The 60,948-nt window shown below is 34.9% G+C and overlaps 1 protein-coding gene across 1 annotated transcript; it reads right to left on the bottom strand.

Annotated features, from left to right (window-relative positions):
• Positions 1–1,968: 1,968 nt before the first annotated feature.
• LOC149786580 (uncharacterized) lies at positions 1,969–28,037 on the bottom strand. Its single transcript, XM_089977086.1, has 4 exons — positions 27,850–28,037; positions 20,529–20,615; positions 16,799–16,862; positions 1,969–4,276 (listed from the first exon to the last, which is right to left on the bottom strand). Exons 1-4 carry the CDS (start codon positions 27,970–27,972, stop codon positions 3,987–3,989), a joined length of 564 nt encoding a protein of 187 aa, XP_089833212.1. The 5' UTR covers positions 27,973–28,037; the 3' UTR covers positions 1,969–3,986.
• Between the last annotated feature and the right edge of the window lie 32,911 nt (positions 28,038–60,948).

The raw sequence follows: 60,948 nt of genomic DNA, 5'->3' as shown, positions 1-60,948 counted from the left end.
GGGTTGTTAGAATTCTCCTCAATAAGCATTCTGCTTTATACAATCTGATTTAGAGTTTTGCTTCTTTTGGAATGTTTAAAAGAGCAAGTATTCCCCTGATTTTCTCACTGGGAAACCCACTTATGAAAAGAAGAAGAAATTTTTCTAGTAAATTATTTTTCTCCAAGAATACTTACCCGACCACAGTAACATTAGAAAAATATGCCTGCTGCCACCCAAATCCAGCCCCATCTAAAAGGCAAAGGGTGATAACTCTTGCCCATCTGCTACCCTGATAATTCAATTAGGGAATACTGAGCATTTTACCCATACTTCTAATGAAGAAAGATTGTATTCCTTTTGCGAATGATATAACAGGTTAAAATGATTAAATTTATTGGCAAATCCTGTGAAACTAAGAAATTGTTGGCTTTAATGTTGGTCCTCTAGGATATGGAACCTGAAGAACATGCGGGATTCCAGGATGGATACAATATTTTAATGTTGCAATTTGTCATACTAAAATATCTTTATAAAAAAAACAGATTCTGTTGCAAGTACAAGTATGTTGATTTAAAAAGACAGCTGATTAAGAGGATAGAGAGAGACTGGTATGCATTATTACAAAATGGTATATATCATGATCAACAAAGTGAATATTATGAATGTGACAAAGTTTATAAGTCCTCTCCTTTTCTTGTTTTTATACGATTTATGGCAAATAATGAACGAAAATGGTGGAAATGTAATCATTATTGACAAGGAATTATTAAAATATGATTCTGCTACTTTATGCTAATAATTTGTGTATTTCTTGCTGATACCACTTTAGAATTACAAAGAAAGACACACTGGAACTCTTTTGTGCAAAACTGGATCTTACTTTAAACATGGATAAGACAAATATCATCCTTTTTATAAATTGCAGTAGAATTAAGAAGTTTGAAAACTAGATAAGAATATACAAATTTTAACTTAATACAAGTATTTGGGAGTAATGTTTTCAAGCAGAAAGAATTATTCTGAAAAACTGGAAGAAAGCTAATAATGATTTAATTCCTGTAAAGAAATTATTAATCCATTACTGAACACTGTGTTTTTAAAAAAATGCTCATATTAATCGACTATTAAGACGCTATAGACCTTTTTCTGGAAGTCGAATCTCAGGTTTTCCACTCCAATATTTAACGCATGAGCAATCAACGTAGGGTAACATTTAAGCAATTGTCATAGTGTATGTTCGTGAAAAAAGTTTCAAACAAATTTTTAAAGGTTTGATCTGCCTAAAATAGAAAAGTAGATATGAGCACAAAAAGCACTAGAAGACCAGGGCAGCAGGACAGGATTTGTGGGTACTAAGAAAAATTATCCAATAGGTCTCAATGAACCACAAATTGAAACAGCAGCAGACCCCCCTGACCAATGTGGTCCCGAGGACTTTGTCCTACTCTGTCCGCGGCCCTAGACAGGACTTACAAAGCTGGATGATCCATTTCTGAAAACACGATAACTTACAAATCTCTTTGTTGCATATAATTAATTTCTTAGTGGATAGATTCATACAGGTGAACACAGCATTATCATTGCTAGCATAATCAGATCCCAAGCCCAATACAAGAAGTCACATGAGTTACACATAGCTGATAGTACTGTAGCAACTAGCCATTGCAAATGTATCGCAAGATTAGTTAACTCATCATTATTATCCATATTTGTTCAAGGAGCTAGCAAACTAAGGAGAGAGTAAATTTCTGAGCCAATCCAATGAATCATAAGCAGTTTTGGGATTTACATTCATTCCCATTTAATTTATTAACATAATGACAAATTCTTGAGGAACCTGCTTAATAAGTGATGTGCTGCCTTTGGTGTTCATTGTTTACTGCTAATTAGACAAGTTAACTTGTTTATTCTTGGAATATTCATTACTATATGGTCATAAGTGGGGGGGGCAGGTGGAGTTTAGAAGAGAGTCACAATGCAGTAACATAAAGCAATAGATACACTTTAATTGTTAAAAAATGTAGAGTTCAGCTCTTATACTTGTGGGCTGGCATAATATTGTTTACTACTATCTGCGGCAATCTATAATGACAAATGTTCTATTCATGTAAGAAATATAGGTCACTCAAGTTGCCCCATGTCAAATGCGCATGGCCGTACAGATGCGGCTATGGGATAGGTTTGGCCAGCTAAAAATAGTATCTGAAAATCTATAATATGTATATTTACTACTATACTAGATCTATAAAATATTGGTGTAAACTGTTGTGACTACCTAGCTATAGCTATCTCAGGAAATGTTGCATGCTAATTTTATGGATTTAACTTCATTTCCCAAAGCAAGGTAGCTACACATGGTGGCCATTATAACTGGTGCAGGAAGAAAAACAATCAAATTATTATAACTTCTTATAAGAGGTCATCTGGGCTGCAGCCAATGGACCAACCTGATTTATGTTCTGTCTCTGCAAAACTAAATCCCACAAAACAAAAACTCAAGAAGGTTTACTCTGCATTCCATACAATAGAAGACGAGGATACATTATCTTCCCACAAAAGCTCAAATTTTTGGTAGATAAAAGTTATATTAATCAATCAATTATAGAAACAGATAAGATTAGTTAATGATATTTTGCAACAAAATTAAAAGCTATGAAAATAACATTTTTCAGTAAAAGGTATTCCTATAGTTCAGATAAATTAAAAAAAATTAAGAGTTAACTTTGAGAGCATAAATAGCAATAAGCCATCACATATTTTCCCTATAACCATATGCACATAAAACCTAAACTTCATGCCAAAGTCGACAAGATTCAAAGCTTTATTAAGAAATCTGAATATTGAATATCACTGATGCCAACACCATGCATAAAAGACAATAATTACACGCATAATAGTTTAATTAAATTAAGAACCTGATAGTTATGACCCAAATTTCAAATGAAGTTTATAATTCATCAAAATTTCTATTAATTTTATAATTTCTAGAACTGCTATTTATATTGGCCATAGATGCTCAAGATTTTTGGGACCTAGATATACTTCTATTTTTATCAGGTGCAATTAAAAATGTTTAACAATGAAAATTTCTACGAATATGCTCAACCTTACGGCCAACTGTGGCATTAACAAAATGTTACACTGACATGGTTAAAAAATCTCAGATGAAAGGAATTTAACAATTTGACTGACTTAAGCTTTTTTTGAAGAAAATACTTTTTCATTGTTTTAAGGCAATATCTAAACAAGTTTTGAATAAATCTGACTTAAAAATACAAACAACCATAAGATAGAAAGATGGAAGGGTTTATTTTTCACCTACACGAGAAAATCATCATTGAACCATTTGGCCATAATAATGAAAAAGATGGGACTTTAAACAAATGATACGGATGTGAAGAAGTAATTTTGTTGTTTAACATAATTTATTACATTATGTCTACTTGACCTCAGGATTCTTATTTCCAAAAGTACACATTTTTGCAAATTCTAATTTTAACAAAATGCAACCATTAAGTGGTATTATTATGACCACAACCGACCATGATGACCTTGTGACAATTGTGTCTGCCTCCCAGCCATATGTGGAAGAGATAAAACTATGACAGTGTCTCCAAAAAATGTACAAGTATCTGCAAAATAATTTTGACCCTAACTTTACATTAAGTTGTAGCTAATTAATGTATGTATATGTGTTTTATCAGTACCGCAAGCAAGTCCTAAATGGCTTGAAGCTATGTTCTCAGTAGCAACCTGTCTAAACATTTCAGTTTTTACTCCTTGTAACATGGTAGCCCTCTACTATTATAATATTGTAGCATTTGGATTTGGTTGTTTTACTGTTGCAATGACCCAGCTTTGAACTTTGCAACTGGTGCCAGCTACTACAAAAGATAAGGCTTTATGAAGGCACAAAATGCCTCAAAGTAATTTTAATAAAATATGCACGCATTATTCTCTACATATTCATTCCTCTTACAAATATCCATGTGTAACAAAATTTACTAACTATCTCCTTTAATAAATTTCATCTTCTTTACTTCTGATGGGCCTGATTTTTCTGAATGGTCAACGTCTTTGCTATGCGATCTCTTTTCAATCTTTTCAGATTTATCAGAATTGTTTCCCTTTGGTGACTCTTCTTCCTCTGCTTTTTCTTTGGATATCTCCTCTGCTTTCTTCTCCTCATGAAATCCCAATCCAGTGTGATCCTTTTTGCCACCAGACATCTTGTGTTCCAGACTAAGTTGGTACTGCTCCTCTAGCTTACTGTCAATAGTCTTGATATCATCCCCTGTAAGCAAAATGTAAAAATTCATGGTTACCCTACAAACACTTTTTGTGACTTACTGTATGAACATATTTCATCTCAACAATGCAGTTTTTGTGTATTATGTGCCAGAAACCAACAACCTTGAATGGGTAATTGTCAAGCCATGCACATGTTTAAAATTCCTGCCTAGGACTCATATTTGCATATTTCCTCTACAGTGAAACTTCCCTACACTATTTCACTTGTAATCCAGTTTCCCATTAAGACTATCCACCCAACAAGGCAATTATCATACTCATCAAAAAACTTTTATAGCGATCACCTTTAGACAACTACTGAGATTACAGTAATTTAAAATATTAAGTGAAATTATTAGATGCTCATTTTTGTCTTCATTAACTTTACATTGTCAGAATCATGCTTGTTGTTGTTGTTGTTGTTGTTGTTGTTGTTGTAGGGTTTAACGCCATTTTTCTGCACACGACAGGCTATACGTGGCGGCCAGTATTAATGGTGGAGGAAGAACCCAGGAAAACCCCCAGAAAGAACCACCAACCCACAAGAAGCTACTGGCAAGCTTTCTCACATACCAACGTTGGCTGAATCTGAGACTCGAACCAATGCAGACAGAGGTGAGATGGCAGTGATCCGTAATGGAGAGCGCTTTAGACCACTTGGGGCCCCCACAGAATCATGCGGTACTGTACGATAATGCACACCTTCATATTGCACTCATGTGCATGACACATGTGCCCAACAGCAGTAGTGTATTAGGAACTACTTTGTAAAAGAAATCATGCACTCATGTAGTAGATGCTTTATGTTATGCTTAACTAAATTTGTTTCTGAATGAACTAAAGCAGCTGTTTTGTGGACTGCCACATACCAGCTGCTTTGCAATATTCCGCATTAACTTTTTTGATGCAATGTCTTGGATTTACTATAGCAATAGACACCAGAGAGGTCACAGAATTGCTAAGGTCTCTACAAACAGTATGCAAGTGGCAAGGCATAAATGTGTCTTCTGTAGCTGGGAATCAGAATGGCAAAAAATATACTTAGTTTTACATCCTGAACTTCCTCAGAATGTACTTTCCAAATTACATGAGCTATGTCATGGGTTCCAAAGCTTGATTACACATTTTGAAATTGTACAGTAATTTTGAATACATTCCAAGTGCAATAACAGCCCCCTTACTGCACTAAAAAATAAATGAACATTATATTCCATAGCATCTTTTTGATAATCACAATTGAAAGAGTTTGTCATGTTTACCCCGACCCAGAGTAGCCCAGTTTGAAACATGTATAATCAAGGTAATTCTGACGGGTCATTGTTTGATGTCGAACATTGGCGAAGGCTAGCACTAATCCGTTACGTAAGATTGTTGTGGCTAGAATAGAAGAACCGGACATTGGAGTTGCGAAGTCACAGACAGCCAATTATCACCTAGGTGTCGAAATGTTTCCAAGATCAAAAGAAATTGCCTGAAGAAGTGGGAGTGTCCTAACTTCTTTCCCCTGCAAACAGACAGACAGGTTGAACTGGTCGCTAAGACGATTGGACAGGGGCACAGCGCCACCCAATCAGAATCGAGAAGGGGGGAGACCTTGATTTTGGGTAGAATGATATCCCTGCGTTTTCTGGCAAAAGTTAGTTCGCTGAGAGAAATTACCCAGAGAAGAGGTTAGCGTAACTCTGAATAGCCATTCGTTATTGGCGGGAAAATTGTAGGTCGTATGTATACTTTATTAGTACTAGAATCGTAGTACGAAGAATTACTTTGTTTTGTTAATATGTTTGCATATTTTGAAGAAATGAGTTGATATTTGTAAAGAATTATATAGCTTGCCAGCCGTCGTAAGAGTTAATATTGTAATTTACTATGTGGGTATTTTATAGTAGACTAACACATATGTTCATATGATTATAGATTTTGCCATTGTTGAATATTTGTAATGTACAGACATGCGTCTGATTTTGTCAGATTGTAGTACGATGAGATTAAATATATATGTGTATATACTGATGTGATGCAATGTATTGATGTCTGTATAACAATTCGCTGATACTGTGTTATTACGCCATTGTTTACCCTGCAAGAAGTGTGTGGGAATTTCGATGTGTATGCATGCGTGGCCGAAACAGTGACAGCTATCTGATGGTTAATTGTCGTTATAGTGAGGTTCGATAAAACATTTGTTAACGCCTTGTGGTTTTTCACAGGAAGCTTTGAGGAACAGACCAGTTAAAGTTTGGTCCCGTTGTCTCGGATAGAGAGACGGAGGAAAGGAGGGAAAAAGAGGGAGAAGTTGAAGTCTGGGAGCGGAATTGGAGGAGGAGATAATAGAGAGGGAAAGGAGAAGAAAGGAGAAGTTGAAGTCTGGAGCGAAGCTGGAGGAGGAGATAGTAGAGAAGGAAACAGAGACAAAGGAGGAGTTAGAGGAACGGAAGAAGGAAAAATCAGCGGGAATAGATGAGTAGATGCAAGGACAGGGGGAAAATCGAACTCACACTGTAAACCACGGGATGAATTAGGCTGTCACTTGGTCGAGGGAAAGACGAGTGATTGGAAGTTATCGTTTTAAATTATCACATTTATTAAATTGTTATTGATTGAATTTCATCTTCGTGTTCTCTATAATTTAACCGTCGGCATTGCTGACTGGGGGCTCAGAGCTGTAAATCTACATCATCACTAATTTAACTTTCTAACCTAACGAGCCAGGGTGGAACTTTCAATTTAATTTAATTAAATTATATTGGGAGAACCCCACCCCAATACGACAGAACGTCACAGTGGGCGCTCCGTCCGGGATTTGAATTAGACATAAATATTATTTTACGACCTAAAAGTTTAGTTGTTAGGAAGTATTAGTGAACAGTGTGAGATATTTTCCATCCTATGTATTTTGAATTTTTATGATTTTCTCATCTTGTGTTTGTTATATTTGATATCTGCATGTTTGGTAGATCTGTAATTACTTGCAGTAATTGTGAAGCAAATATCGAGCAAATATCTTACCTGAACGAAATTAGTTGTTGTCGACAGGTAAGTATTTGGCTGGGAACTTGTAATCTCTGTCCATTGTTAGTAAGGTCGAGACAAGGTATCACTTCCTATTAGTATAACAATATGGCTACAGAAAGGCAAATGATCAAGGATTACCGTGCCATGGGGTCGGAAGATCTCGGATACGAGGGAGATCGCCTGGCAGCATTTATTGAAGAAAGAATCAAGGAATGGAAGGCAGAAAAAGCAGCGGAGAAGGAGCTGGCCAAGATAGCAGCGGACCGAGAGCTGGAGCTGGCCAGACTGGCTCACACTCTCGAAATGGAGAAGGTCAGGTTAGCGGCTAGGGACACCGATCGGGACGACACCAGCACAAGTTCTGGAGGGACTGGACGACCTTTCATCGACCACCGAATGGTCCAGATAAGTATGCCGTGGTTCAGCGATAAGGAGGAATCTATCGACGATTTTCTTGTTCAGTTTGAGAAACTCGCTCACGCTCATAAAATTCCTGAACAACATTGGGCGATTAATGCCTCAGCTTTTTTGCAAGGTGCAGCTCATGAAGTCTACCACGGCTCAGCTGCAGACGATGCTGACGACTACAATGCGCTCAAAAAGGCCCTTCTCTGCCATTATCGGCTGACCGGCGAAACATATCGCAAACTTTTTCGGGACTCGGCGAAGAAGGCAACGAAGACCCACTCTCAATTCCACACCCGTGTTCGAGGGTTATTTGAGAAGTGGATGAAGATGGCCGAAGTCGAACGATCGTACAACGGGCTACATGAGGTTATACTCAAGGAACATGTCCTGAGTACTTACCGTCGCGAGTTGACAGTCTTTCTAGCAGAGAGAGAGCACCGGACGCTCGAAGAGATCGCTAGCATGGCGGAGCGATACGAGCAGGCACACTCGAAAAGTGGAAGTTCCGGGGGTGCGGACTGACCCCGACCCACTGAGTCGCGCCGTGTGGTTGAGGTAGAGCCGGCTGTCCTTAACCGTCAGGGCGACGGGAGGGTCGGAGGGGCATCTACAGGTAGGGATGCCAACCATAGACCTGGACAGGCCTCACCCACGAAAGCGGGACTTGCAGGTCGGCGAGGGCCGCCGACGGGTTACAACTGCAAGCGCCCGGGGCATATTGCCAGGGACTGTCCCAAGGGCAGGCAGACCCAGGTGAATGCCGTCGCTAGGAAGGAGCGCGAGCCAGAGGCAAGCTGTAACCCAGCCAACCTCGCGTCTGCTACTGTCAACGGAGAAGGTGCCACCATCTTGTATGACACTGGGTGTAGCGTCCCAGCCCTTGTCGACAAGAAGTACGTTAAGCCCGAGGATTACACAGGGGAGGTAATCGAAGTTCAGTACACGAACAGCGTGCGCGACTCATTGCCAGTGGCTGTCATTGACCTCAATTCACCGTACGTGAAGGGGAAAATTGAAGCTGCATGCTTGGATGGTTTGTCGCATGACGTCATACTGGGATGTCGTTATTTGTTGCCACAACCGAACCCCGAAACCTGCACACCGATGCCGGTGAGTGCTGTGGAAACCAGGTCCAAGAGTCGACAGATGAAAGTGAAGCCGATGGAAGTTACATCGACACCGGTGAGTAACGTTCTTCCGGCCGAGCTGAGGAAGCTGCAACAGGACGACGCAACTCTGGCGCAGTTGCACAAATACGCTGCAGCTGGAACGGAGAAAAAGACTCCGAATGGCGCGGTGAAGTTTGAGTACAAGAAGGGGATCTTGTATCGCCACGCCAGGAAAGGCCGCAAACACTTTAAGCAAGTCGTCGTACCAAAAGAGAAGCGAGGCGAAGTATTAAAACTCGCGCACGAAAGTCTCATGAGTCGACACATGGGAATTGCCAAGACGCTTGACCGTCTTGTCAGAGAATTCTACTGGCCAGGGGCCCAGGGAGACGTTAAGCGGTTCTGTCTCTCCTGTGACAAGTGCCAGAGAATGGCACCGGAAACGGCTCATCGACCCGTCCCCTTGGGGAGTAAATCCGTTATCGATGAACCATTTCGATGCGTCGCAATGGATTTAATCGGACCGATAAAACCCGCATCGTCGCACGGGAATCGTTATATGTCGCGTACGGCAGTCGGAAGTTGTCAGCTGCCGAGAAGAACTACTCCGTATCGGAGAGAGAATGCCTCGGAATCGTGTTCGGTATATCACGGTTCGAGCGGTACTTATACGGGCGGAAGTTCATCTTGGAGACCGACCACCAACCACTCGCGTATCTCGCGCAAGCGAAATTGTCGAATGGACGATTGATGCGATGGTCACTGTTCTTACAACAATACCAGATGCAGATCAGATACGTGAAAGGAACTGAGAACGTAGGCGCCGATTTCATGAGCAGGAGCGCTGGAATGGTATAGATCGCCGTATATATATATATATTCATGTTCGCACTCAGTGTGTAGTGTCGCGATAATTTTGTTCTTTATTTCGTGTATTAATGCCATTGCATTTGAAGTAATTTTGAGGGAATAAAATCCCGATTTTATTCTCAAGCGTGGGGGGTGTGTGTCATGTTTACCCCGACCCAGAGTAGCCCAGTTTGAAACATGTATAATCAAGGTAATTCTGACGGGTCATTGTTTGATGTCGAACATTGCCGAAGGCTAGCACTAATCCGTTACGTAAGATTGTTGTGGCTAGAATAGAAGAACCGGACATTGGAGTTGCGAAGTCACAGACAGCCAATTATCACCTAGGTGTCGAAATGTTTCCAAGATCAAAAGAAATTGCCTGAAGAAGTGGGAGTGTCCTAACTTCTTTCCCCTGCAAACAGACAGACAGGTTGAACTGGCCGCTAAGACAATTGGACAGGGGCACAGCGCCACCCAATCAGAATCGAGATGGGGGGAGACCTTGATTTGGGTAGAATGATATCCCTGCGTTTTCCGGCAAAAGTTAGTTCGCTGAGAGAAATTACCCAGAGAAGAGTTTAGTGTAACTCCGAATAGCCATTCGTTATTGGCGGGAAAATCTTAGAGCAGGAAGGTCTAAGTACAGAAAGCTTCAAAAGGTCAGTAGATATTTGTTCGGTCTTTGTGGAATGCGACTGCATTTTAATTGTAGGTCGTATGTATACTTTATTAGTACTAGAATCGTAGTACGAAGAATTACTTTGTTTTGTTAATATGTTTGCATATTTTGAAGAAATGAGTTGATATTTGTAAAGAATTATATAGCTTGCCAGCCGTCGTAAGAGTTAATATTGTAATTTACTATGTGGGTATTTTATAGTAGACTAACACATATGTTCATATGATTATAGATTTTGCCATTGTTGAATATTTGTAATGTACAGACATGCGTCTGATTTTGTCAGATTGTAGTACGATGAGATTAAATATATATGTGTATATACTGATGTGACGCAATGTATTGATGTCTGTATAACAATTCGCTGATACTGTGTTATTACGCCATTGTTTACCCTGCAAGAAGTGTGTGGGAATTTCGATGTGTATGCATGCGTGGCCGAAACAGTGACAGCTATCTGATGGTTAATTGTCGTTATAGTGTGAGGTGAGGTTCGATAAAACATTTGTTAACGCCTTGTGGTTTTTCACAGGAAGCTTTGAGGGACAGACCAGTTAAAGTTTGGTCCCGTTGTCTCGGATAGAGAGATGGAGGAAAGGAGGGAAGAAGAGGGAGAAGTTGAAGTCTGGGAGCGGAATTGGAGGAGGAGATAATAGAGAGGGAAAGGAGAAGAAAGGAGAAGTTGAAGTCTGGAGCGAAGCTGGAGGAGGAGATAGTAGAGAAGGAAACAGAGACAAAGGAGGAGTTAGAGGAACGGAAGAAGGAAGAATCAGCGGGAATAGATGAGTAGATGCAAGGACAGGGGGAAAATCGAACTCACACTGTAAATCACGGGATGAATTAGGCTGTCACTTGGTTGAGGGAAAGACGAGTAAATTGGAGTTATCGTTTTAAATTATCACATTTATTAAATTGTTATTGATTGAATTTCATCTTCGTGTTCTCTATAATTTAACCGTCGGCATTGCTGACTGGGGGCTCAGAGCTGTAAATCTACATCATCACTAATTTAACTTTCTAACCTAACGAGCCAGGGTGGAACTTTCAATTTAATTTAATTAAATTATATTGGGAGAACCCCACCCCAATACGACAGAACGTCACAGAGTTCATATTTTTCCCACATTATGATTCCAAACATTAAATGACAGAACAGAAATACACATCCAAATGATTCAAGATGCTGCTCCCTCACTGCAAAACTCAGATATTACTTCTTGTAGAACTGACTCAGATATATCCAGTCCATAATCATGAAATTTAGTAGAATCAACAAAAATACCAAATTCTATTCATTCCAAATTTAATAAAAAGTTGTTGCAATGCGCATTCATTCATAATATGACTCTAAATTTCAATTTAAAGTAGACCAAAACAACAATTTATATTGGCAGTGATGTCAACCGCATGACTAAGTTCAAATTTAGCTGGGCGGAGTTACATGTGCATTTTAATATTGTTGTTGTGTACTGACGAATCTGTGCTTGTGTATTTAGTTTAAAATACAGCATAAATTCAGTAACTTTTTTTCTTGTAGTTTAATTTTGGTTATATAATTAAGCCTTAGGTAGAATAAGAAAATGAGCATATAATAAATTATTATGAATTTTAAGTGAAGACTTCAAATTATAAAATTTATAACATTTATGGTTCTTGTTATTGTCAATAATACTGCTGGTATTCCAGTATCTGCTTTGGTTTGGTGTGATACTTTATTGCATAGCAGCACATGTAGGTTATTTAGTACCAAGGCAATTGGAGTAAAGTGCCTTGTCCATGAGCACACCATGACAACTGACCCAATATGGTCCAATGGTAGGATTTGAACCCATGCACTTTAGGTTGTGAGTCTGGCAGGCTAACCAATGAGCCACTGCAGCTCCAATTCAAGCTTATGGAATTCTATTAATGGATACAACATCTATTCTGTTAGGACCTTAATGTACATGCATCCCATCTTTCGGATTGCCTAATTGATCCACTGGATGTGGAAAGAGGGCCAGGGGATTAAAACCCTCTGTGAGCAGTGAAAATCCACTTGATCTAGTGGAAGTCTGGCACAGATTTTATTGCACCCATACCGGGTTGTATGGCACCCTTTGCTGAATTCTATTGTATTTGCTCTGCATGTCAACACACTAAAAAAACTAACCCCAACACTATAAACATGATTATGGCAGGTGTCAATTTCATACCCTTACCTTTACACTATATAGTGGTAACAATTCTTGTGGTATTCACCAGTAGGTAAGCTTAATATACATAAAGATGAAAGTGCATAACATAGAAATATTATGTGGTTTTGAATTTCTTGGAGATCTTCCCTCCCATCTTTAATGGCACATATACCAGAAAACATTGGTTAGCTACAACACACAGAAACGGAAATTTACACACTGTTCTGCATCAAATGGTAACTTCGATGTTCTTTCTCAATACAAGATATTTCAGAAGAAAAAACTGCCTACTGGTTCTTAAGATGTCACGGTTTCCCTTTATTTCCATAATATTTCCAACACCAACTTGGAAAGGTTAAGTCATAATTCTTTCCAAAGCCTATTCTTCAAGAATAACATGGCATCATATATTAAAATTAGAAAAAAGTTACAGGAGCTATTGTATACTACAAAAGGATTTGAATGTACTTTTATCCTTAAACTTTTAAAATAATATTGGTGATGTGAGATTACAACAATTATTTAAAATATACAGAACTGTGTACACTGTATTAACAGTCACTCTTATCATTGGCCACTCATGTCATGAAGAAACTGATTTCAATGAGAAAAAAAGCTACATTCTGTCCCGACGTTTGGAACAAAACTACCTGCATCACCAGGCACTGATTGAAGAGTGAAAATTGTATTTTGAAGTCTGCAGCTGTGCATGTTAAAGCAGCTTCCTGCTTCAAGTCAACAACAATCGGTCAGGATAGTTCCTGCATGTACCAACAACTGTAAATATTGTCATGATGTGATGTTTCAAAATGAACATTAGCTGTTGAATGAAAATATTGCAAAACCACATGCCTTAAAACTAAAACATGTAAGTTTGTGATAAACAAATTTGGAATGAAATACATGTTGAATGCTAAGTTCTCATTATTGTGTAAAACTGTTCCTAGCATTAAATAAAAGGCAATGCATACTATTTTTTCCCCATATAGAAACCTCATGTTCAAATTAAATTTAGAAAAAAAGTGTGATGCACTAAACTTTCAATCAACATTACCCATAGCTTCTATCACTAACATGGAAACAGAAATTGATAATTAGAGAGCATGCATTTTTTAAACGTGCTAATTTTATCATCAATTAGAAATTTGTCAACTGACAAAATGTAGAACAAAATTTTATCAATCTCTTTATTTGAAATAAGTAAATAGGTACATTACAGCTTTTAACATTTCATTTTGTATTTAACAAGAATTTAATTGGGATTAGCCTGCTGTTAGTATGCTTTTATTATTTTCTTATGAGGCCAAAAGAGAAAATACGTGTTTCTGGTCAGCCAAGTGTATGTTTTTCATTACTGTCCCAAGCACTTTCCCCCCATATACTGATTTGTACATTTAACTGAGCCGATTCTGCCAAGTACATGAAGTGCTTAGTACAGTATATATATATACTAATCATAATAATATATATAATGTTCAGAAGAAGAAAAAACCCAACCTACGTACCCTAATTTTAAAACCAGAGTAACAGGAAGCACAATGGAGGAGGGAGCTTCTCTATTCTCAAATCTGGTCACTTAATACTTTTTACAAACTTTAGTCAAATGAGAGAGCATCACTGCAACAATCAAAGTAAACACAATGACTATATCTGAGTTTACCATATAATTAATACAAAATGTTCAAGATAAATAGGAAATAATATTATTTATAACCTCTGAAACCAAAACCTCTTCCACATCCAGTTCAGAGTAGTAAAAAATTTCTATAGGGATACCTGTTTAAAGCCATGAAAAATAAGCCACACGTTAATATCAATCAGTGCACTTAGATATATAGCCTTGGCAAACATGTGGCTTAGACATTTCATTAAATCTACAAGGAATTGATAGCTTAATATAGTACAAGTTAGACCAGGGGAAAAAAGAATTACAAGCAAGATGAAATACGACTTATATAAATCTAAACCAACGAAAGAAACTGGAAGCTATTTTGACTGTACAGTAAGTACAAATGTATCTACTGCAGATGCCTATATGACAACTAAGCCTGCAAAATAGTTGGCATTTTAGCTGAGATGCAACAGATGATATGAGGGATGTACAGGAGATATTAACTGCTAATGCAACATGGGAAAGAAGCCCCACCCACCTTTTACCTATTCTATGGAAAAGTATATCTTCAGAAGTTAAACTTCAATTATTATTGCTCTTAACTGTACTAGTCCAAAACTTGTTCATGTGACTTTGATTTCAGATTTGGTTCTTTAAGATTCAGTGCCTTTTGGGTAATTATGCACATAATTTCAATAATTACATTGTTGGCCTAATTGATAAACCCTGTATACATATACATTTGTACCAATGTTCTTCCAGAGACAAAATATTTTCAGGTCAACTTTATAAAAGGGATAACTGGGTCACAATGCAACAAATTAGTTACTAAAATGATAAACAATATTTGCCTGACATTCAGGTACTGGGGAGGGGGCGTTATGCTTTACAACAGATCAACAAAAGTAGGCTATTTAATGTCAATTAACTGAAGTAAAGTGCCTTGCCCAAGGGCACATCATGGTAGTTGACGCAGGCTGGTCCAATGGTAGAATCTCAACCCACATCCATTCGGTCATGAGTGCAACAAGCTAACTGCTAGCCCTCTACACCTCCCACACTTGGGTACAGCTTACAGTATTTGCAATGTGGACTGAAAGAGTGCACTGTACCAAATAAGTCACATCTGTGTTAACTGAATATAATACATATAAGTTAATTTCATAACAAAAATACTTTAGGGATTACATTTGTTCTTTACTTTCACCCAGCCATTTGGTAATATTACATGTAAACTTGTCAATTACCAAACCAGCAATACTACATTTATTGGTTAAGCTGTTGGCTATGTACTGTGATGTCACATGCTTTGTTAAGTCTGTATAAAAATATAAGGTTTACAGTCAAGGTAAACACATGCATAGCTCCAGAGAAAATGTGTCATATGGACACATTTGGGCAGCATGTACTACACAGGCTGGACTAGCAAAAGTTGTGTATTGGATAACGCTGTGTAAATTTCATTGTGTAGGAGTATGTAAACAATTTAAAGAGATTGAAAAAAATAAAATAAAAGTAACCGCATTTCTTTCATTTTTTTAATTAAATTTTACGAATGAAAAGAAACTAATTCTTATGCCTGATTTCTTTTCCCCGTTGTTTCTTTAAAGCAACCCAGCTCTCTCATCTAACCGATCTGGTGGCCTGGTGGTTTGAGCGTCCACCCCCGATGTGGGAGGTCGTGAGTTCAAACCCCGGCCAAGTCATACCAAAGACTTATTAAAATGGTACTAACAGCTGCCTCGCTTGGCGCTCAGCGTTAAGAGGTTAGTGTTAGGACTGGTCGGTCTGGTGTCAGGATAATGTGACTGGGTGGGACATCATGCTACATGTCTGCATGATCATGCCCCCAGTGCTAGACATCACTTTAAACTGCCACACTGCAGACATCGTAGTAATATGACTGGAAAATTGTTAAAGCTACGTTAAAAATCTAAATCACACACACACTCTATAATTAAACTTTTAATATTTTGTGAAGCACATAAACAGTCTCAGCATTCTTTGCTCAGAAAGTTAACGTTCTCTTGCATTACAAATAAGTGATTGTATTTGAGCAGGACAATCTTTGAATATTAAATGTCACTGAGTACAACTTAAAAAGAGCATTCTGTACTGAGTACTGCAGCTGAGCCAACAGGTAAGTTCCAAGCAATGTAGTGCATGTCCACTATTATATAATTTAATTTCTGTTACTTTCTAATTTGTGCAATAAAACTTAATCTGTCCACTACAAGCCATGATGACCACTAAATACAGTCTTTGAAGGAAACAAAATGAAAGGATTTATTAAGTACATTGTAGGATCATGGAATTTCCATAAAAATGTGACATAGTTGTTACAGACTATGAATCTGTTTACTTCTGTAGATAAACATTTTCATTGTTTTGAAAAAATATTGAATTTTAATAAATTGTGGAAAGGGCTTTTAAGTTTCCCACGAAGAATGACTGTTTGTTACCAAATGAATTTCAAAGATTGCGGAATGGCCCTTATGTTTCTAAAGTAGGATGAATGTCTGTTACATAGTAAAATTCATAATTTACCACTACCATGCAATTACTGAAAATTGGAAACACACAAATAAAGCAAATATGTAAACATAAAATGGCATTAAAGATCAGTAACAGATTACACCATGCATACTAAACATTGATATTTTTTATATCTTACATTTGGAATCCCTTTTGTGGGATGGTTCTTGATCTCCTATCACAAATCGTCCATGGTGTTCCTTCTGAAAGATAAGTAAAACTGTATATTAAATATGTCATCAACAAGAAGGGATTTAATTTTACCAATTAATACAAACTACAACACATTGAGGCCATTGCTTTTTATCTTTGACCCCAAATTTAAAAAAATTACAGTATTTCTCAGTCTGACACTGACACCCAAGGTAAATGGGGCAAGGTTGTTTCTCGTTCAAAGAGAGAATACAAGTCTATTTTAGAAAAAAATGAAAAACCATTTTGAAATTTATATTTTCATCAACTTATTATGATAATTATCCAACAAAAAGTCTTGTACAAGTCCTGATTTAAATAATTCAAGGACTATGTTAACCATAAATTATACTGCACATACAACATGATATATTACTACCAGTACTGGTGAAGTATACAAAATAAAAATATAAATTCTTTTTTCATCAATTTATCATATTCAATACTTTGGACTTGGAAGATAAAATAATTTGATTATAAAAATGATTTTAAAAACATCAATGTGTTAGACTGGTAAATCTTGATTGTATTATACACCTCTCCCTCAATAACTTGTGCATATTAAGGTCCAAAAACATAGGCCGCACTATAAGCGAAGGCACGAGTTACCAAAGGACCTCCCAAAAATCAGCTAGACAAAAGACATCCAGAGAACCGCAGGGATGGGGGTGGATGACTATTTACTGATTGAATCCTCGTTTTATAATCATGTCGAGAATAATTGTAAATAAAGTACTTTTTGATGAAGATCATTATTCTGTATAAATCACATTTTTTGCAAGATTTCCAACAATGAAAAATTGATAACATGTTTCCAACTGGTTTCAACAACCAACACGGCATGTGAAAACATTCGCATATTACATCACATCTTTTGTTTTGATGATTAGTCTGGTTTCCAGAGCGGTGTATAATAAGTTTTTCGAAACAAGGAGTCTTTGAAGCCAGGAACCAGACTAACTATTGATTCACAATCAAACAAGATTCCTTTTTATATAAAAAAATGCAACATTTCGCGAGACATTCATCTACGTCAAAACTGAATTTTTTAAAATTGTTAAATTAGTAAAATACTAATGCTGTAATTTCCTTGCAAGTAACAGTGAAACTTCTTAACATCCTTGAGAATATCACTACGTGAGAGTTCAGGAATTCTCCGAAAATCGTTTTCCCCACAAAGGCTTGCATCTGTGAAACAAAAAGCACTTTATTTCACGAAGTATTCATTTTGCTTGGTTGCCTTGCTATCTTTAATCAGTTATGATTGAGTAGGTTAATTTAAGGTAGTTTAATTAGATTACATAAACAATAACATTTATAAGTGTTCGAATGATCAACTGAAATGAGTTACCTGCCATACGACTTGAGGCGCTGGTTCTTAAGCATGTACGATCTGTATGCCTTTTATATCTTTTGTTTATTCTACCTCATTCATTAGATTCAAAAGATGAAATTAACATGATAATAGAAAAGGAAGCCCACTTTTTATTTAGTGCAACATTACAATAAATGTTTCCGCTAGTCTGATATCAAAACAAGGCACTTAATTAGGTTCCCAGAAAAACTCCTGCGGACAGAGCTGTTACAATAGATTGACACATTTTACGGTTTATTACAACACTGCATTTATCATGATTACACTTAAAAGGAACTAAAAGATGGAACTAGAACACAAATTTCAACTGATACTAAAAATTATTTAATTTTGGTATTTATTTATCAAAATATTGCCTCACACTAGGTGTAAGTGACATTTTCATTTTAAAAAATTTGTTGAGTCTCGTTAATTACAGTGACTTCTTTTTAAAGTTGATATTTCATAATGTTGATTAAAATTTAAAGGTTTTCGACAATAAAACAATTGACATCAGTTCCTGTTACATTACATTTTGATCACAATTTTCTTCAAGTTCAACAAATAGGAAAATATTTTTGGTATTTTCTGGTTTAAAAAATGGGATCCATGCCTGACCCTGCGCTTTAAGTGGGTTCGCGTGTTATCGGAAGAGTGGTGTAATATCACATTTATTAAATTATAATGTAAACAAATTAAGATTTATACTATATTTGTTTTCATGCTTCAGCAATATTACTTCTCATTCTTTCTTAGCCGGCTAATATCTAGATCAATACCAGAATTATGCAACAGGTCATCAGATCTGGTCTCATGATTATTATTTCTTTTTCAGTAACGGGCATAATTTATAATTTAAGCTCTTACCCTCACTTAATTGGAGTCTTTAATTAGTTAACTTCAGTCTTCTTCCACTAGTTGCCACTGTTTTAATTATTATTTTCATCTTTATTTGAGCTAACATTCCCTTCCTACTAATAATATATTAATGTCATGTCATTATTTCCAAGTCTTTTCCTTAAAAATCTAGTTTTTCAAATTTTTATTAGTAAAAATGTCACTTATGAAAGGTGGTGGGAACATTTTTGAAAATAAACAGCAATGAAATAAGTTTGTCAAGTGAAATTTGGGCTTTAGTTATTTGAATTTTGTTTCCTTGTAATCATAATAAATGTGATATACCATTCTACCATTGCCACTTATTAATTCTGCATGAAACAAAAGTGAATGAAAAAAAAGAGATTAAAGTTTTCTTTCTATACAGGCATTTATTTGAATGTGTTCTTTTACCTGAAATTTAATCAACACAATGTGATATTTTACAGCTGAATAATCTGACACACTTAAATAAGAAACCTATAAACATCCTGGACTCACATTTCCATCCAATTCTGAACATAAATGATTTTGCAGCCCACTTACAGTGTATTTCTATGATATGTAAACCTTTTGGTTTCATTTTCTTTACCAGAATTACATCCAGTACATACTGTCTGTCTGCCAGAATTGCTACAATCAAGCTCATCTACAATATTCTGCTTTATACCCGAAAAAAATATTCAAGATTCCTGACTAAGGAAAAGTACACATTTGTTCAAATAAGTAATTATGATATCAATAAACTGCTGGGTTGATGCCTCTTCTATCGTCATGTTTAATTTGTCAAACAAAATAAATCAAATACATTGCAGGGACAGACAACTAGAAGTTTCAATATCTTGACAATATATGGAATATGATATTAAACATAACTGTTCAAACATCATGGAATAATTTTGAATGTACTGTTTAGAATGGTGCTTATTTAAGAAAAGTTTCAAAACACACATGCATGTGATTAGTCAACTGATCAAAGCTATCATCAGGCATTTACAACCATGTTTAGCTCCTTACCCACTAAGGTCCTGTGTATCTTCACCTAATCCCAATAAGACCCACCCACCCAAACAAAAGAAACTTTAAAATAACTTGAACTCTTTCTAGTAACATGGACAATATATTATTCATACTAGCTTTGATGAAACAGATCAAATGTAAGACAAGTTTGCCACAGCAAACTTCCTATCAGATAATCAATTATTTTTGGAATTTTCTTGCATCGGAAATTAACAATATATTTTTATATGTAGTTAAGGGTCCCAGAGAACCTTCTGTGGAGATCTACATGGACAGGTGCTCTTTGCAAACTATAAATCTTCATACAAACTGGTTGCTCCTGTATTGTCTGAGCTATTTACTGAAAGTACACAATAAACTGAAAGAAGACATATTGTATAACCAAGTAAGCCTTTGAGAATTGATGAAGTATATTCAACAAATGTACCTTTGCAGCTCCCATTAGTCTCAGAAATTTCTTTTTTCTTTCATCATCTCCAAGTTCTGCAGTTTCCCAACTGTTAGGTGAATGAACCTGGGACAACAAAAAAAGGCAATTATGGATCACCCAGAAATAAACTAAATAACGTTGTAAAATCATCAGAACTTCTAAAAAAACACTGTCTTTCAAAGCGAACATTAATGCATACTTTAATTTTTCATTGCAAGCAACCACCAAAATCCAAATACATGTATTTCTGGTACCAAAACGCTAACAACCGATATATACCAAAACTGATACATAATATTTTGTAAATAAATGCAGCTATAATTATAATGCGTCCAGTAATAAATTGGCTATGAATCTCAAAACAGAATGTAACTTCTCTGTAACAGGATACCTAGATATGAAACGAATGGGGTGATTCTAAAGGGGTAATATATACTCATGACAGGTTTGCTATGTAAATACTTCAACTGATATATCCACCTCATTGGCAGAATTACTGTAACTACCTAGGTTTCTTTATGGTTCTTATTCATTGTAATGTATTTTGGATTTGGCTTCAAGGGTACTTCATCCATTGTAGAGCAGGGCTATTGCCAATGGGGCATTCTTTAGCCAGATACCCTGTGGTGCATCAAGAAGGTGTGAAGAAACCTGGACCCAGGCGGGAAAAAATTAAAAAAGGGGATGAGAGAAGCTAAATATTCCAGTGGGATGGGCTTATCCTTTAGGCAGGAAAAATGTTTAATTATTAACTGTAAGCACACAAAGAGACATTAGTGCACAGTTAGCTCCTGCAGGGGAGAAACATATTTTCTGCAGTAGAGCAGAAAGCTGTTCAACAAGGAGTTTTAGCTAAATGCACTCTGAGACTTAACTCATAAAAGAATGGAAGTTTAACTAAGTAGAACAAGTTTGAAAAGATAAGACAATATCTTGGCTGAGTAACTGTCTTTGATTTTGTTACATATTTCATTTATTAGAATACTGAATTATAGCTTATTGAATTTATACGATTGAATTATGATGTGTACTTATATTTGTCAGAATGTAGATTGAGAACTATGCATAATTAAACTGAGTTGGATTTATGTGTATTTGTATCTGTATGTATAATTCAGTAATTATGTAGGCAGGAGACAAAGACTGTATGTCCCTTTGTTTCTTCAGGAAGCTCCCAGGGTGCTATGAGAGATGGCACTGAGATATTCCCAGCCTGCTCGCAAGGAATGAAACTGAGAGATTGCCATAGTGCTTGTGAGAAATGGCAATGAGAGCTCCCCAAGAAACTCATGCGAAACAGCACTGATAGATTCATGGGTGTACTCATTGACATTGGATGAATAAGGAGGAATGAGTTGGGAGAATAAGACAGAAGGAGGAAAGTAAATACATCAACAGCAGATGAGTACCAGTGCCAATGTACTAAACAGAGACTCTCTCACCATAGATCATTAACCTTCACATGATGAATTAAATGTAAAGTGGCATTTAGTTAACATGGCCAGTATTGTCTAAAAAAAATGAACATAAGCTTTACGTTCAAATTTAAACTGAAGATTTATTCCACGAGATTATTTGAACTGATAATTTATAATTCACAAAATTGTTAGCTATTCAACCTAGAATTGTTCTATGAATCTAGAGTGTCAGCAATACTAACTGGGGGCTTGGAATCATTAAATGTTAATGCACACCTTCTGATTTGATCTGTTTTAATGATTTCATATGGCTCTTAAGAGCTGAAAGCTCCATGTTGGAAATATCAAGTTCTTTCCTGCATAGCCGGCATGAAGCTTTGGTATTAATTTTGGATAACTAGCATTCCATAAAATGTAATGAAATAATCCTTAAATTGAAAATGCTGATTAGTTCTCAACATTTTGACACAAAGAACATGGACATCCCCCATGCATTTATCCGCTACAGTACAACCATTCATCTCAACATCCCCAGGACTACGGTGATATTTCCACCAACGCACACATCTTCATGATTATTTGGGGTGAGGGAGGGTAGTAAAAAATTCAAATTTCGCATACATGTGAAATATTTAAGAGTTGACTAGTTGTCAGTAAGTAGGATTTACACTAGGAGAAAATACTGGAAATTCTAGTTAATTAAAGACAAGACTAGTCTGAAATACACTTGTATATTGACCCATTGCATTTGTGTAGCATATTAATAAGGCATTAAGTACTCGACATGTATATGACAAATTAATGAATCTGAATATGCGCCACATTGTTAGAAAATGCATGTGTCACATCCTGTTAGTAAACATAAATTATAAAAAGTAGTCCTAATTTGAACTGCATCTCATTGACAATAAAAACGTGTTAATAACAATTCATTGTCATATTCATCGTCACCACTAGCCCATGGCTGTATAGTTTTTTGCCTTTTTTACATGCCTGATCTGCCAAGACAACTATCAACTACCATGGGGATGAGGCTATTCACAGGGAAATAAAAACATGTAAACAAATTAAAACGTTTAAAAAAAAAATTTGTGAGAAGCTTCACATTCAATTAACTTGACAGCCAGATATCTCATTTTAAAAGATTTAATTGGCAATTTATATCACAGCTGTCAATGTCTAAAATCAATCTTTTATTGTTTTGTTAGTAAAATATTGGTGTCATGATTTCATTGCCATAGTGAAAGTTTTTCTCAATCATGAGGATATCACAGTGCCAATCCAGGAATTACAAATACAAATTCTGAAACTAGATTCTCATTAATAAAATGTATCTGACAACCAGAATTTTATTTTATGAAGTATTTGTTTCACCTGATTGTCTTGCTATCTTTGATCGCATTCATTTTGTGCTAATTTAAGACAGTTTAATTATATCATGTGCACCAAAACAACTGTAACATTGTTTGATTAATCACCTGAAAAGAGTTGACCTGACACTTAGACAAGGGCACTAGCTCTTACGAAGGATGGATTTGCATGCCTTTTAACTTTTCATTCATTCCACCCCCTTTATTTGACGCACAACACGTAATTTACTTGGTAAAATGTCAGCTTATAATTCACTGCAACAATTCAATAAATACTGTGCAAATCAGGATCAAAATTCCATCAGCACTTAATTAGTTTCTCACAGAAACACTCATGGACATGTATGTTACCATAGACTGCTATATTTCATGTTTGAATACAAAAGAGCACATTGTATTTATGATCATCAGACATTACATTTAAACCAAAACTAAAAGACAGAACTAATACACGAATTTCACTTTGCAAAAAAACTTATTTAATTGGTATTTATTTAATTATTAAATTTCTGCCTCAAGTAGGCATTACTGACATTTTAATTGATCAAATTTTTTTGGCACTGTTATTCATGGTGTACCAAGAATGTTTTATTTTAAATTTTAACAAAATTAATAACTTCTTATTAAAAGTTAATAATTTCATAATGTTGATTCAAGTTCCAGGTCATAACAACAAGCAATATATCAAGGTTTCGGTTAGAAACTATATCATGATTTTCTTTAACTTCAACAAATATGTGTCAATTTTCGGGGGAACTTGCTAGTGTAAAAATGGGATACACAAATAACCCTGCATTATAAACAAGTTTGCAAGTTATCAAGGTATAAGCGTATTATCCAAAACTGCTTACTGTTTGTTTCTTTATATTCAAAAGATTATATTCAATTTCATGCAAATTTGTCTTTTTCTTTTTGCTGACACAGACCTGCTAAATTAAAGTAGAATGGGGGTTGGGGTTGGTTTAGGGTTATGCTCACTGCTGTATCAAAAACAGATTAGTCTTACAGAAGTTGACAAACATGGTGGAATATTAGCTATGATGTCGTAGCCTCAGCCATGTTGAGGCTGTTATCTGCTCTTATATCTTACAACAGAGCAAATATAACTATTGCCAAAGGCACAAAAAAAATTGTAGTTAAAGTTTACTACCTAAGCAGAGTTATGTTTTTCAGTAAGTTTGGCTAATGATAAAGTTATCAAACATATATCAGGTAAATTATATTTGAATGTTTCTGCTTGCCATACCTTGTCCACGATGACTGGTAAAACAAGATTCTTGTGGCAATTTGTTTTAAAAAAATAAGGCTTGTTATGTCACATTTAAGATATGTTATTCAATGTATACCATAATAATATGATCTGTTTACTTTTCCATATAAGACTGCAATGTCCTTATAAAGAACATGAAATGGGGCTGAGAATGGAGGTAGTTACCAGATGAACTAACATGCAGATGATTTCGAACAAAAAAATTCATAAAAAGAAAGCGAACAGTATTTTTGCAAACGCATGCAGTAATTCTGGTATTAAAACAAGAGCAATATTTATTTTCTTGTGGTATGTATGAGGAAAATGTAAAAATAATTATAGGTTACTGCATTTGTATGGGAAAATATGAACGAGTTTTTTTGGATGGAATACTGCACGAACTTGTGAATGCAGTATATCCTTCTGAAAAAATGAGTTCATATTTTCCCACACAAATGCAGTAACCTTTTTATTATATGCTCATTCTTTATTCCACCTAAGGTTTAATTATATAAACAAAATACACTACAAGAAATAATGTAAATGAATGAATGCCGTATTCCAAACTAAATACACAAGCGCAGATTTGTCAGTACTCAATGACATCATTATTAATGCGCACATAACTCCCCCCCAGATAAATCTGAACTTAGTCGCGAGCTCGACATAACTTTCGAAAGAAAAGGGCATGTCTAGTTAAAATTTAAATTTGCAGTCATATTGTGAATGAATGCTCATTGCAACAACTGTTCCATTTGATCTGGAATGAATATATTTTGGTATTTTGTTTCGATTTGATGAAAGTTTGTGATTCTGGACTGAATTCATCTGTGCAAATTATACATGAAATACATCTGATTGAAGTGGCGCGGGAGAAGCTTATTTATGTCTGCAAATGTGTCTGTTTCTGTCACTGAATGTTTTTGAAATCATAACGTGGGAGAAATATTAAGTCTTTCAATTGCAATTATCAAAAAGATGCTATGGAATTTAATGCTTATTTCATTTTGCGTGCAGTAAGGAGGATGCAACTTATTTTAAAGTTTGCTTTCCTGATATTTTTAATGAAATTCATAATAAAAATGCGGGCAAATAACTTGCTATTTTTAGTTATTGAATTTGTTGTAACTCCGGTATGTAAATCCAGATCACCTAGGCGCTTTATATTAAGCATTACAAATGGTGTGCAAACTGTTATTGTCACACTGACCAGGATCATAGTTAAACAAAGAAAGCAAAGAGAACAATGTGGTGATTTGTACAAGGTGTGGAAAATCCGGCCAAAAGGCTGAAGACTGACAATAATGAGGACAAAAGGGAACGCGACAAACAGTATGATAAAGAAAGTAGGAACCAAACTTTTCTAGAGAAGTGGAAATGTGGTGTGTATAATATTAATCTTTATTGTTGTGTTACGTACATGTATTTTGAGGACTAATGGATTTGCTGCGGACCAGCATGTCTTTTGTCCTGTTAGTCCATTTGACTAGTTAATAAAAAAGTTATTTTCGAACCCTGTGTTGTTTTTGTTTTAGTGCATGACCTAATATCCAAATAACGGCCTTGTATAGCGTGTTCCAATGTCAGTTGAGTAGTCCAAGTTTCAAGACAATCTCACATACTTGGCAGCCTATATCAATACTCTTCCACTAATTCATGTGTAATTAATATACTCACTGTACTGTCTGAAAATATGACACTAGCAAATGTATGCATTTTCATGTTCTGTTGACATACATTTGAATTTGTTGCATTACCAAATATGCCGAATTATGTTTAAGTTGGTTCATGTGGGGGATATGTTTCTTCAACAAAACGAAACATTGCTTACAGTCCTGATAGGTATAATATATTTTAATTTGTTTCATTAAAGAATAATATTTCAGCTTAACCTGATTTCAGCAATTTTGGCTTTCGTTGCTTTCCAGCCAAATGAATTGTATGCCAACGAAACTTGAAAACAGGACCATTTTTTTGTAAGAATATGAATTGATTAGAGAAAAGACATCAGGGTAAGTAAATTCTGATACAAACATTAGAACTTTACTTTGTAGAAAAGCGTCGTTTCTGATATTCATGAAAATTTGACTTTCGTTACACTGTTAGTCGATATCAAAACATGCTTCACAGCGCCGTAGGACCCATCACCCCCAGAATAAAAATATTGGGTGATGTGTCTTACATTGTAGGACTAGTTTGTTTCCCTACCACGAAGTAGGGGTACTAATATTAACACCAGGCGGATTACATGTACACAGACTAGTCCTACCTGTAAGACCCGATGCTGATATTTATGTTGTAAGCGTCAGGGTCTTACAGCCTAACTAATGGCGCTGTGTAGTGTGTTTTGATGTTGACTAACATCATTACGAAAGTAAAATTTTCAGGAATATTTCACACAACTGACAACTAAAATAATGATGCTTTTCTACAAAGTAAAGTTATAATGTTTTAGTCAGACTTTACTTACTATGATGCCTTTTCTCTAATAAATTCAAATTCTCACAAAAGAAATAGACCCGTTTACAAGTTTCTTTGGCCTACTTTTCAGTTGGCTGGGAAGGGATGAAAGCCGAGAATGCCGAAATCGGATAAAGTTGAAACATTATTTTTTAATGAAACGAATAAAAAAAAATATTATGCCTATTGGAACTGTAAGCAACGGTTCGTTTCGTTCAAGAAACATATCCCAAACATCAACCTACTTGAACTTACTTCAGCATATCTCGACTACCGTCACATTGCAACAAATTCAAATGTATGTCAACGGAATGTGAAAATGCATGCATTTGCTAGTGTCATATTTTCATTCCACCAGGATAAAGACAGCACAGTAAGTATATTAATTACACATAAATTAGTGGAAAAATGTCGATATAGGCTGCCAAATGTGAGATGTTCCTGAAACTTTGATTACTCATTCCGATGTCAACGACATCGGAACACACTATACAAGGCCGTTATTTGGAAAGTAAGACATAGCACCTCAACAAAATCAAAATGTGCTATGTCTTACATGTAGGACTAGTACACAGACCCCTTTTCAGCATGACTCGACTGAATGGTGCTGCGCATTTTGTCAATGTGAATTTTGTTTAAATAGTTTGTGCACAAAAAAAATCGGGATTTCTGCCTACATTTAGTAATGATGAGGCGACAACTCAATAAGAAATACGCGAGTATCATTTGCGAAGCTGTGTGGAGCAACCTATTGTCTTGAAATAAACCACTATGAAGTTTGGTGTATTATTCCTAAAGAATTTTAATTTCCAAATGATAACCTTGTTGGGATCTATCTCATCTTCCTTTGTCGGCAGATTTTCTGTCGTTTTGTCACCTGAGCCTTGATTGCAATCGTTCTTTGAAGCACTCATGTTTTCCCTCTTTCCAGCAGTGTTTACCATAGCAGATAAACTTTGTCACCCTAACTTCTGCCCCAGGAAAGTTGCGGTCACCGGAAGTCAAATAACCTCTTAACCACCGGAAATATAGCCATCCAAAATTCGCGTGTCAGCTATGCTGAATATATTGTGTAATACTTCTTTAGGAAAAGTTACTGACCATATGAGTTAGAAAGAAATTTGAATTGCTATATTACTACTAACTGTTTATTTAAAATATGAGTTTAACCTGTAACCATTTGTTAGTTATAACAGTAGTGCATAAAGTAGTACATGGTATTATTCCGCATAGAGAGTCCCAGAGTAATACATTTCCTCGTGGCTCAAGTTGATGGAAGCAATTTCGATCTGCTTTAGCATGTGCCGCGTGAAAGTAATAAACCGGATGTGATTAACTAGTTTTGGATGAAACTTAGCACGGTTAAGGCAACGCTGCTTTTCATGCTAAGGAAACGTAAGAGATTATATTATAACATAATATTTATTTATCGTGGCACATCATTAGTTAAGAATAAACATTCGACGTAAGAATATTTAGAGGTATTTTAAACTTGGCAATGATTTCAATAGTTTGGATTTTTACCTTTGTGGAATTCGTGCATAATAGTCTTTTTTTCTATAAAGTCATATGGACAGCGTTCTTTTGCACAACAGGATCCAGCAACGTGGAATGAATTGCCATTGAACTTAGACACAAAGACACAGGGATTCCATTCAAGAGTGCTCTCAAAACTCACTTATTTCGACTGCAAGAACAAACTTAAAGACCTAATAATGTTTCCTACCATAAATATTCTCAACATGTTTTTTTTTAATGTTTTCTAATTTCATGGTGTTTGTTTTTCTAATATCATTATATGTTTTTTTATCTTATAGGTGTTGTCTGATGTTGTAAACCTCTTAGAGCTTCTAAAGATTAGGCGCTATATAAATTCCTCATTATTATTATTATTATTACATAATGCAGCGATGTCATTAGCAGTGGTAATGTTATATTTCTGTCAGTAAACATGTTTTCTAATTCTGTTTTATTCTGTGTTTCGATTCCATTGTTTTACATTTGATTTTTGTGTTAAAATATTTAATCCACGATAATGCAGTGGAGATCGTCTTGACGTCTTGCATATGTAACCTTCAGCCATAGCCAGATGTCATTGTTTAATCAAACATCTTCTTATTTTAAAATAGCAAAGTGCAAATTATATTGCAACTACAGCTTCCATCATTTCCAAACTTACTTTTTGATAGCATTGATGATAGTCATCTGAATAATAGTTTGCAGGGAGGGTGAACAGACCACTTGCCTGAAAGTCCATTTCTGAAAAATAAAACTTCATACGAAATAAAAATGAAAAATACAATCGTAATAAAGTCAAACTAAAACTAAGAGTTTCTCTAATTGAGTTAGCTTGATTTGTTACTTCATCTTTGTCGTTCGTGTTTTTCTAAAGAAAATTACGTGTTTTGTTTACCTTTCGGACACTCATTTTTGGTAGCACCCTTCCTGCTCCTGTATTGCGTGAGTAATTAAATCATTATTATATAAATGTATCTGGCACAGCTAGATTAGCTCGAGAACGATTAGAGGCAATTAAGAAATATATCCCTGTTCGTGATGCTGTCAAGCAGCAACTACAAGCGCGTCAAGAGTCTAAAGGGGATTTGCAGAAGGTGCAGAACAAGTGTTTAAACCGGTCTCGAAAGCTACCGAAGGGGTTAAAGAGGTTACCAAAGGTCTTCTTCCTGCGTTGGAAGAAACCGCGAACAAAACTGGACAAATATCAGAAAGAACTAAAAAACCAGAAAAGATTGTACGAGAACTTTCGGGTGAAATAGCGGATGCTCAACCAATGCAAGACATACATGAGGGTATTGACCAAGTTCGTGCTGAAATAGGTGATATAAAGGATCGTGTACCAGAATCAGAAACAGAAACAGAACAAGCAAGAGAAATAACTTAAATGACTGATAAATTTACCGAAGAAGGTATTACCATCTTCAAAAAAAATTGAGGACGTGGAAACATTATCTGAGTATGCCGTACGCAGTTTTGATCAAAGACAAAGAATTTTGAACCCCGAGTACTGTAAGTCGTGATAACTGGTACAAATGGATCTTTCGTTTATACTACGGAGTTGATCAGGCCCCAAACAGTGCTAAAATATATATTGCATTTATTAATAGGATAGATAAATATTTTGCACTGTTGCAACTACGACAACAACAACAACAACCACAACAACAATGACAAAAACAACTACCACAGCAACCAGCCCAAATAACAAAATAGGAAGATGCAAGTTCCTTCCCCCGGTGCCACTGAAACTGGTATTGATACAGCTACCAGGGAGAGTGGTCTTATTGTTCGATGTCCCAAGAACGTCCTTGCCGATGTTGAACGACTAGAAATTCTGATTGGCGGAAAACGAGCCAGTAATAATTCCACAGAAATCACTAATGCAGCAACTGATATTTGTCAACGATTATTTACAGGCGGTATTGTGGACAATAATGTTCATCGGTCTCTGTTGAAATCGTTGATGATTATCGCAGTGATTGAGGGCAAACAATTAGATCAGTGACAAGAAAATAAGATGATTATGCATAATGTTCAACGTAGACCTGTAATGGTCAGCACGATAAATTCGCAATTACCAACATAGAAAGTTACATACGGAGAAAGACTCGGCGATGTTGTTCAGGGTCTACTTAGAAGGATAGCCCCAAATCAATACCGATTGCAAAGCAACTGGGAATGAAAGCTATTGACGTTGTTCGTGATAAAGGTATTGGTGATGTTGCTAGTAAATTAGTATCGGCAATCAAGGAAAAACTAGCACGACTAATACGAAGAAAACCTCAGCCAGTAAAATTACCTAGCACTGAATTTATACCTGCAAATGTTAGTAAAATAATAAATCAAGCTGCAAACAAAAAACTAGCATAGATGGCTGGTGTGCCCCTGCCAGAAAAAGAAAAAGAAAAAGAAAAAATATAACTGCTAGTCTGATAGCAGGAAGTGGTCTTCGTGTTAGACGAGAACAATTATGATAAAATGTTCATACGTTGACATGGATGCGCCAGTTCTCATAGACGAATTTGTGCGCGATTATCAGTATTATTCCTATGACGCAAGTGTACCTAATGCACGAGGAAGAATCGAATTACAGGTTCAGGATACAAGTAGATATTTCTTACCCGCTGAGGCATGTACTGAAGTAAAAGGTAGACTTTTGAGAGTAGACTATACAGCATACGGAATTGGTGATTGAGTTGGTTTTGTTAATAATGTTGTCATGGCGTTATTTAACAGTGCCATATACATCCTTAACGGAAAGATAACGAATCATGCCTGGAAAACGTCGACGTTGCCACGACGATACTTGGCCTTGCAAGATACAGCGATGATTACTCAAGATCAGTTGGTCCGTCAATGATCTTTGCAAAGGATACCACTGATCATCCAGAAAACAGAAATGTGACAATGAACGTAGCTGGAACTGAAGTTTCATTGATAAATGAAAATTTCAGCTTGGGATTCTCAACACATCGAACACTGTCTCGTATCTTTTGATCTTGCAGAAATGTTAGAAAGGATATATTTGGCGCTTAACACACAGTGGTACTTGTCAGAAAAGCCATCGACAATGATGCAATATGGCGTGATGCTACGTTGGTGCTGGTAAAGTAACACTAACAAAACTGTCGCTGTGGATGCCAGCAATGATTTCATCGATCGATGAACAACGGTTACCTTCTTTCATGAGTCAGGGCGTTAAATCAATATTATCATGGTTGACAATCACTACAGATAGTATTCAGATTAATGCTGCTGGGTTATTCACATGGCATATAGCATGACAGCAACGGGTGTCAGCACCAAGACATATATTCATCGCATTTCAGGAAAATGCCGGAGTATATTCGCAGGAATGAAATCCAATGGTATTTGACACGTTTGGGGTTTCTGAAGTTGCTTTGAGAATAAATGGACATCAAGAAACTTCTAAAGAAATTTTGCTAAATTTTGAACACAGTCATATTGCACGTGCATATCATCGTTTGATGACATTCATGGGACGTGTTCAAAATGTTGATTCTGGTTTGCAGATATCTCAGAGGGATTTCACAACTTTGTATCCGATCTATTCGTTTTCATTGGAATATTTAGATTTATTCAGGCAATGAGTCATTGATAAACACTGCCGAGCTTGAGTAACTCGACTGCCCGCTTGTGGGTATAGAGTAATTGCTGTTATTGTCTAAGATGAAACAATGTTGCTTGAGGATGGTGGACGAATGAGAGTCATTGATGCTTTAGTAGAAAACATGTAATTAAATGGCTCATGATATTTATAATATCATATCATCATGTTAGTGTCAGCCTGACTCCTGGTCAGATTAAAAAGATTCGATAAAAATCAACAAAGAACTGTGGAATACAAATATCACTAAAACAAGATCAGATCACATGTGGTCGAAATAAACTATCGTTATCAGAACGTCAACTTAGGCATTTCATTGACGCCAAACAATCAAAAACAGGCGTTCAACTTAATCTTTCTGAGAGTACCTTTAAAGATTCAATCAAGAAAGGCGGTATATTTCCTCTTCTTGCAGCTATACCAGCGTTAATAGCCGCTGCGGCTCCACCTGTTGCAGCTGCACATGGTGCTGTTGCAACTGCTGCTGGAATGGCATAAAAGAAAGCAACAGAAAAAGGAATAAAGACCTTTAAGAAAAGGGAAAGGGTCTAAGATTGCCAGGAACAACTAATTGGTACGAAAAACTAGATTAATTACCAAAACAGCCAAGCAATGATGAAACCGGTATCATAAATCTTCATAAAAGTTCTGGTCCAGGTACTCATTGGGTTGCATACGCGATTGATCCACGTGAAATTATTTATTTTGATTCGAATGGGTTGGCGCCACCAAAATATTTTTTAAAATATGTCGGCACAGTGCAAGGCACTCATTTTCAAAATATTACAGTATGGTATTCAACATTACCAACACAAATAATAACTAATCCGCCAATATGTGGCCGTGAAGTAATTGATGTACTCGACGCTGTGACATCATCAACAACACCACCTCATAAAGTCGTGCACGAGTATACAAGTCGACGGTCCGTTGTTTTAAATATATCTTAAAATATAATTGGTGATATTTACGGATCTTCTCCACAAAAACAAAAACAAAAATAACGGAACAACTCATTAAATTTGAATAAACAATTAGTGATGAAATATCTGAATTATAAAATATTGCAAATGTAGATCCAAATGAAGTGGTTGTATTCCAAGATGAGCAAGGATAATTAAAACAAGTAATCTTTCTTTGAAAGATGATATCGTTAAAATTAGTGGACTAACTGAAAATAGCATAGCTGTGTTTGATATTAATGAAAAAATTAAACAAGGTGTTGTTATGTCAACGATATCAGATAATAATCGTGGTCGAGAACAAAAATCGGGTGACATGATGTTAGGTTATCTCAAAATGTATAATAATAAAATTACTGATCTTAGAGAACCAGAACCAGACAATTACGCTATAACGAAGAAATTCATCATTCCAATGATGAATTCGTTCTTTTCATTTAATGATGCAATGACCACACTTTAATTTTATTATACTACTCATGTGAATACATTTTTGAATTTTCGCAAAAGAATAAATGGAATTGTTGATGATATCTTTTTTGTTGAAAGCTTTAGTTACTGGTATTAATCTCTCAGACGTAAAAAAACCCAACCAACTACCGACAGTTCAGTGTAGCATCTGGACAAGCATTATGGTCATCACTCAATAAATCCATCAAACATCGAGTTAAGGTTACCGGTACATACAGGCTCTAAGTACTTGGCCTAACAACACTTAAGATATTTACCACAATTTCACGACGTTATCTACTCCTGACTCCGTCAGGTGCAGCTCATGGTTATATGTTAGTGATGTTGGAGCAAAACGACGAGGAAACATTTGTAGTGTAACCCGAAGAAACAAAAACTCGGCTTGATTTACTCTTGGTGTCTTGAATTAGTCGTTAAATTCCCACCTAATTAAAATATAGTGAGTATTCCGATCAACGTTCAACGTTTTAGGTACAATCAGACTAGTGAATGGCAAACAAAACTAAAAATATCGTTGATGAATATACAGTAAAATAGAAAATTATATCTCAGACGTTTAGTTGCTGTTGACATAATTATGTATTCGGCGTCTGCTGTTATCGCTGAAACAGGCGTATCGTTATCAACAATAACAATGACATCACCAGTAATTATCACAATTTGTTTTTCAGCTGTAACAACAATTGCTGCTCATAATGTCATCGCAAAAAATATGTACATGTACAAATACAAAATTGCATGTGTATGTAATAAAATTATACGCATCGACGCTAGCATATTCCAAATTATCTTCGTTGATATCATCAAGCCTTAGTGATGGAATAATACTAGATTTTATGTTCACGGAGATGATTAAGATTTACAAAGAAGTAATGACTGATAAAATCTTGGTCTGATTTAAATACTGCTACTACTACTACTACTACTTCTATTACTACTACTACTACTACTAATGATAATAATCATGTCAACGCCGATCGAATTAATACAGTAGATAATTGTTGATATAACTCCGTCAAGAGCCACGTTGACATCAGCAAGTTCGACTAATCATGAATTTAGTGTCAATTTTTCTTCTGCAATTCGCGCGAATGAAATAGCGCTAGCACAATTACGAGTATATCACAGTTGGACAAATATTAGATCAAAATCGTTTGGTGGATTACCAGCAAATAATTCTTTGGTATTTGCAAATAAAATAAAAACCTAAAGGAACTCCCGATTGGCAAGTTGTGAGTATTCCCCCCGGGTACCTATCCATTTGAACAAATCAATGATGAATTTCAGCACAGAATGAAATCTATAATTGGAAAAATATTCAAAATCGCTATCATTGTTTACGTACCAATACTATCATCGACGATAGAAAATTAATTCTTTAGATTATGCTGAAGATATATATCAATCGTCAATACGAAGTGTGTTAGGATGTGTTTGGCGTTTAGCCAGAATATCAAGGACCACCAGAACCAAAATCAAGTGATTTCCTTACGTACAAGAAAATATTCTTAAAGGATCCAGAGTACCGAAAAGAATATCCAAGGAATAGATTGTATCATCATTTTCATTATGTTGAAAAAGTTTCTGGCCAGCCAAACGTTTTACCTACTAATAAAAATATTGTTGGAGTTACTTTCATCCTACCAGAAGATTTTTTTGCTGTTGAAATTCTTAATGAAGAATTTATTAATTCGTGTGCCAACAGAATTAAAATTGAAATCAAGGTATTTCTAATACTCTACGATTTTGTTTCTAGTATCACACAATACTACAATAACGACGTAAAACAGCAAATCATTGAAACGATGAAACATTTGAATCAAGATACATCAGACCTTGAGTATGTCAGTTTCGTTATTGTTGAGTCTGTAATTTTCGGAGGATATAAATTTCCTTGCAAACCCCGTAAACAATTATTTGCTAATCATTATAAAATAACTGGAGCAGAATTAACAGCATTTGTAATACCAGGATTTAACATTGATGAACTAAAACATATCAGTCAACGATGTCATCGAAGAAAACTTTCCACATCGTCTAGTCATGGAGAAAAGTTGCCACACCAGCAGCTATTGTCAACCATAACAATGATCCGTCATTTAACAATCTGTTACACCAGACAAAGTTACAACACTCCTTGCCACAATTTTGTCATTCACAATCACTAACACTGCTTTCAGTTTCGTTTTCTCTATTGTCTCACACGTGTGTAAATAATGTTTTTTGTTTCGTATTTTGATCTAACTCTGATTTAATTTTGCCAGTCTTTCGCTGTCGCCAAGGTCTAAAACATAGATTTCTGAATTTGCTTAATGAACCTGTATTTTGCCGGTTGTGTATCTTCAAATTTTCTCAGGATTTAATTCATCACATATTTTATGTTTTCATATTTTAATATAAAAAAATCGAAAACACATAAACAAAAAATAATGTATTTTGGGGCTGGTGGCCTCATCTTTTTTCACATTTTCGTAGTTCATTATAAAATATAATATATTTAAATGTATTTTTTGACACAAAAAAAAAAAATAAACCGTAGCATGCTGAGTGGTTATCATTCTTGGGTGCCCTTTATTTGCCTTTGTGCCTTTTAAAGGGTCTTTTTGTGATTGTCTTATCACATGGTTTTCTTGGCACCCCATGAGGCTAACATTCTTTCTGAATGTTTCTGTGTGGGGTACCCTTCAGTGCGATTGAGACCCCACATAACACTATGGTTTAGTTTTGGAGATTCCACAAATTCTTAAATAGACACCCCACCCCTAAAGGAAACGAAATTTTAGAGATTCAGAGGGTTGTCTGGGCCTTTCAATTTCATGCACACACACACACACACACACAAACACACACACACACACACATCAAACCCCGGGGAGAGTGCAAAATACACTCACCTTTTCGTTCGAGGTGGTGAGGTGATGTACATGAAATCCCTTTTTGGGGCTGTAGCTCCCACCTTTTTCATGAAAATCGCGAAATTTCGACAGTTTGTCAGTCACGGGATTAGAACCCCAGATCTTAAGTATGAGAATCAGCCACGCTAGCTCTGCGCTACTTATCATCTTTGCAGATATATGTTTCAGAATTTATTTTGAAGTTACCTATGCTGGATTCATGCAAATGATCATTATTATACTGAGTAAACAAACTTCAGCGTTTATTTATTTCCATTTTACAGAACACACTGTATTAAAATAATCACACATTATATTTCTGCCATTGACTTTGCCAAGGTTAAGATACATATCTGTATGTATACATCTATTTACTTTGAGATCTAAAAATAACTTAGCTGTATTGTACACATAAACGTAGCGTTTGTGATTTACTGCTTTTCTATTTTGACTTTGTCGATGACGAAGTTATTTGGGAACAAAATTAAAAGGTATAAATACCCTTCTAAGAATTTGAACTATTACAAAGTTACGTTACTCAACTAACAGCTAATTAGAAACTGAATGACGACCAAAACATAATATCACGCAGAAACAAGAGGGTAACTTATTAATTACTATACGGCTAGCTTGACAGAGGTATCTCCCTTCATCTGTTTGTATCTATCACAATCAGGAGACAGTGAAATGTTATTTTTTGTTTATATTCCTTCGAAAACGCCGATTTGGTAATATTATTTGCGACATAGTGTATCGAAAGCGGGTGAATATAAAAATGTCTGCCAGATGCATTTATCGATGGAAATATGATTTCTTCGCAAGTCTCTGTATTAGCATATTTAACCATCCTTTTTTAACTGTTTTATATTTACCAGTAAAACCACATGCAGAATTCTCACTCTGTGTGATAGCTCGTAAATCATCCAAGGACTTATCGAGTTTGCTGCATTTGAAATAATCGATCACAAGACCCTTTCCGATTAATCCGTTAAACACTCGTAGACAAATTTAAGAGAGAAATAATATTTATTCCCCTTAGCATTGAATATGAGATAACCAGTATTAGTGACATTACCGACTGCTTTTTTTAGTCGAAGTTCCTGATTACATTATTGATGATATGAATGTTTCATAAACTCAGTTCGCTCCATTTTATGTAATAATATTATCTGTCTAACTATTTATTTGAAAATCTGGTGAGATAATATCCAGCATTTTTTATGACCTTGTCATTATTGTCGGTGTTATATTTTTATCGTATCTTTTCAGCTCACTGAATTTTTGTACCACCACATTACATACACAGTTGCGTTTCTCCTCTGACCCTAACACCACACTTTAAACACAGTTTTGGTCCTAAACTCCCTCTTCGTACACATTGTAAGTGAAGTCCACATAATTCGTTTACGCGAGCTTTGTTACAAGGAGTTGTGTAACATATATTAAGCCATTTATAGTTATTCCTTGTTTGAATCATTATACACACATACACACACACACTGACACACACACACACACACACACACACACACACACATATATGTGTGTGTGTGTGTGTGTGTGTGTGTGTATCACTTATAATATAGCGGTGTGAGAGATTATCTGTAATTGAACCTTCTACATCTAGATTCGATCCTGATAGAAGAACTCTTGACTTGCGGAAGCGAGCTCTGGTTGATGCGATGGAAACTCTGATTAAAAGTTTTCGTGACGCCAAGAAAGAATTTAGCTGAGATGACGCATATCATTTGTGCTCAACATTCATAATTATGCACGTCATTAAAGGTCTTATCAATGCTACAACGAATGGCCAAGGAGCGGCGACGATTATTACTTTTCTCGATAATCAAATATATTTTTCAGAGTAAAATTTATTGTGGGATAAGACGATACTTGTATTATCCGTGACAAACATTTCCCTGTGCGTCTTCACACTGGAAATATTGTTAAGTTAAATAAAAATTCCAAACCAGGAATGTTAAGTGGTATCTGGTATTGATAAACCGTATTATGAAAGACCTCAGTTAATTATGCAATATATTCGCTGAATGATAAACCCAGTGTTATCGATCTCAAACCAAAGATATCTTCGAATAAATTGCGTAGCCGAACGAGTAATGGAACATTTAACAAACGCGATACATGGAAATGGTTTAACTGATCTAAGACATAAAAAATAAAACAAAATGGACTAAATCAGTCAGGGATTAAGGATCTATAATAAACGATGTTGCTGAATTAGGAAAGAAATTAAAATTCCTAATGAGAGTAAAAACAATAACAGGATAAATTTTGTACGAATAGAAATATAAATCGAGAGGAGCTCCGATAAATATTTTTGATTATAATGAGCATGCGTGGACATCGGCTATAAAAATATTTCCGCGAAATCGAACTGTTAAGTTCTATAACGGTGATATATTTAATTTTATTAACGAAAACAGTAAGAATAATCCTAAATCAGTATGGTTATTTCAGAGTTCTGAAGAAAATCACAACGAAGTAATAGTATTGGTATCGAAGAAAATAAGTTCGAACGGTTTGTATGACGTAATGGTGAGATTGATCGAACAGAATATCTCCACGAAGAAATGAAAAACATTGCGCTGAATTATACAAACGATCATGAAAAGCTGCTCAGTAAAAACATTTACGATTCCTGCAGAGAATAATTCATGGAATCCTTCGAGTTTTGATTGTCTCTATGATATAATATCGAGCTGTGTCGAATACGCACATAGTGGATTATGAAAATAACAGATACGATTACAAGGATGTTATCTCAGTTGATATGATTGCATGTTATCCCGGAAGTTTTCTTGGAATGGGAGAGTTTTCTGTCAATTTAGAGCGATTTGGACATCCAACACACGAAATGACCAGAGTATCGATACATGGACCATTACCAACTTTTAACCTGATGGATTCGCTTGTATCGAGTCATTTAAGTTTGCCGAAGATCTTCATTCAATTTGTTAAGTCTGTTTTGGCAAACACTTTTTTAAAAAAATGTGGGCACCAACAGTATTTTTACGGAATATGCTTGATGTAAAAATACTATTGCTGTTAACAGTAAGTGAAGCAATTATAACATATCGTCCCCCAAAACATAATTGGTTACCGCAGCAAAAGAAATATTCTGATGATGAAAATCATGATATAACCGATTTTGAGAATAAAATCGCAAAAGATCTTGGCAGAAAAAAATAATTGGTAAATTTACTCAAGAAGAATCATATGATCATAAACGACATTGTATAAGATTAATTATAGAATATGCTGAGTTAGAATTCATAATTGCTGATACAACGAAGATAACTTATTTATAAAGCAAGAAACAGTTTTCTTGCCGAATGGAACTAAATTAGGTACAATTGGGAGTTATATTGATGGTGAGTCGCTGCAGTTTACTCATTTAAGATCTTCAGCACCATCGGTACAAGATCTTGTCGACAGACATAAGACTGTTTATCTTGATAGCCCGGGAGTTCTGGTCAAACAACACGTGTTACTGAGTTATTTCTTCAGGTTCTTCAAACTACGTAGATATGGTTGTTTAACATCTTCACACAGAGTCGCCAGAGAAATGAACAAATCTCATACTTCTCACTGCTTCTTTAGATGGAAGGGAGATACGTAGACCCTGAATGAATGGGTGAAAATATATTCCAAAGATTATTATCTTGGATGAAATATGTCGCTGGAAACATTAAAATTATTTCTTGATCGGTTCTTGACCAAAAATACTCCTGTAATAATGTGTGGCGATAATGGTAAACCGCCACCTTTTTTGGATTGTCTCCACATAAATGGCAGAGGAATTTTCCTGATTATTATGAGGAAATAAATGATGAGCCTAGAGCACTTGATCCAGAATTAACAGACTTTACGAAATTAATCAAACTACAACCAAACAAAATTCGAAGTGAAATAATCCGTGAGATAATTTCAGAAACTCCTGTTAACAATTTTTGGAATTTATGGAGACCAGACCTTTTGATAATGGCAAGAAGAACAATAGTTCGTGATATACTTCAACAGCAATTATTTTTATTAAATAAATAAAAATTTGCAAATGTACCTGTACCATTATGTTAACGACCAGTTCATACGCGACGACAAAATATTGAAGTTGATATACCAAATCGTCATAAAAACAGAATGTTGTGATCATTGTTATTGTTTTAGTTTATGTCAGTGTTATTGCGAGCGCGTTAACGATAGACAAGACTCCGTAGACTCTAGGATATACTATAACAATTCATTCTTCACAAGTATTAACTATTTCTGATACTAATATTTGGATTGTTAATGATCGTATCGAATGACTAAATTTAGTATATCTCGCAGTGTCTCAAGTAAGAAGAATATCTCAGCTGCGACGGGTTACCATGGAATTTACAGAAACGGCTGGTAATAGCGATAATTTTATTGATAATGGTGGAGTAATAATTTTTTTTATAGTTAGGAACAATGAGAAGAAAAAAATCATTACTTTAATCTCGATGTTGAATTTATCATGACGATGAAACAAATGCAAAATAATCATTGTGCGAGTTGTAACACAATAATTTTGTGGCAGTATTCAAATAATAATACAAGACAATTTACCATAGACACACATAATAGTAACTTGGTTACACGCGAAAATGTGATGCTGACCTATCTTGAATGTAATCGACGTAGAGGTGCTAGTTTACAAAAGTAAATGCGGTGGTAATGGCGTGTCTTCAGGAATTACTTGTAATTGTTCGCGTACAAATCCACATTGAGGAACAGTTGAATCTAACCCGTATATTGCATGATCTTACCACGCTGGAAATTTTATGTGTCGTAACACTCCAAATAGAATCAGTCGGTCTTTGTCTACCACCTTCAAGTTCACCAGGTTCCTATAAATACCTCACAGTCACATAACCTAGTACTGGTTGTTTTGAAAAATCATATCGTTTTATTGGTAATTTTTTTTTTGTTTGTGATTGCATTGCTAGGTTTCATAGAAATCGCACGATCAACAATTGCCTGATCGCGATTCTGATTCTGACGTTATGTTTTTCATTAGAGATGATACTGCACCAGGAAATTCCTTGCCAGGATCAACCTGTAGCATCTGTCGCCATCGAAATGGTCCTTGTCAAAACAAATTAGTTAAAATGCAGATACAAGTTCAGCAGATGTTTTTGTTGATAGTGGTTCTGCTTCTTCATACCTGCTTGATACGTCAACGACAGTCAAGGCGTATTTATATGTACGTGATTGACGTCTACCAATTTTGATTGTATGGTGTTGTATAAATAAAATATATGCTTGACGAACTTCATTTGAATGCTGACATCAATATGTGTATATTGATTTTTTTTAGGTGGTGATAGATACATTTGCTATATTGCCTGTCGTGCTAACCACTTTGTAGCATTATAACGTGTAACATTTACTGCATCAGCAAGTTAACTAATCGCTGATCTACCCTCCAGTATCTTCTTGGACTATAATAAATAGATCTCATTATAATAATAAGTCGGTTAATTAATTACCGGCCTCTAATAATAGTTTACTTTTCATCGCAGATTTTACTAGGAAGCTATCGGGTCTTTTATAATGGAATTTAACGAGTGATTCAACTTCATATATGCAATACGTCGTTGCTGTAAAACCTTGTTTTATACGCTACATCACAAACTTGATATGCTTGATCAAATGTATTTATTGGATACTCTCTAGGTCTTGGTTGATCCCGCTCGTCAAGTCGGATATCAAGTCGAGTTCCAGGACCACAGTAATCATATCCAGGAAGATGTTTTTCTCCTGGATACTTTGCCCATGAAGCTCCTGGTAATTATCCTAAAGAAACAGTGATATCACCAGCAGACAATTTGTGTCCCGACTGTGTCTGGGAGATATATTTATATCTTTTTGTACCACATTCTACACATTTACCTGTAAGTGCACGCTTTATATGTTTTTGTATTATTGTTGTTAATCCACTTGTGGGGGTGGATGCTCTGCGTCGAAAGCAATATAATCTATCTTTGTTATATTTTAACAACACGGATGTCGTTGATATTTCAGCTACACGAAAACAAAAACCAATTAAACATATTTCAACATTACCGAATTCCACCAGAATGATAATAATGGGTCCATCCGGTCCTGGTAAAATACAATTATTGCTTAACTTGATAATGAGATGGCTCAAGTGGGGTAAGTTATATTTATTGGCACTATCCGTAGATTATCAGAGATTCTACGATGTCCTTAAAGATATTAATGAAAATGGAAAATTGTTTGACGAGGATGGTAATGATATTATCAATTTTATCAATGATATTTTTGAATCCGCATATGTTGATGAGCTCGATGGATTTATTAATGATATCGAGACAGGCATAAAAACACAGACGTGATTTATGTCACTCAGCGATGTATATAAATACATAAAGTAGTTAGAGATAACTGTAATATTTTATTTGTGCTTAATTGAGTCGATGCACATACTATGCAAAACATTCAATGGTCAGGGGATATGGATATGATTAAGTTTAACAACATCTTTTCAAAACACATGCTACCCCACACGAATTTATAACAATACATTTGCATGATTCTGGGTAGCAATATCGCACTGGTCTTCATAAAATCTTTGGTTTAAAAAGAAATTAATTTTTCATTATCTTTAGATTTTTCATCAGTTTATTTATAAATCGATTAGCACTATCTAACTCTGATTTAGAATCATTTATGCCTCGTCGTATTAGTTCATTTATACGATTATCGTTTGCTTCATCTATAATTTTGTTTTAATTTATTTCCTTATTCATGTTCGGGATTAAGAGACATTATACTAATTCTTGTTGCAAATTCTTTATCTAAACAGCAGCAGGGAGTGTGAGTGCACAAATGATTGTCTGAAAGGTAAACAAAAAGAGGCCTAAAATATGAAAAACGTCAACAAAAAAGATAAAGTAACAAAATGAGCTATCCCATTTAGAGCAACTCTCGGTTTTTGGTTATAGGCTTCGGTTTGACGTTATTACGCTTGTATATTTTCCATTTTTTTCGTAGTAAGTTTTTTTCTTCATTAATGGACTTTCACGCAATTGGTCTGTTCGCCATCCCTGCTGCTCAAACTGGTGTTTTCGATTCATGTCAATATTTGTATGCAGTCAAAGGGATAATAAAAAGGTGCTTCCGATTCATGTAATTTATTTGTATGCAGTCAAAGGGAATGTCAAATGGTGATTTAGACTATTGATACTGCAGATCGTAAAGTTACAACATATTTATTTACTTGAGAAGACTGTGCGACAAGGATTTATCTGACCCAAGAGTGAGCATGTGCTTTAATAAGCACATTAGAGGGCACGCTAAAGGAGTAGTCTTAATATGAGGGTTTCTTAACCGAACCCTATTTTTGTACTTGGACAACAGCATCTTTATTTACCCCCTGATCCTCCCCCATCCCATATCCCCATCTCATATTTGAAAACAATTTTGAAGACGCAACAAAATCGATTTCATCATCGATTACTACATCGGACCATCAGGGAAGATCATCAAGGTCGTTAACAATAAATAGTCTTGGCTCAGATACGATATCCTTACATAAGACTACTGTGGTTTTTACATAAAATCGCTAATAAATAAATATTCACACAAAAGATTTACACAGTAACTTGTCGAGATATTGATTGAAAATAAACGTTTTCTTAGCAGCAGCAGCTTTATCAATTTTCAGATGAAATTTGCTATTAACAGGATCAGCAATAATATTTATATTCAATACATACCTTGTATGACGTATTTCTATAACTGACACCATCATAAACATTATTTGGGGAATCAAATTAATAGGAGGGTCACAATTCATTGGTATGTGAGTGATATCATTCACAGTATCTTGATAAAGACGTGTTGTGTAATTAGTATAACCTAATGCAAATATTTAATGTCCTATGCTAAAATTATTAAATACCAGATATTGTGCAAGTATTTCATATGCTGTTTCAAAAGATAGTTTATGTTTCTGACGAGATCATACTCGAATATGTCAATAGCAACAATCAAGATAATATTACTAATACTTGTTATATCATCAAGTGTTTGATAGAATAGATCTCGATCAGCATCTCTCTAAGACTCGATTTTTTGACTTAATATCAGATACTACTATTAATACTGCATTTATCTGACCAATACAATATTTTATTTAATATCGCTGTTTGCCAGAGTATCTACTGGTATAAGATACGCCGTCGCCAGTAACGTTTGTGTTATGATAGTCTATACCTAACTCACTCAACATACGAAGCTTAGCAAAACCCTCTCTTATTCTGCGATTTTTCGTAGGTCTATTTTATTCTTCTTTCCGCTAGTTTGTCATGTTCATCATGCACGTTCTTTATTCTTTCCAGTTCTTGGTTCTTACCACCATGAGATTTTGTTTTATATCTTGTAGCCACCAGTCGTATTTGGATTTAGAACGGCTGATAATGGATGTAAAAGAAAACTTCGTTTTTCCTTGTTTATGGCACACAGGCGCCCTTGCCTATCGAACTTAATATATCTACAGCATCTGAGACCGAGTAGGACGCTTTCTGGCATTTAAGCGAATATATGACACCTTTATGCATGTGGCATATGCCAGGGATAAGATCGAGTCTGAACATGCAAAACAGAAGAAATAATATAATGCAAAGATAAAGAGTGAGGTCTACATGGATGGCGACACAATGCTATCATACAATTCAAGAAAAGTAACATGAAATCGGCGAGTTAAGGTCTGAAAAACAGGACTGTTGACAATGAACGCGATAAGAAGCAAGGGAACATTCGCGTTGCAAGGTATAAGATCCCAATACATATAAATAGATTGAAAGTAAACAAACAAAAGGAGGAGATGGAGACCAGACTATATTCTCTAAAACAGAAGACGTATCAGACGAAAGCATATTAGAGAATAAAGTGTCCTTTAAGAAAACAAAGATGAACAAAAACCTGAAAATATGACTGAACAAGACCATATAATTAAAAGGGGGGGGGGGAGGAGGAGAGAGAATATCAAGTGCTTAGCATTTTATTATCAAATGCAGCTATTTTCGCTATGTTTATTTAGCATCTGCTGATAAATACCAAATACATTTCTTTTACTATAGATTTTGTTTAGTTCGTTAGTCTGCTAGCATTGCAAAGCAGTTTATCATCTATATTTCCTGTCACTGTTTCGATTCCTATAATTAAATATGCGACCTATGTAATTAACGTATGTATGTACCCAAGAAACTGGGTCGAAAGGTCTTCATGCTGCTCGTCTTTTATATATCATTTTATAATATCAACATTTTTAGAAAGACAAGATGTTCGTAAATATGGAATCCGAAGCTAAAAATTCAAAATGAAACTGCAGTTGATGAATTCTGTAGCGACATATTTACCACAAATTATATATTTACGTTAGCTTTTAATGACAATAAAACCTAATATATCAAAGTAATGCAGAGTATCCAATGATATAAACTATGAAAGCCACGACAACATACACTGATATAAGCTATGAAAACCATGACAGTACTTTAATTTATTTATGGTTTCATCAAAAGATTCTTGTAATATTGTCGATATTAGGTAATATCTTCAACAATTAATGGAAACAAATTGTGTTATGTCTTGGTTTTATTATTTGCGGAAGATTAATTGGGATTCAAAGTTCTGAACCTCAGTTTCACAAACGATGCATCAACATTCCTTGGTAACTACACCTGGGTCCTGAATGAAATGTTGAAACCCCTTCCGATGGGCACAGCGTCTATATACAAATCAACAGCAGCACATGATTTGTTGCAAGAAATCTCACGCCCAAGCAGAGTTGTTCCATTGATTAAGTTTGTTATTCTGCAAAATAATAATAATAATACAGGTTAATACACCAATCATCAACAATACATTTTACTATTCCTGGGACCCTGCAACTACTCAATAATAATTTATGTACACTCGACTTCTATAATGATTACTCGAAAGAGTGTTATTTGAGATAACCCTATGAAGAATTTTTTTTCCGGCTTTTGATGTCGCTGTCTTTGCTTCAATTATTTTGAATTCTATATTTCGAGGCTTTGATAATTTTGGTAACACTTGGGTGACACTAATCACAATGACGATGTTGACTGATTCCGTACTTTCGGGATATGACCAGAAAGATTGTGGTTCATTCCCCGCCCCACCCCCCACTCACTTCTCCGTGGTTGTATGAGCGGGTGGAGTGGGTGAGAGTGTATTTATCAATTCCTTCAACAAAACGTTAGTTTCTCAAATTCCAAATTCGACATAATCATGGAACCATCAATACATGTTAGCCCATATCTGGTTGATGAATGGAAACTACTCTCCAATACTGGACTTAATTATTGGAAGTTTATAGTAATTTTTGAGCTAAACTAACTTTTAAATAATTATTTTGATCAAATATATTGGTTTAAATTTTTTCTTTAGTGAAACAATTTGTCATATACATGTCATAAAAGTTGAACGTTAACAATATTTATAAGCAATTGATCGTAAACGAGAACGGGACTTAATTAATTTTGAAGAATAACAGAGTTTGAAAACCAGCTGAGAAAAGAATGGACGTTGATCATGTAATAATATGAATTCAAATAAACAATGATACTCGAAAACAAAAACAAACAAACCAATAAAGCTATTTATAATAACTTCATAGTTCCTGATAATTAAGACTCACCAGAAAACAAAAAATATCAAATCGAATCAACTTAAGTGATGCTCATAATCAAGTCCAACAAGCAGAAAAACCATAAAGTATGATTGAGCAAAATAAAGGAACAATACTTTTGCAAACTAATCTAGCTATGAATAACAAATATGCACATAACCTAGGGAACATCTCGAGCGACACAGCGAGATAATCATTAGTAGAGATAACATAGAAAATGATGGAGTGAAAGGATCTTTAAATCTAAAGTTAAGCAATAATGAACTTAGTCCAACACGTAGCACTGTGTATTCTCGTGTAGACAACAACAAATCTGTCTGATGCTGAAATGTCTTACATGGACGTCAGAACTATAATCTCTTTACCGACGATGTAGTTATAGAAAGAATACAAGTCAGGGATATAACAGAACTTAAACAAAATGGTTATTATATAAGGCTGCACGTTTACTTTAAAACATATGATATATGATATCTGCTTCAAAATAACTTTACCAAGTAAAACTTATTTCGTCATCCCGAAACTAGTGGAATAGTGATAAAAGCATATTTTTATATGGGTCTAACAGTCGTCATCATTGATATGTAGATATACATAGAGGGGGTGGAGTGAGAATACTAAATGAAGATAAATATTGCTGGCAAAAATGAATCGGATGCAAAAACAATAAAATGTACAACTGTAATGCGTAATGGAAACGATGGACTTTTCCTTCTTTTTGAAAGAGTGAACCCTATAATATGGTAATAGCTGTAATCTTAGAAGATAAATCTAGGTCCGCTCACCAAAACTAAACGCCTTTTCCCGTATTCTAATAAACAAATAAACAAATCGTTTTGTAACGCATTTTTTCGTTTGTGTTTTCTGTTTTGAGGTTTTTATATGTGTATATTTTTGTTATTTCACCACTAAAAACAACAATTTGAAAATCCCTCTGGCTTATAACATGAGTTTCTTGGTAAGGTGCATATTGTCGTGCGTATAAAATAACTCTTCAAACACACCCTTTCTCTTGTGTAAACCAGTGAAAATACGCCAAAAAAAATGATTTATGTAAGGTATGCATGATTTCTGTAAAATTTGTATTTTCTGTGGGATAAGAAGGCTATGTTAGGATTGTTATTCTTGATGTCTTAGCTTCAAGCATATATTGCGGATTGTTCACAATCTCGATATTCATCGTCAACCAGACAATACAGAAAAATGTCAGAACACCGCCATATGGGAAGTTGTCAGAAGTAATCAGATAAAAGAGACACTAATTATATGTTCCAACATAACTTCAGTTTTTTTTTCTGTCTGCATATATTGTGCATGCCTATGTTATTGACAATTAAACCTTAACACCTCTTTACCACTTCTCTATTATATCTGATTGTTTGTTTGTATGTAAGAAAATGTAAGTGTGTCTATCAACACGTCATATTATTGTGTTTGACATTACGTTTGTATGTTAGTATAAAATTAAAATGTAAACACTTCCTAACATCTTCCTTCTAGGGTAGAGGTTTGTGATTAGAGCGTAGTATGTGTAGGTACGGTTAGTATTAAAAACACAGAGGAATGTAGATTGTTAATTAGATCTGATTTAATTTATATTTATTTTAATTTAAAATTTTGTCAGTTTTAAATATTTTTATTCTATTATGTGCTATTATAATGTAACTTAATTCAAAGGAGATGAATGTTTTTCCAGAAAATTGGTTGACCTGAATCATTCTTTTCATAAACATCAGCTATTGATCTAAATTCCGACCTTGATTCAAAATTAGTAAACAACGTTTTATTTTATTTTAAAATGATTGTTTGTTGGCAAGATCATGACGGAACTACGTGGGTTAAGAAGTAAACACATTTTTATTTTTATTCTGGGAATAAAGTCATTGGTCTAATCAAGGCCATATTCTATGTACGTGATATAAACATGATCACGTGACCAAACATCTCCGATTTCGCAACGTGGGGGAATTTCAAAATTGCGTCTTATGATACAATATAATCTGTATTTAAGATCTCTCTCTCAGTTTTGGGTCTTTTCACACTGATGTCAAGTTAATTTGTTGTAGCCGATACCTGGGATATAATTTTCTTCAGATCATTTGGATTTCAAAAGGATTCAATCTTTATTCTCTGGAAATATTTTGAGGAGTGCTCACACAAATGTTTTGGAAATACACTGCTTACAAATTTAATATCCAACACCGAAGTGCCATTATTTGTATTTCTACAAGGATCTTTAGATAAGCACAGTACTGGCTATAACATCCGTCATTGTCATCCATCTTGGATTTTCCATCAGGATTCGAACTTGAAATTTATTACAAGGAATTTTGCAATTTAATTCGTGGATTATTCTTAGATTATTTTTGGATTTGATTTTTGAATCCGTAAGTTCTTTTCCTTTTTTCATTTTTACAGACTTTACCAGGAAAATAAATTATTTGTTAAATTCTGAAAAGCTTGTTGTTTTCATTCTTTCTATGTTACTCTTTATTCGAGCCTAAAAACATTTTTAACATTATAATATCCGGTTTAATGCATTGTCATTGTTTGAGGCCATTTGTTGATCGACACAAAGGATTACATGTAGCGTCGTTATGACATCAAGTCAAATTCCCCGTTAGAGACCATAAACATTCAATCCTTTCAGGTAGAACACCATTCCTATGTAACTAATGGGCAATGTTTACAAAGAATTTCCCGTTTAACGCTCAAGTGCCTCCTGCACGTTAGCCAAAGGTATAATGACGAGTTCCGGTTTGAGGCCCAGTACCATTACACATTATATATATATATATATATATATATATATATATATATATATATATATATATATATATATATATATATATATATATATATATATATATATATATGTGTGTGTGTGTGTGTGTGTGTGTGTGTGTATATATATCTTTTTCATTAAAGTCAGTAGATTCGAAAATTCTATATCAATCTGATTTATTTTAACGCAAACTTAAACGTTACTTTAATATATGTTCGTACATACTCATTTCCGCACAGGAATTGGACCACTGCGGTGGAATCGATATCAAAGTCTTCTACTCGAAATACAATGCCCTTCCCTGGTGTCATAATGCTCCAAGCGATAGCTGTATCATTCGATGTCGGAGTGTAGTTCGCAGGATAGTTTGGGCTTGTAATTTCACCACTCATGTCAACAACCACATGTATTTCATTCACTGAAGAACAAAATAAACAAAACAGTCAAACAAGGATTTGCTCTAATATCCTAAGATACTTGGAAATTATTGTTTAAGGCAAGTACCAAATATTCCTAACACACTTTAAGATTTTATTTTGCAACATAAAACAATACCAAACCTAGAGGTTTAATTTTCCATTTAAGGATAAACATTCTGAAGATATGACATACAATGTGACCTTGAAGTTATGACCAACACTATTGTACTGAACCACTAGTTTATATATATATACATATATATATATATATATATATATATATATATATATATATATATATATATATATATATATATATATATATATATATATATATATATATATATAGGCAAACGATGGTACAGCTCATCTTTTTATCTAATATATTGGGATATAGTGTAGCAAATACAGGCTAATGGACACATTAAATTGTTTATCTGTGGCTTTAACCTAAAAGCCTCTAATGGTGATATATAAGTATCCTAGGTTTCATACCTTTAGTCTAACAAGGTTCAAAAGTTAAAGTTCGGATGGGAACGTAAGACGGAAAAATTTAGATAGTGATAACAACTATGACATTTAGGATTTTAACCCAATGCGTCACAAGATATAAAATTTAATTACAAAATATAAGTATTTCAAGTTACATTCTTTAATATAAAACGTCTTTAAATCTTCTGAGCTGAACGGATTGTGATGGAAAAAACAATTAATGATTTGTGATCCTACCCTTGAAAATAAAGACCATAATATGACATGTAACACACTTTGTAGTGATGATGTAGCAATATACAACATGTACTCGCTTAATCTAAAACCATTAAAAGGTCAGAGATCAGAACGACAGTGCGATGGAAACCATTGATTATTAGGCAGTGACCTTGATATATGAACCTCAGTGAGTTCGCAATACACCTTTTATTGATGAGATGAATTATGAGATGGTACGTGCGATCAAAGAGCAAAATAATTACCATTAACATTGACTTCAAAGGTGGAAATCAGACGTAGTATGCAACAAACTCTCTGGTAACATATATACAAAGTCGCATCTATTAATCACAATCTGCTTTAAAGTGAGAAAGGAAGGTACAATGAAAAACAAACCAAAAAAACGCTGATTATGTATAAATTTACTACTTTTCATTCCTTAGTAATGAACGGCTTGAACATTTTCAGCCGAAATGAAATTACAGAGGACCTATGAATCCGAAACAGAAATTAATCAAAAATAGAATCTCATTGCTTCGTTTTCTTGTTATATACACCTTCAAGCGTGTATTACGAGTATATGTTGCAATATACCTCAAGTGACAGATCTTACTATTCCATTTAATATTTCAAAACACCTATTCATCACATAACCCACCCAATGGGAAATAAATTAATCCTTCTAAGAACACACTTTTCCTGAACAATCCAGTCATTGTAAAATTATCCTGAAGTTGTCAACAGATTTTACTATTAGAAACATGCAACATATATTTATAGATCCTACGCAGTCTGAGCCCGTTGTTACGACTGTATGGTCATAAACAAAGTAATTGAATAAAGCAACACTAACAAGGTTTGTAAAAGTTCATCAAAAATGAATTATCAATGGTATAAATGGAAATGTGAGAAGAACTTTAACTATTATGAAGTGAATCCAAAAATAATACTGATTAAGTTTTATGACTGTCCAAAAAGTGAAAAATTCATAAATTTAAAAACCGGATTTGTTCCGGTCCGTCATGAATTGTGATGTCTTCAAGCTGGCATTGTCCAAAACTCCTTAGAATAATTCACATCATTTACAGAACAATACTATAGTTCAAATAATGAGCACTTTCTATTTCCACTGAACATTCTAACCAAATCTTTTACCTCTCGAATGATATTTAAGTAAAACATAAAGCATGTCTGCAGACTTACAAAAGGAACAAAACAATGAGGATGACTACATATTTGGAATCCATCTGATGGGTCAGTTCTAATCTTATGTAAGCATACAATTATATTACGACCATATTTCACAATATGCCCGACGTGACGGATCGTAAAACTCATTTTGCCTCAAAATTGATTATGAATGTGACCTAGCACAACCAATCAGAATTTATTGAAATATTCTTCAAAATATTAAGACATATTCTGCAGCAAAATATAAATATACATGACTCCATAACAATACGAAAAGGTTTACCTGGCATTCCACGCGATTAACATATTTTGTGATTTGAAAGTAATATATAACTAGATTTTATTTTCGAACTATTTACTTTCGTTCCTTAACTGAATGAGATTTTTAACAACTAGACATTCATTCTCAAAGCAAAGAGCTCTTAAATAATGTTCTTAATTGGTCAAGGAAACTGTTAAAAATCCAGAGAATGATGTGAGCTTCGTAAATTGTATTTAGGTTTAGGTATCAACCTAGATAGTACCTATGTTTTCAATACGTTGTAACGTTTCGTCAGTCCTATCAATGACTTCTGATTCTACCGATTCCACATAATTTACACAGTCTAAAGTGGCTGCTTTTAAATTTGCACTTTTGAAATGTACATATTTTACTTATTGTTTCTGAAATTTTCAAGCGGAAAAAGCAGCAACGAAATTTCTCTGCTGATGAAACCTAGGATGTCCAGTTTCTCTGTGATAATGAATCCTTTTTTCGTGCACATCAATGAAAATACAAACATTGGCGATCAGCAAGTCTAAGCGAGGTATACGTCTACTCAAACAGCTTATGCATACAATAGCATTAGATCTTCATTTAGAGGAGAATGTGAGCTATTTTTATACAATTAAAAAATTTATAGAAATCTCTGGCTTTACTCTTTTGTATTGGTGACAGCTCTTTTTTCGAGATTGAAACATGGATACTTACCTGGGAAGAAGTAGTACTGAGTAGTAGGAAAATCGGGTGTAGAAAAGGTTCCGTTCGTTTGACAGTAGATGATTGGACAAGTCAGGGGAACATTTATGTATTGATTTAAACCTGGACATGCGTAAAAAGCTGCATCTGTTTGCTTTTTATAAAGGACCAAGTCACCAAGCGTGCTAGGCGGATCTCCGCAAGTTCCACTGTTTGTTATATCGCCGGTCATTGTTCTTCTGTTTCTTACATCAATGGCATCTTAAGAGGAAAGATGAGTAAACTAGTATTGCGTTCATCAGTAAATAATTTGCTTGAGGCATTTTGTGATTTTGTGCGTTTTAAAATTACCTTTAACAAATTATTGGAAATATTGGATGAAGAAATGGTAACTGTACGCCTTACCCAAGGATACACTGATGCGGCTAAGGGGCATGATTTGGTGGGTATTAAACTGGCGACCTTTGGATTCTGAGTTTGACTTTCTACGAAATGAACGTGTTCGTCAGTCTTCAATGAATGATCTGGTTTATGAAAACGAGCGAGCTGCTTAGTTTGCTAATGAGTGAGGACTAATAAGTGAGTAAAACAAGCGAGTAAGATTAAAAGAAGGTGAGATGCCAGTGCGTTGATAAGCCATGAACAATTGACTGAAATATTGAACAAACAGGAAAAAGAAATTAAAAATACATTATTTTATTTAAAATGTTTGATTTGGCACTTCTCGTATTCAGAAATGACATGACTCGAAAAGATCATTTAATGAAACAAAAACAATTAAGAAAGGAAAGAGCGAATGTAGAAAGCACAGTGCAAAAAGAGCTTTCTCAAAATCGAAAGGGATGAACTAGATGAGAAATTTTGCATGCTATTCCTCATAATGGTAATTGTATGCACTTTTTTCATTCTACCCAAAATTGTGTTGTTATTCTTTTCAACAAGGAATAGTTCTCTCTAGGTTATATAGTGTCTAAAATATTACCTATAGTCAGGTCCCGATTAAAATATGGTGACGTCCTAAACCATGGGAAGCTGTAGAGGCACTATTTGATAAATGCTAACAGAGAATACGGCTGTAGAACATGATTTCATTATTACTTAAATATGTTGTTATAAAATTGTAATAAATGTTTTAAATTTCTTCAATTTTGAGAGGAATGTTCACACTGCGAGACCCTAAGCTGTAGCTTGTTTAGCTTATACCTAAATCCGGCCCTAACTATCGTCATCGTAATTTTTTTAGAATTCTCTTATTATATCTGGAGGCGAGAGGTCATGGGTTCGATCCCCGGCCGAGTCATACCAAATATTTACAAAGCTGGCACTAACATCTGCCTCGCTTGGCGCTCAGCATTAAGAGGTTAGTATTAGGACTTGTCTGCCTTTTTCCATAATAATTTGACTGGGTGAGACATCATACTACATGTCTGCGATATAATGTCCCAGTGCAAGACATCTCTATAGACTGTCACATTCCAGACATCGTAGCGATATGGCTGAAATTGAGTTTTGGTGTACCTCTGCAGTTATTCAGATTGTCTATCATCCATTATCTCTCTCTGTGTCTCTGTATATATATATATATATATATATATATATATATATATATATATATATATATATATATATATATATATATATATATAGATATAATTACAGTGGTGTTCCGCTAATAGATGATTTGGGCATACGTTTTACAAAGTCTTAAAGTCAAAACATAGCACATTTTTATTCAAGGGTCAACTGTCTAGTATCAAGCTTTTGGTCTCATTTTAAAGCAATTGTATGGCCAATTTAGGAAAAGATGTATATTATGTAATGTGCTCATATACTTGTATTTGTGTGAGGTACAACATGCCAATTGTTTTACACTAGACGCTATGGCTGACCATATAAATACAAATATTCAAAATAACTAAGTCTTATGAAACCGTTGAAAACTGCAGTCTGTTCGGACGGTTTAAAATTTCGCAAGATAAGTTTGAAAATGAGGTGACGTAATTGTGTGTATACGTTCAAGAAAAAAAAAACATTTGAACTGATCTGAATAAGAAGCTTATATGAATGTACGAAACTTTTTCTGCTAAAGAAAACGATGAAAATAACAGAAACTTGTCAAATAAAATTCCAATGATAGTCGTCAATTCGAATGTGGAATTTGAAGGTTGCAAGTTGTTATGGGAGATTCATTGTTCAAAAGGGATTAATATCATGAAATAAAAAAAATAAACCGTATATACTTCATGCATAATATCAAGCAAAACTAAATTTGTTTGGGGATGAGTAGGTACTGAGAATCGCGGTGGCTCAGTGTTTAGGATGCACGACATACAATCAAAATGTTCTAATCCTACCATCAGAGCAAGCCTGCATTTCGAGGATGAGCTACCGTTGTGTGTCCTTGCGTAGGGTACTTTACTCCAATTGACACGGCATTAAATAAGATACTTGTATTGTTGTGCCGTAAAGTACCAAACCAAACCAAAGTAATATACCTTTCTATTTAACTGCTCAACTCATACGGTCTAGTAGATGAGAGGAGATGAGAACATATGTGTAGCGCAATAAATGATACATTTATCACATCACAGGACTCCCCGGAAAGACGAGTGATTCCCTAGATTAGTAATGATGTAAGTTTTATGGTCGAACGACTTGAATCTCTGACGGAAGCCCGGATAAAAATTCAAAAAATCAAGATATATTTTACTAATACAAAAAATCAGGGTGAATTCATTTATATATGCTAGTTTGGAACCACGTATTAAGTCTCCTAAAGATTGTCGGTATCGGTTTTTCCTGCCATGTAGGTACCAGACAAGGTCGTATACTAGGCCCTTATTTATCCTCATTATGCATTACTGATCTTAAGGAAGAACTGCTAGCAAAATATCTTTGTGTTATCGTTATAAATAAAAGGAAAAAGCATATACTTGCTGTACTGCATGCCGATGATTTTGATCACTGCATTAAAATAGAATTTATTTCCGTAACAAATATTTATTTTTGACCAATTTTGTCAAATTTTGGTGCAAAAATCAATCTGGATAAAATCAAAGTAATTCTTTTCAGAAATAATGGAATGTTCAGATACAGTTAGAAATGGTCTTTTAGACGACTGTCGATTAACTGAGTCTGCTTATATGAATAAATGGTAATAGTGTTCGCCTTAAAGATGATGCTTGGAACAGCTAAACATGATTTGAGCAATGTAGTTTTAACGAATGTATTTTAGACATTTTTACTTTTGTGTGGTTTTATGTTTTATGTATCAAACATGTCGATGGCGTGATTAAACTTGTCTTCTACCATTAATCAAAAGTCTGCATTGCAAACAACATAACTTTATGAACGGCACTTTTGTGAGTACTACATAAGCAGTTGAATATTGTTTCAAATACCAATATGTGTTGCCTATTATGTGCAGTCTCATATACTATCACAACTTATGTCCCGTGGATCAAACCAGATATTTTTGTATAATTGTAATATCATGCTAAAGTTGTTGTTTTGGGGTTTAACGCCATTTTTCAGCACACGATGGGCTATACATGGTGGCCAGTATTAATAGTGGAGGAAGAACCCGGGAAAACCCCGGAAATAACCACCGATCCATGAGAAGTTACCGAAAGGCTTTCTCACATGCTCATGCAAAAGTAATTGTTCTCGAAATACAACACACGTAAAAAATTAGATAAATTCACATGGGTTTGATTTTGTATAGATCAAGCAAACATAAGTGTATTTACACGGTTAGGCAAAGAGTTCAAAGTTGTATTAGTCCAACTCAATGACGTTACAAATATTGTTTATATAATGATGGCTTTATATAGAGAGACCGAGCGAGAGAGAGAGAGAGAGAGAGAGAGAGTCATACTCTGTAGAATCACAAGAAGTACCGTTAGACCAACAAAGACTTGTACAGCTGTCAATCCAAATGGTCTTAGAGGCGGACCAGCTGGAAACACGAATACCATCTTTATCTGAAGAACCTAGAAGCTTCTAGTCCTAAATAAAATATTGTACAAGATAATTAAAAATGTTATAACCTACATGTACATGAGTTATGACTTCTGTACCGCTAAACTTGGTAAAGACAAATCATCTAAATATTAATAAATAACCCAACAATACAACAAATATCATAAAATCAGTCAAATTTAGCTGTAGTTTAAGTTTCACTTGCATGAATATTGTCTTAGAATGAAATTCAGTGCATAATTCTGTAAGAATATTTGTCGCCTTAGTGCCTATCCTTTCTTCATCCCTCCTACTCAGGGATAAAAGTGCTAATACAATTTCTCTTTAGAAAATTAGTTTACTGCATCTCCTGTTATTTTTAATAGCCACATTTTTCACCTGCGATTTCAAGACGTGTACGCGGTATTTTTGTTTAGTATTACTGTCCGTTAACTGACCTTTATGTTATATGAAATTGTAACGGACTTTTGATTTCGTAGAAGATTGACTGAGAATATCTCGAAAATAATCCGCTTTACAGTACCCAGCTGGATTTCCTCATAGATAAAAACAGCGTGGATATGTTTACGTTTTAGGGCATTACATCTACTCATACTACCGAAGATAATAACTAGCTTACTGTAGATATTATCCGAAAGACTATGTGTTCATGCAAATCATTCACCGCTTTGACTACAACTTATAAAGTCAGCAAGAGGAAAGATATACGTATATAATCATATTCTGCTATTGCCACACACACAAGTCCTAGATCTGATTGGTAGACACAGAAGCCAATTGGCATGCAAGCAAACTTTTTCCAGTTTTATTACATACATTCCTTAGCTGTAAAATAATGCCTTTAGTGATAAACTGTCAAATATATAGCTCTGCTTCCTACTTTAAAGAGCAATAAGACCTTTTATAACTTTTTTGCAACACACATAGTAGGCCATATGTAAAATGCAAAATTGCTATCAATAATATGCAACATGTTCTCAACCCTTTCAAATTTATAGAAGATTTCAAAATTGTGTCTTATTTTGACATTCATTTGTTTGTTTCCTCTAGAATAGTTTCATATATTAAGTCACGAGGTCCTGACTTAAATCTAATGTTTTCTTTATTAATTCCATCTGTTTATGTTGAAGCGTTATGTATTGCCCATGTAACGTGTAAAAAATAGTCAAGTGTTACCGCAAACTTTGCCAAATAGAAATAGACACTGGGTAGGACACGTATTTTGATAAGCTCTTTCGGCCAAATGTTGGCCAAGCATCCGCTATTCGAGTTAAATAATGAGTTTGCTGACCTTCTGATGGTACGTACCCAACGCAGTTTTTAAATATTGTACCGTCTTACCATGGTAGATGCATTTTTCATTGTGTTTTCAATCTAAATGACAAAGAACAAAACAAAGTTTCACTCTGTAAATGCTAGGGTGTTAACATATTCACCTCCGGACATGACAGCAACCTCAACCACTAGTCAGCAGTCATGGTCTTAGCAGAAATGGTGCCTTGTTTATTTAAAATATGTCTTAAGGCTGGTAGTGGCGTTAGCTACCGTTTTAAAGTCAATGGGACCAAGGTGAGAGAGTTTCATTCTTGACGGAAATTCTTGGTGATCATCGTATACCTAACTTCAAGTCCGGCGAGTGCTTATACACAGTAACGAAGGTCTCCGAAGCTTTTGGTATAAGGAAATCTGATCAAAACTTGATCTCCTGTCCTGTTACCCTTAAAGTTCACAAATCAAATCACAACATTCACACTTCTGATTGTGTCATACGTCATGCAAAACACGTCATTACTCACGATAGCTTGTTTTTAACACGAGTTTGCAACGCGTTCTCTGGTGCGCTAATAACAATAAGTGGACTGGGAGTTCCAAAGGTCAACACAAAGAATCTTTACCAGTATGTGGCAAACCACCAGGTGGGACTGTGAGGAACGAATTGTGATCTGATTATTTCTGACTGTGGTGTCGACATATAGCAGACTTGCTCTCTCATGTAAAGAGGTCCAGTGTGCATCTATAATTGTATTGTATGTCCAGCTATCATACTTATATTCGAAAAGTTGGAATAATGGTTCCCACAATTCCCAAACGAACATTACAGTTTCTTTCTTTTCATATTTATTTGCAGTTTTCGTTCTCAGAAAAGCGTACAACCTATATTCCATTTAATGTTACATATATAGATGTAGTATTCGATAGCAGAAAACAAAACTGTGACCGTTTCTCAAAAATTTCGGGTGCAGTACAAAATCCCCACAAGACCAACCCCGCCGCTTCCCTTGAAAATAATCACCTTAGGTCAATATCCAAGGTCATTTAGTCAATAACATCTTAAATGGTTGATTTTGTTCATGATTGTGAGTTTACAGCTTAAGATAAGGTCAAATTTGTTTGCTAGATATGTCATAGTAAACCTTTGAACTTGGAAAGTGTAGACGAAATCTTGATGACAAACTTGATGATATTTGAGTACTGGACATAAGTTCCGCTAGGCAAAACGAATGACCAAAGTCATGATTAGTTTACATCTAATGGACCTGTCATTGTGACAGCTACAATGATCTAAACATGAATATTCGACCTGAATTGTGGCTCTAAAATGCATCTTAGTTTTCATATAAGGGATGTTTACCGAAAAATTATGTTATTAACATTATTTTGTTTAACAAAACAGCCGCTTCGTCAGATTAACAAACAATTTACAATCCAAAGCAAACAATAAACACAATATACACGAGAAAAAGCTTTAACTCGTACATGTCTTTCACTATGAAATATAGAACAGACAGAAAATACAAGACAGAAGACATGATTGAGAAAGGTATAAATCCTGTAATTTTCATTTATTAAAATAACAAAACACTAACTCAGCACATGTGTATAACAAACAGACAAAGAAGCGACCAGTGTGCCCATCACACAGACAGCGAAACTATTCGTATAAAGTTTTATAATTATAATTGTATCATTGTGGAAGACTTTTCAGAAGAAAAACTTGGAAAAGGAACAAATGGTATTGGAAGAAATGAAGAATTATACAAGCATATTTCAAAATATATTTTATAATAATCGGTCTCTCGTCAGCTAGCTGTTTGATATAAATGTGATGTATAGATTATTGATATTGGAAGAAATACATGTACCATGTCATAAAATTGTATACATTGTAATTGTATCAGTATGTAACTCGATAATAAACAAATTAAAGTTGAAGGCAAAACTGACAGATTGATATAAATGTATAGATGTCGGTGGGGTTGGGATCATATAAGCATTTAACCAGTTAACTTAAACCAGTTATTTTCAGACTAAAAAGAATGCATAAGTGATTTAGTATTGTTGAACTGGTTTAAAATCAGAGATCTTAAACCCTTCCCCACTCCATTTATATTTTCTGTTCATTTTGGTATATGCACAATAAACTAATATTTGTCAGATATTTCGTCCTTTCGATTTAAAATGTACAAATAAATAAAAATGAAGAGACGAAAATGAAGGAAACAGGAATCAAATTGCATAAGCTACGTTGTAGAGGGATATTATATGATGACGATCATCAGGGTATTCGTAGGAGTTGTAATAATCATATAAAGTCAAAAGAGGTAATGTAAAAGTAACCAAACTACATACGAATCTCTCAAAATGATGATTATGATTATGATGCTGATTATAA

This window comes from Sinohyriopsis cumingii, chromosome 12 (genome assembly GCF_028554795.1).
Source record: "Sinohyriopsis cumingii isolate HCF-2022 chromosome 12, ASM2855479v2, whole genome shotgun sequence".
Classification (NCBI taxonomy): domain Eukaryota; kingdom Metazoa; phylum Mollusca; class Bivalvia; order Unionida; family Unionidae; genus Sinohyriopsis; species Sinohyriopsis cumingii.
Note: the sequence above shows the minus strand (reverse complement) of the source record. Positions and strands in the feature narration are given on the sequence as shown.

Bases quoted from the DNA above. Each gene is read 5' to 3' on its own strand.
- LOC149786580 (XM_089977086.1), bottom strand. From the start codon at position 27,972: ATGGTAAACACTGCTGGAAAGAGGGAAAACATGAGTGCTTCAAAGAAC. The intron at 20,616-27,849 runs GTTATCATTTGG...TTGTTGTCCCAG, and splicing joins ATGAGATAGATCCCAACAAG to GTTCATTCACCTAACAGTTG. The intron at 4,277-16,798 runs GTAAGATATAAA...TTTTGCTTACAG, and splicing joins CCACAAAAGGGATTCCAAAT to GGGATGATATCAAGACTATT.